The sequence below is a fragment of the Geotrypetes seraphini genome, chromosome 1 (genome assembly GCF_902459505.1).
Source record: "Geotrypetes seraphini chromosome 1, aGeoSer1.1, whole genome shotgun sequence".
In the NCBI taxonomy this organism is placed as follows: domain Eukaryota; kingdom Metazoa; phylum Chordata; class Amphibia; order Gymnophiona; family Dermophiidae; genus Geotrypetes; species Geotrypetes seraphini.
Genome location: NC_047084.1, coordinates 508,929,935 through 509,002,023, shown reverse-complemented (window position 1 = coordinate 509,002,023; position 72,089 = coordinate 508,929,935). Strand labels below are relative to the sequence as shown.

The following is a 72,089-nucleotide window of genomic DNA, read 5'->3' as shown; positions in this document are numbered from 1 at the left end:
ACACTAGTATTGAGACAGATCCCCTGTTAAGGTTTCTGTGCAGCTCATCAAGAAGGGACTCAAGAACTGTCTCTATTCCATACTCAGGTCTGGAGCCAGATTGACATGGGTCTAGCCCAGGGGTAGGCAATTCCAGTCCTCAAGAGCCATAGGCAGGTCAGGTTTTCAGCATGGGATGAACACAGAGGATCTCAAATCAGAAAATGAATGGTATAAACTGAAGAACTAAGGCTGGTACTGGGAAGACATGTGCCATCTCTGTCCCATATATGGCAATTCAGTTGAGGATGGGCTGGGGAAAGCTTCATTGGGAACTCCAGTAATTTGGAACATGAGGATGGTGCTGGGCAGACTTTTACAGCCTGTATCCCATAAACAACGAGATGGTTTTGATAGGCTGGAGTAAGCTTCAATGGCAACTCCAGTAGTTGGAACCTAAGGACAGTACCGGGTGGACTTTAAGGTCTATGATCCAGAAGTATCAAAGAAAAAGAAAGACAATTTAATTTTATCATGAGTTTATAATGCATGTAACTTTTGGGCAGACTGTTGATATCTTTTGTTTCATGAGTAAATCAAGGAAAATTTTTGTTGTTTACCTGTAATTACATCACTTTCTTTTCCAGATATAAATTAAAAAAAAAAAAATGACCTCGATATGTGAACATTTCTTAAGAAAGAACTGAACATTTCATGAGGTGTCCTAATTTTTTCACATGACTGTAGATTCAGCCAAGGGAAGTCTTGCATCACCAATTTGTTTCATTTCTTTGAAGGCATGAATAAACATGTGGATAAAGGTGAGCCAGTTGATGTATTGCTCACATGGACTATTATTCAAAGAGTTTTGGCCTTAATAATTCCGCTTTGAATAAAATTGGTTTTATCAATCTGCATAAGGTGTTTTTTTTTAATACAGACGCTGCGGTAAAAGCTCTGACGCTCATAAGAATTCTATGAGCGTCGGAGCTTTTACCACAGTGGTCTGTGATAAAAATCACTTACACAGCTAGATAAAAGGAGGCCTAAAATATATATATATTTTTTTAAAATTTTTTTTATTGATTTTCAAACTATAAATGCGCAATAAATGAATCACATATATGTACATTAATAATAAGCACAACAAAACTTACAAATATTACTGTGACAAAGAAATTTCCCCTTCCCATCCAATAAACAAATGAATCAATTCCATTGCCTTCCCTTAACCTCCCCCCCCCACCACCACCACCCCACCCCAGGATGTGTATGGTTACTTGTCTATACAATAAAATTAGATTATTCCACTTTACAGTATTTAGCCAATGGCTCCCAAACATCCATTAAATTCTTAAATCGTCCCTGTTGTATGGCCATACATTGTTCCATTTTATAAGTGTAACATAGGGATTCCCACCAAAATGAGTAATTCAACCTATCCCAGTTTTTCCAATTTCTTAAAATAAGCTGCATGGCAATCCCTGTTATCACTAATAGAAATTTGTTATTTCTCATTGATAATTGGCTTTTAGCTCTCATAAGAGTTCCAAATAAAATAGTATCATAAGGTAAAGCCGCTGGATTCTCTAACATATTATTTACTTGGTCCCAAATTGACTTCAAAATCTACAGTATCAAGGGACAATAGTAAAGTAAATGATCTAAAGTCCCGGCTTCAAGATGATAATGCCAGCCTAAATGTTTTTTAAAGAAATATCTACTGACTCAATATTTGCTGCTCTGTATTTTTGATACAATTCGAACCACTTGTTTGTTCGTGCCAGACTGACTAATAAGTAAGAGATGGATTCTTTTCGTTATGTCGGTAGGTGTGTTAGTCATAGGCACATGAAAGAAAAAGAGGACATTCACCTATAAATTAAAAAACCGCAAGGACATATATAAAAAAAAGTCCAAATAAAGGACATGTTCTCTTAAAAGAGGATGTATGGTAACCCTAAGAATGCCCATTTCTGGAGCAAATTTGGCCTAGGTCCCAATAGTAGATGCTCCGGAAATCTGGTGGCTGGGATTTACCGAAGGGTAAAACAAAATCTTCCGGGAGCAAAACAGGGTGGAATATACACACACAAGCACACACACTGCAGTGATAATTATAAAATAAGTATGTATAGATTTATAATTATTTAATTAGAAAATTGCTCTAAAGCTCCTGGGATCCATGGAGCCATTTCAGATTTAGCATGAGGAAAAAAAAAAAAAAAAAAAAAGTGCACATTCCATTTCAGATGTATATTTGCTTGCATTGAAAATAGAATAAATATTATATTTAAAAATTAGAAATCAATAATTGTTTCCTCATTAAAGGCTCCTTTTACTAAGGTGCGTTAGGGCCTTAACGTGCGGAATAGCGTGCGCTAAATTGCTACGTGTGCTAGGCCTTAACGCCAGCATTGAGCTGGCATTATTCTAGAAGCATACCGCGTGGTGTAGCATGCAGTTATTTTGTACGTATGCTAAAAACGCTAGCGCATTTTAGTAAAAGGAGCCCTAAGAGTTTTTTGGGTTTTTTTTAATTACTAAAGATTAGCCCATGTTGTCTGCAGCAGAGCCCTTAGGAATAAAATGGGTCCTATAGCAGATAACATGTGTTAACCTTTAGTAAAAGACCCCCTAAGTTCTTAAATAGTTTTAGAAGTAAAAACTCTAGATTTTCAGGTTAACTGTACCCAGGTTGAAGATCATTTAAATCATGGCCTATTCTGGGCAAATACTGTTACATCCTGCGCTGAAATGATTGGAAAATTTGTATGGGGATGGGGGGAGAAGCTTCTGCATTATGTTTTTTGTTGTTTTTTTTGTTTTTGTTTTATTAAACTTTATTGATTTTAAAATATTAACAGTGTAATAAACAAGTATGTGAACATATAGCAAAACAAGATAAGCATATTCGTCTTACAAACATATCTGAGCAATAATTTTAACCCACCCACTGATTAATCAATAAAAGCACGATTACATCTATTCATTCAGTAACCTTCCTTTCTGTAAAATAATAATGCAATCCCACTCACCTCCCACCACCCTTTCCCCCTTCCCTGGATGTGCGTGTGAAAATAAACAAAAAGTTAAGACATAGAACCAACTAAACTGAAGGGTATTTTTAAACTATACTGAAGTAATAAAAGATGTCAATGGGCTCCAAACCAGTTTAAATATATTGATATGCCCCAACATATTAGCATTTATGTTCTCATATTTATAACTGGAGCATAAATTTGCCCACCAAAAAGGAAAATTGAGGCGATCAAAGTTCTTCCAATTATGTTATCATCTGCATGGCTAGCCCAGTCATAATTAGGAAAAGCCTGCACTTATAATGGTCCATGGGAGGTTTAATATGTAATAATGTTCCGCATATGACTACCTCATATGTTAATGGGATTGATGAATCCAATATGGCATTTATCTTTCCCCATATTGACTTTCAAAATTTGAGTATCAAAGGACAATAGAACAACAGATGATCCAGCGTTCCTTTGTCTAGATGTCTGCATTTTGAAAGGTAACTCAATTTTGTTTATTTTCCTACCTTCCATTCTTGGCATGCTGAATTTTCTCTGTGTCTCTTCCAAATGAGTCACCAAATTTACACCAGTGGATGTGTTAGCACAATAAAAGCCAGTCATATTAATTTGAATGGAGGGAAGCCGGGGAGTCTGTTGCGCAGGAAACAACACTGCAGCCATTTGAGGCACTTCCAATCTTTTCAGCATACTTATCAACCTCCTCCAGGATCTTTTACCTGTATACACTTTACCATGCCTCTCTATTCCTCAGCAATATTATTGTAACATTTTCCCAGAAGAAAGTGATTTTCTTAAGTGCTTCATGACTGATAGTGGTACATAAAAGTGCACTGTTCATACAAGCAGATAATACTGAACTAAATGCAAGTATGTTTTTCCTATATTTATTTTTAGCATTTATGTACCACTTATAGCCTCACGTGGTTTACACTCAGGTACTCAAGCAGTGTTCTCTATCTATTCTGGCAGGCTCACACTCTATCTAATGCACGTGGGGCAATGGGGGATTAAGTGACTTGCCCAAGGTCACAGGCAGCAGCATGGGATTTGAACCCACAACTTCAGGGTGCTGAAGCTGTAGCTCTAGTCTAACCACTGCGCCAAACACTCTCCAGTGCCTTGGAAGTGTGGTGAGGAACTGAACAAAACGAGGGATTCTGATTCTGAGGTTATTCTGATCATTTAAGGCTATTATGGTGCTCGGATTCCACTTCATTCAGTGCTTGGCTGTCAGCGCAAAAATCCCAAGAGCACTGCACGCATGACTGTGGCGCTGGGAGGTATTGCTGCCACATCATCCCACTGAGAGTGCCGATCCCCCTGAGCCATTAGTGTCTGTCCTTCCATTATTTATTTTTTCTTTTTCTTTGTGAAGAACTATTGGGTTAGTTCAGGGGTGGGCAAATCCGGTCCGCAAGAGCCAGAATCCAGAATCCAGGATTTCCCCAATGAATATGCATTGAAAGCAGTGCATGCAAATAGATCTTATGCATATTCATTGGGGAAATCCTGAAAACCCGACTGGATTCCGGCCCTCAAGGACTGGAGTTGCCCATCCCTGGGTAGTTGATATAAAGTATTCTTCCCAGTGGGGTTTTTTATATTGATCTCCTTCCATTATGGCACCAATATGTTCTGCTGATTCTGGACTAAATGGCAGAACAAGAATACATGGGTCTTTATAGAACAGTAGGCATAGATGCATATCCTGCATTCACATGTGCATGTGTGTACATATGCATGTATATGTTAGTATTCTAAATAGCACCATCTTCCAAGAGAAAAGGAACTCGATGCAAGAAAGACTAGAATGAAGAAAAGATAAGAGACTGCGACATTAACCCCTAAATTAAAAAACAAAAATGCTAAAAATTGTGCACCCAAATTGCACAACAAGCTAATTAGTGCCAATAATTGGCATTTTAACAAGCAAGTAACGGTGCTAATTAAAATAAAGTACAATTTATGCATGTAAATTTAGGCTTGGGATCTACATGTAAATTTTACATGAGTGAAAAAAGGAGGGGTACAGAAATGGACAGATTATGGGCAGATTGGGGACTTTACTTCATGCTACACATGTAATTATAGAATAAGAACATCTGCGCCTAGGCATTTGCACTATTCTATCAACTGCACCCAACTTTAAGCTCGGTTTATTGAATAGGAGTGGCATTAGGCCCAGGAGCCTAAGGCCCCTCCTATGGGCTAAGTCTTAGGCGCCTGGGCCAATCAGGCCATAGGCCCCTCCCCGGTTCATCGCACAATGCACCGGGAAGGGGCAGGCCCATCATTCAGAGGAAGATGGGCCTGCCAAACGGACGGAGGAAGGACCCGTCAAACTGGCCCTATTAAGGTTTGAGGGTGAATCCGGGTGGGTTGGGGGGTTAGGAGAGGTCCATAGTGTGTGGAGGGGGGTTCAGAGGGGTGGGTGCACAGTCGGGGGAAGGAGGTTCGGAGGCAGGGGGTTTCCGGCAGGAGGAATGGGATATCTCTCCTGCTGATGATCGCTGTGGGGGGGTTGTTTCCGGCAGAAGATATTGGGCATATTTCCTGCCAGTAATCGTGGGAGGGGGGGGAGGGAAGAACAGTTCCAGGATTCTGTAACCGGCGCTATTTATGACAGACTCCAGTTAGAGAATCCTGCTTTTAGGTGCAGGACTGGCCCCTCCGCCTTGTTTTAGGCGTTTGGGACTTGGGCAATTTTTTGGTCAGGAATGTGTTGTAAGGATAGACGTAGTAGCAGTCTGGGCAATTAAATTGCTGAACGTAGAGGTAGACCATTCTAAAAAATAAAAAAAAAATCATTTTGGACGTGTTTTGTTTTTTTTTTTTTTGAGAATGGACATTTCCCTACTGCCTACTTTTCGTGCCTAGGACAGGGGTAGGCAATTCCAGTCCTCGAGAGCCAGAGCCAGGTCAGGTTTTCAGGATATCCACAATAAATATACATGAGATAGATTTGCATCTCAAGGAGGCAGTGCATACAAATCCATCTCATACATATTCATTGTGGATATCCTGAAAACCTGACCTGGCTCCGGCTTTCAAGGACCGGAATTGCCTAACCCTGGCCTAGGGACTTAGGCCAAAAGGGGACTTAGGGCTATATTCACTAAAGTCACGGATCCGATCCATGGCCGGGGGGTTGATTCACAAAGCGTTCTCATGCAAATGAGGATGATCGGAGTCACGTCCCCAACCGACCGCAGGGATCACTGAAGAGCGATCCCGACGCATGCACAGACCATCTTCTTTGCCTGTAGATCAAGGCTGCCCAAGTCCGGTCCTCGAGATCTACTGGCCGGCCAGGTTTTCAGGATATCCACAATGAACATGCATGAGAGAGATTTGCATACCAAGAAGGCAGTGCAGGCAAATCTCTCTCATGCATATTCATTGTGGATATTCTGAAAACCTGGCCGGCCAGTAAATCTCGAGGATCGGACTTGGGCAGCCCTGCTGTAGATGGTCTGCGCATGCTTACAGAGCTTGAAACTTTTTTTAAAAAACTTTTTTACTTCGCAAACCCGTGGTTTTAACCCGCTTTAAACCCACAGGTTAAGACCACGGGCTCGCACTGCAGAGAAGGGTGGGAGAGTTGGGGCAGAGAGCAGGGCAGCAAGAGAAGAGTCGGGGGCAGAGAGCAGGGCGGCAAGAGGAGAGTCGGGGCAGAGAGAAGGCAGTCGAAAGGACATGAGCGGCGTCTTCAGCAGTCGCTTATTTTTTGATCGGCCAGTCCAGTCGGTGTTCCTGAAATTTTTTAGTGAATTGCTGCCTTCCTACATTTGCATGCCATTCCCCCTCATTTGCATGCGCGGATCGGATCGGGAGTAAGGTTAGTGAATCGGGTCGGGGTCGCAAAGTGATCACAAAGTGAGCGGGACACGATCGGTGTCCTTAGTGAATCTATCCCTTAGACGTTTCCTTTGATTATGCTCCTCTACGTTTCTAGTTTGTGATCTCATTTATATATATTTTTTTGCTAAGTGTTGGCCTCTGTTTTCCTTCACCCCCCTCTTCTGCCCTCACCCCTGCCCCCATCTTTTCCACCTGCTATATTCTATCACTCCCACCCACCTTACTCCCTGAATGTAGTTTTGAGGAAGGAATGCGCGGGGGAGAGAGGGCCCCATCTCATCGCTTGCCTCAGGTGCCTTAAGGTACCTGGCCTACAGTAAAAAAAAAAAATATTTCATTTTATTGTAAATGCCACTAGCATACCAGTATCACATCTTTATTGGTTTAAAAGTCAACCAAAAGACTACTACATTGTTGAGAATGGTCTATCCTGGCCAGCCCGCACTGCTCCTTGTGACCCTGGGCAAGTCACTTAATCCTCCATAGCCCCAGGTACGTTAGATAGATTGTGAGCCCACCGGGACAGAGAGGGAAAATGCTTGAGTACTTGATTGTAAAAACCGCTTAGATAACCTTGATAGGCGGTATATAAAATCCTAATAAACTTGAAACTTCAATGAAGAAAATAATTAAAAATTTATTTTTGATCTGATCATTCTTAGTCTTAATAATTTTCAGTAAACTATAAGATTGTATTCTGTCATTAAAATGTTCTACATCTCTGCCTAATAAGGATAACTTTATCAAGTCTCACAGCTATTCCACTGTAGACATATTTTTCTTTGTAGATGGGCCTTTTGGTCTAGTCCAGCTAATGTTCTTCCTAAAGGATTCCTCTTTTCTTTAATGCACTTGTAATGTAATTCTGGAAGCAAACTTTACCTCAACAGGAAAGCAGCAAAGCCGTACTAAGAAGTATAGATAGACTTAAGCCTTTTGGGCAAGCTGTTAACATGTTAAGCCTTAGTTGGGAATTACATTCAAAAGACCCTACTCTATTCTCCTTCATTTCCTGGAGTGTCTTTGTTGGAAGCTTAGAGAAAGTGAGTGTTGGTGTTTCAATCATTTGGGTTGTACAGATTAAAGCAAAACTTGGCAAGCTTTAATTGTATTTGCACTGAGATGATTACAAGGTATGTCTAAATTGCAAGCTCGAGATGACATCTACAGCTTCGGTCAGGCAGTAGAATCTTTTACACGGTCTCAGCAAATTACGCTTCAAGCCTTGAAATGTAAAAGTTTCCAGCTGAGGAAACATGTTGAATAGGAGCTTCCTATATCCTTGTGCTGCTTATATCAAACAGTATCAATTATTTCAGGCAAGCCATGAAAATATTGTATGCATCGGAACTGTTCTTTCTGTGTTGAGATTTAACTTTGGCTTCACAAGAATTTTGTTGTAGCAATGACGTTTTTTGTTGTTGTTGTTGTTTTTTAAAATCAAATTCAGAACTACGTACTTTTAACTGGAGAAATGAAGGACTGCCGTCAGCACTAAACCAGGCCGTGTCCAGGCACCAGCTTTTGAATTTACAGGTTTGCAGAGCCGGCTAAGTGCGATATTCAACATTTAACCGGCTATGGGTTACCATAAAGAGATAGGTTTGACTTTTGTGGTCCTATTTATGCAGTTAACTTGCCAAGTCCTAAACTCCATCTCTGGAATACCCCCCAAATATCCAGAATTTAGTTCACTTCTATCTGGCTATGTTCAGCACTGCAAACCAGTTAAATGCCATTCAAACCAGTTAGCCCCAAACAGGCAATTTAACCAATGAGGAGACATTGAATATCTCTGGACGACAAAGGTTTTGCTTCTTCAACACTTTTTGGATGTATCTTACAGATTGTTGACCTGTTGATGATGAAAATCACATTTAAAATGACATTTCACATACCGTTTTAACAAAAAAGTACATTTTTACAATTTCTTGTTATACATTCAGGCTAATGTGATTAATTCTTAGCCTAATACCTAATATAGGCCTATGGCTTACGTTATACCTTGCTGGATATAGTGTGGGCATGTCCAGGCATACATTCAGGGCAGGCTGCATAATATCCATGGAAATGTCTGGGGATGCTTGTACATGGGCTTGATGGGTGCTGCCTGAAAAGGCTATATAAAAGCAGTTTGCATACAGGGATAATCTTCATTACATGTCTGTCAATTTTGTGTATTTTGAAGCTTCAAGGCATAGTATTGTCTATGTAAGTAACTTAATTAGTAAACCAATTAATTATTAATTGTTATAAGATGATTTGTGACAGCTGAAATGTCTCGCCGATGTCGCAACAGCTGTGATACATTCTGCTACATTTGTGGTGAGTACCCGCTTAAGCCTCAAAGACGCCCCATGACTCGCCTTGTTAAGAAAGCATATGAGCTGTACTTCATTTGCAAGATTGGTGATCAAGATAAACCATGGGCTCCTCACATTTGTTGTGCAAGATGTGCCATCGATCTTAGAGCTTGGCAGAATTGAAAAAGGTACAGAGAAGGGCAATAAAAATGATCAAAGGGATGGAATGGCTTCCCTATGAGGAAAGGCTAAAGCAGCTAGGGCTCTTCAGGCTGCAGAAGAAATGGCTGAGGGGAGATATGATGGAGAGCTAGTGGAACGGGTAGATGTGAATCACTTGTTTATTTTTTCCAAAATACTAGGACTAGGGCGCATGTAATGAGGTCAGTAAATAGTAGATTCAAAACAAATCAGAGAAACTATTTCTTCACTCGATGTATAATTAAACTCTGGGATTCATTGCCGGAAAATGTGGTGAAAGCAGTTAGCTTAGCAGGGTTTAAAGCAAGGTTTGGATAATTTCCAAAAGTCAATAAACCATTATTGAGATGGATTTGGAGAAATCCACTGCTTATTCAAAAGAACATATGAATTGCCATACTGGGACAGACCGAAGGTCTATCAAGTTCAGTATCCTGTTTCCTACAATGGCCAACCTAGGTCAACCTAGCTAGATCTCAAGTAGTAAAACAGATTTTATGCTGCTTATCCTAGGAACAAGCAGTGGATTTCCCCAAACCATCTCAATAATGGCCTATGGACTTCTCTTTTAGGAAATTATTCAAACTGTTTTTAAACCCCGCTAAGCTAACTGATTTCACCACATTCTCCGGCAACAAATTCCAGAGTTTAATTACACGTTGTGTGAAGAAATATTTTCTCCGGTTTTAAATCTGCTACTCAGTAAGTTCATTACATGTCCCATAGTTCTAGTATAAGCAGCATAGAATCTGTTTTACTCTATAGGATCTTGCCAGGTACTCATGAACTGGGTTGGGCACTGTTGGAAACAGAATACTGTACTGGGCTTAATGGCCCTTCAGGCTGTTCCAGCTTGGCGACTCTTATGAGGTTTAAATGACTTGACCAGCGTCACAAAGAGCTGCAGTATGCTGCACTTACCACTAACATAGAAACATGAGGGCAGATAAAGGCCTAATGGCCCATCCAGTCTGCCCATCCACAGCATCCACGTTATCCTCCGCTCTCTCTAAGAGATCCCAAGTGCCTGTCCCACACTTTCTTTATTCCTACAACAGCTCCTGTCCGATAAACCTTTCTAGAAATTCAGATACTGAGCATGTATATACTGTATTTTAAAATCAAGCTGCGATTAAGGGCTCCTTTTATGAAGCCGCTTGAGCGGCTTTAACGCACGTGACTTTTTATCACGCGCTAGCCCCCGTGCTAGACGAAAAACTACCGCCTGCTCAAGAGGAGGCGGTAGCGGCTGACACGGCCGGCAGTTTAGCACGCGTTAAACCGTTACAGTAGCTTCGTAAAAGGAGCCCTAAGTTTTCACTAACAGTACGTGACCCAAACGGTTCATAGACAAAACCACGGAAGACAGAGGCGCGCGCCGACAACTGAGCGCAAGATGGAAGCGCGCGCCGAAGAAAAAGATTGTTTTTAGGAGCTCCGACGGGGGTTTTTATTGGGGAACACCCCCACTTTACTTAATACAGATCGCAGCGGTGTTGTGGGGGGTTTGGAGGGTTATACTGGAAAATTATACTGGTTATACTCATTATACTGGAAAATTATACTGGTTTCCCTGTTTTTTAGGGAAAAAGTGAAGTTTTCAGTAAAATGTGGAGGGTTACAACCCCCCAAACCCCCCACAACGCCACCACAATGCGGCGCGATCTGTATAACACCCCCTGTTGGAGCCCTTTAAAACAGTCATTTTCTTCGGCGCGCGCCTCCGCGTTGCGCGCCTTTGTCCCGGTGCGCTTTTTGATCTAACACTGACCCAAACAACTCACTCCTTAAACCAAAACCAGATAAATAGACACAATCCTATGGACACCTGGGGTTACCACACCTAAGAGCACCTATGCTAGCAGCCATTGGAACCCTGTCAGCATCACAGCAATTTGGTACAGGGAACAGTACCATGGAAATTCAGCTCAGCAGCATGTGCTGCCAGAGGCACAGAAGGAGGAAAGTCACATTATCTCTCCTGGGCTAGTTCAGGCAGCCAGTGAGTGCTGTCTGTGCCCCTGGATTCCTGCATTCGTGGTCCAATTTGTGGCGGGCTCAGAATGTTAGAGCCACAGTGATCAAAGTCTGTGAAAAGTGCAGAGGAGGGTTTCCATCTGGGTCTTGCCTCTGCTTCCTTGGAACAGGGAGAGATGGATTGGTAGTGACTTGATCAGTAAAGGATCCTTCAGGTCGCAGAGGCTGCTGAAGCAGGAGGTCTGGGGCTGGAGCCAGATATGTACCTCTGGCAAGGAATGAGGCAATCTGGTGGAGCAGAACTTCTAGTGGCTGGGTAACATGTTCTTAAGTACTCCTGAGTTTAATCTCAAAAGGAAACAATGTTGGAAAGGCAAAAAGAAAAGAAACAGATGAAAAATAGGGGTATTACAAAGAAAAAAAAAAAGGAAAACAGGATAATTTGTCTGCCTGGCCAGATGAACACAATAGTCTGATGAGGAAGCAACTGGGCACTGTGGTGCAGGATGGCAAGTGCCTGCTTCTGCTTGAAGAAGAGACAACTCAGAGGTGATATGAGAGAGGTCTAGAAAATACTGAGTGGAGTGGATAGGAATCACTTGTTTACTCTTTCCAAAAATACTAGGACTAGAGCTACTAAGTAGCAGATTTAAAACAAACCTTAGAAAATATTTCTTCAAGTTTCAAGTTTCAAGTTTATTGACTTTTTAATATACCGACCATCACAGAGTATCTGGCCGGTTTACAATAAGATTTATAAAAGTTTAAATATAAAATATAGTGAGTGAACATTAAAACATAATTTGACTAACATGAACGTGTGGATAAGAGGGGAAGGGAGGGGGAAAGTTACATATTTTAGAGAAGAAAGGGAGAAGTAGGGATGGGAAAAAACAGTTTGGGTAGGGTCGCTTTTTTAAAGCGGTTGGATATAGGAATTGGATTCGGACGAGTTTATGAATAAAGTGGATGGGGAGAAGAGGGAAGAGGAAAAAACAAAATAAAAAAAAATAAAACTATGATAGAGAAAATGCATCCTGAAATAGAAATGTCTTCAAATTGATCTTAAATTTATCTAATTGATCTTAAATTTATGTGTACGGTAATTAAACTCTGGAATTCATTGCTGGAGAATGTGGTGAAATCAGTTAGCTTAGCGGGGTTTAAAAAAGGTTTAGCTAATTTCCTAAAAGAGTCCATAGTCCATTATTGAGATGGTTTGGGGAAATCCACTGCTTATTCCTAGGATAAGCAGCAAAAAAAATCTGTTTTACTACTTGGGATCTAGCTAGGTTGACCTAGGTTGGCCACGGTAGGAAACAGGATACTGGACTTGATATTGGACAGGATATGGACTTTGGTCTGTCCTGTTAAGGCAATTCTTATGCTCAAAAAAGCCTTCTAGGTGTTTTGTTTTGTTTTTTTTACCTCTAGGACAGTGCTTCTCAACCCAGTCCTTGGTAACACCCAGTCAGCTTTTCAGGATAGCTACAAGGAATATGCGTGAGATAGATTTGCATATCAAGGAGGCACTTCATGTATCTCCCTTAGGCATATTCATTATGGATATCCTGAAAATGTAGAAAAAAAAACCCCCAGAGAAAAGAAACAGATCAGATGGAAAAGTCCTTTCAAAATGTATTTATTTATAAACTACATTTAAAGAAGACAGTAGTCAGTAGCGGAGAGTATGTTACTGTGGTTAAAGCTACACCCGCAGCACCCTGAGGATGTGGGTTCAAACCCACACTGCTCCTTGTGATCTTGGGCAAGTCACTTAATTGCCTCCATTGCCCTAGGTACATTCGATAGATTGTGAGCCCACTGGGACAGAAAGGGAAAAATGCTTGAGTACATGAATTAATGCCTGTAAATTTTCTAAACTCCACTGGAAGAACAGTAGAGAACATTGAATAAATAAAATATGATATCAACAACTATAAATAAATAACTAAATAAACAACAGCTTGATAGGAGGGAGGTTAGGAATAGAGAGCATGTGGCACTGCTGTTTAAGAGATTTCATTGGCTACTGGTAGGGTTGGTTTAAAATTATGACCTTATTTAAAATGAGAAACTGTACAGGTACAAGATCTTTTTTCCGAAATCATTGGAACTAGGCATATTTCGGTTTTCAGATACGTTAAAGTCAGAAAAAGACAGACCATAACACCATAAAATTGCCCCCAAACCTTTTTTATTTTATTTTACAATTAAGACTAACATTAATAAATTTCAAGCACTTCAAACACAAACTTGTTCACCAAAGAGCCTGCCTCAAATTTTCATATAGTACAAATGTATAATAAAATATAGGAGTGCACAGTCCATCAGTTTTCCAACACTGACCACAGCTGATGAACAAACACCATGTGGAGTGGAGGCGTGGCCTAGTGGTTAGAACCCCTGACTCAGCACCCTGAGGTTATGGGTTCAATCCCCTTGTGATCCTGGGCAAATCACTTCACACTCCATTGCCCCAGGTGCCATAGTTAGATTGTGAGTCCACCAAGACAGATAGAGAGAACTACTTAGAATAGCTGAAACTAAAGCACTTCAAACAGAAGCAGTATTAACAGCGGGATCTGGACACGTCCACTGTTGCCCTATAACCCCAACACCTTGACTCTCCCTCCCCATACTCCCCAAGCATTACCCCAAAAACACTCTGACTACAATTGTTGGTAATTAGCCGCAGCTCAATTTATTAATCATAACACTTAACATAATATAATTTCAATTATAACATAGTTAACATAAACTCCCAGAGCTCCTCCCGAGCTACCCATAGACTTCATTGCCCTCGACCCTGCCACCCCAGCAAGGGTCAGAGGGGTGGCATGTCCCTCATGCCCCATTATCCGGGTCACCTGACCCACCAGGCACGGCACCCCGCCGGCCCACCGCTCATCACCGGATGAGCCCCAATGACCCAGTAGCTCGGGAGATCCGCCCCCGAGCTACTCCCAACTACCAGAAAAACATGGGGTGGGTGGGAGGGAAAAAACCGGCTCAGGAGGACCCACGACGGTTGAGTCCTCCACAGTCTCGCCTTTTATCAATTCACCCCCCCCCCCACCGCGCGCTCCTACTACCTCCAATCAATTTTAAATTCTCCTGCCTACCCAGCCAATCGTACCGCCCCTCAAACTCACCGCCCCTCCGACCGCCCCAGCCGATGGGCAACACGCAGGCCTGCCAGCCCCGTGTTATCTTACGCCCATCGACACGGGGGTCTCGGGCTATTCTATATAAGAAATAAAATGTCAACCTAGTTAGATCCATATTATTTATTGAAAGAGTGTGCACATCCACCTCAAGAACTTCTGTAAAATAATGTCTCTGCACTATTTCCCTTTTACAAATCCGCTACCACGGCTTTGTGAAAAGGGCCGGAGAGAGTCCGCATAACTGGGGAAAGAGTCGCAATCATTAAACACTTCAAGCATTTCAAACACAAACTTGTTCTAAACATAATCCTTAGTCACACACAATCCCTTCATCTGCCTGTATTCGGCGATCTGGCAATGTCAGGAACATTGGCAGTCTTTTAACCCTTTCAGGACCAAGGGACATATTTGTCCCATAACTTTAAAATCCTATAAATTTTGATTGGGATAGTCTACAGTTCTAAATTTGATATGTACGGATTCCATATGATACTGCCTTTATGTAAACAAACTGGTTCCGACATTCATTCATTAGCGTCGTTGCTAGATTGACGAGAAGATTCACTTGCCACACTGTCCATAAGCCAGAAGTGTGATTTTTTAAATAAAAATAATGATATTTCACAAAAAAAATCAATTTTTTGGCATCTGCAAGCCCTTTTTACCATAAAAATGTCGTCAAAACCACAAAAATTGGCCTACGATCCTTATGGTCCTGAAAGGGTTAAAAGACTTCTTCCAGTGCCATCTGTCCAGTTAACAAAGGTTTCTTTTCTAGTAGTCTCAGTGGCATAGTAAGGATGAGCGGCAGCCAGGGTGGTGGCGCCCCTCCGCGCCCTCTTCCCCACCCCCAGCCACGTGCGTACCCCCTTCCCTTCCCCCGTACCTTTTTAACTTCTCTGGTGTGAATAGCATGCCCATGATGGTGTCAGCTCGCCCTTTGACATCAATTTTTTTTCACTCAGAGAATAGTTAAGCTCTGGAACGCGTTGCTGGAGGTTGTGGTAAAAGCGGGTAGTGTAGCTGGTTTTAAGAAAGGTTTGTAAATTCCTGGAGGAAAAGTGCATAGTCCATAATTAAGACATGGGGGGAAGCCTCTGCTTGCCCTGGATCGGTAGCATGGAATGTTGCTATTCTTTGGGGTTCCGGAATCTTTTGTTACTCTTTGGGATTCCAGAATCTTGCTGTTCTTTAAGATTCTGAATAGAATGTTGCTACTCTTTGGGTTTTGGCCAGGTACTAGTGACCTGGATTGGCCACCATGAGAACGGGCTACTGGGCTTGATGGACCATTGGTCTGACCCAGTAAGGCTATTCTTATGTTCTTAATTCCTAGGCGCAAGTCCTGGAAGTGACATCAGAGAGAGCACTGATGTCAATGCGGGCAGCAACCTTGCGCCGGGGAAATAAAAGGCAAGGGGCGTGCACGAACGGCAAGTTGAATAGGAGGAGGGGTGCCATGCCCTTAGGAAGACATTAGGAACCCCCCCCCACACCGCCTTACTACACCACTGAGTAGTCTCTCTTTGATCGAGCAGACTGCCAGAATCTCATGCTCACCGATAAATGCAAGTTATTCCATGCTAGCAATTAACTGGTCACACACTTTCACCATATCATCTACAGGGAATTTTTCTTGGGTGTTCACAATGTCTTCATCATTACTACTATCCTCAAAGCTTTTCTTTATTTAACACCGTTTTAGCAATCTCACCATATTCCATATTCAATCACGTCATTAATATCTGCTGCCTCTGACTCAGCACTTTCAGAGGATAGACTTCTGGCATAAGCAATGAGGTTTGATATCATCACCATTTTATCACTGACTTGCAAACATCCGAAGTCTTCCTCTACAAGTTCATTTTCATCGAACATTGTTCGATGAACATTGTTCGATGAAAATACTTGGTATAAACAAAGTTTATACCAAGTATTTTTTAATGCTGATTTAGTTACATCTTTCCAGGCACTGACAAGTACATAAATGGCATCCTTAAGACTGATCTTGAGAAAGTCTTGAATTCTTAAGCATATAATTTAGAAAACTGTCTTTGTACTGGTCTTCATGGAATGTAAAATTTCTTGGATATGAAATTGGGTGGGAGGTAAATGGCAGAGACATTAAGAACATAAGAATAGTCTTACTGGGTCAGACCAATGGTCCATCACGCGGTGGCCAATCCAGGTCACTAGTACCTGGCCAAAACCCAAAGAGTAGCAACATTCTATTCAAAATCTTAAAGAACAGCAAGATTCTGGAATCCCAAAGAGTAACAAAAGATTCTGGAACCCCAAAGAATAGCAACAGTCCATGCTACTGATCCAGGGCAAGCAGTGGCTTCCTCCATGTCTTTCTCAATAACAGACTTTAGACTTTTCCTCCAGGAACTTGTCCAAACCGTTCTTAAAACCAGCTACGCTATCCACTCGTACCACAACCTCTGGCAACGTGTTCCAGAGCTTAACTATTCTCTGAGTGGAAAAAAAAAAATTTCCTCCTATTGCTTTTAAAAGTATTTCCCCGTAACTTCATCGTGTGTCCCCTAGTCTTTGTAATTTGAGGCGGATGTGCAGAGCAGTTGTCTAGAGCCAATAAAACTTTACAGTTATCTTCCAATCCAGTTTATATACAATGAGCTCTTGCCACTGGCACCAAGTGGTTATGGAACCAATCACTAAATATTTCTCTGGTTACCCATGCTTTCTTGTTAACATAATAGTCCACAGGTAGATGATGTATGCCCTTGAAACATCGGGGATGTTGGCTTATTCCAATCACTGCCAAATTTAATTTGTCCGCCACATTGCCACATGCAAGAACAGCTACCTTGTCCTTTGTGCATTTAAAACCAGATGTTGCTCATTCATCAGCTGTTGTCAGTGTTTTTCTAGGAACATCGCGCCAGCAGAGAGTTGTTTCATCAGCATTGTAAATTTGTTCAGAACCAAGGTTTCCATAAGATATCCTCTTAGTAAATTCATCAGTATAACTTTCAGCGGCCTCATAATCAACAGAAGCTTTCTCACCATAGACTTTGAGATATTTGACAGCATGGTTCTTCTTAAATTTTTGCAGCCAACCTTCTGGATATTCAGTCACCGTCAATCAGTTCTTGATGGTATTTTTTTTTTTTTGGCTTGCTTCATTACCATCAAACCAGTCAATGGCATGTGTCATGCCTTCTTTGCCGAACCCACTCAATCAGTGCATGATCTAGATTTGCCCTGTGAAATGTTTTCCTGATTTTCATTCATTTCTGCTCATCCCTCTCATTGTGAAACTTCAACAGCTTATCTTTCTGAGTGGAATCTGCATCTCTCGGTGCCATTTTCCAGCCCTCTGGCCTTTTCTGCTTCTCACTGCTAGCCTGAGTGGATTCTGCAACTCTTTTTTGCCACTTTCCAGCCCCCTAACTGGAATTGCGCAGAGATCGAGAGAAACACACGCACTTGCTTTGGTTTCAGTGTGTGTCGTGTTGGGGAAATGGACTACTTCCGGTTTGCGCGGCAAATTTCGGTTTTTGGAACTTTTCAGTTGTCAGAATTTCAGATAAAGGATCTTGTACCTGTATTGGGTTTCTGTATTTGTCAATGCCATATCTCTCTTGTCCCTGTTGCCCAGCAACAGCAAACCATAAAGGGCTTAGGGACTGCCATATGTGTGACAACCCCTAAACAAGGAGAGGTTGCAAGCGCCACTACTGGCCCTACCAAAGCAATGCGGGGTTGTGGCTGATTCAGGGACATAAGGGCTTGAACCTGGTCCTCCACTGCTCCTAATGCCATACCAGCCATCTAGAAAGCTGCAATCATTGCAAAAGGATTTTTTTTGTCCCTTCCATAAGATTTTTTTTTCAGTGGTGACATCAAGTTTGTGGAAAAAGCTAGTGGAGCAGTTCAAGAGTCAAACTATTTGCAGTCTGGCAAGCCAGTGAAGATGTGGCTTTGACCTGCAGCATTTCTAGGTTCTTAAAATCCATGGCTGTTTAGATGGCAGGCGTGATGAAGGACTGAGGTCAATTGAAAGTATTATTAAATTGAGGGACTAAAGTGGGGTTTGTTTTAATTGGGGTCAGGTAGGATGATGACTGTATTAGGATGTGGATGAGCTGCTGCCTCTGTACCCAGAGGTTGTGGGTAGAGAATGACACGGATATGAACTTTTCCTCAACCCCGGGGGAATTCATTTTCCTGTCCCTGTGAGTTCTTTTCCTGCCCCTGCCCCATTCCTGCAAGCTCTGTCCTCATCTGCTCAAGCCTCAAACACTTTAAAATCACAAGTGTTCAAGGCTTGTGCGGTTAAGGCAGAGCTTACATAAATGGGAAAGGGACAGCGACAAAACTCACGGGGGACGGGATGGGGAAATTGAGTTCTCAAATACAGACTCTGGTTTACTTACATTAAGTGCCAGACTGTTAGACCTCAACCAATCTGCCACTGCTTCTAATTTTGTTCATTGATCCCACAAAACAGTCTCTTTATACATTGAAATCAAATAGGGAAGCCCTTAACAAGCCAATATGCCCCGAAAACCATTTCGAATGAGGAGATTATCTGATACAAAGCTTATGACACTCCTGTATCTGTTAGTGGAATTCCCAGGATAGATTTGGTGTCTCCAGTCTTATCTTGTGTGTAAAAAAAGGCCTCTGTATCTTTTCTTCCCTCCTTCCCCCCACTAAATCATAGTTGTCCTGAGATTCCTCTGGCATGGAAATCACCGGCCACCTCTTTCACACTGCAAGGGCGATGGTGCATTCATTCCATACAACACTTATTTTATGGGTTCAAGAATAAGGCACTGGATCCAAAGCAAACACATAGCTGATTCCTGCAGTTCCTGTACATGGGCCTTTTTAAAACAACATCTCTGGGTAAGAAATATTTATCACTACTTTATAGCTCTTAGCTCCGAGAACTCGGATTGGGCCTCATGTACTAAAGTGTGAAGTGACTTCGCAAATGTGCACTTCACACGAAAAATAGTGCAAAACACTTGAATATGCTCAGATATGCCAAATGCAGACTTTTTTTTTTTTTTTTGCTATTTTTTTTCTTGTTTACACAAAGTACACTTTTGCAGTTACAAGGGCTGTTTGAAAAGGAATGAGACTGCCTCTGTTTGTCTTTCCAAGAAGTAGACGTGGCAACAGTGTGCTGGTTTATGGGAAGCTCATGCATCGATGTTTCTGAACCAGCAGTTGGACCGCCGTAGTCTTCATTGTTGGGTCACAGCGAGAGGAAGAACTTCGTACGTTTCGTCGTGGCAGATCAGGAAGACGTGTCTGTGAGAGTACTCGGCATGGCTAATTGTTTCACCACTGTATGCTTCCCATAACATTTCAAGAGCTTCAATACCTCTCTTTCCAAGTTTAACACAAAATTCAATCCCACACCTCCGGCGTACTCTCACAGACACATCATCCTCATCTGCCATGACGAAACGTATGAAGTTCTTCCTGTCGCTGTGACCTAACAACGACGACTATGGCAGTCTTAACTGCAGGTTCAGAAACGTCGATATATGAGCTTCACAAGAACCAGCCCCCAGCGTTGCCACGTCTACTTCTTGAAAAGAAAACCAGAGGCAGTCTCATTACTTCTCAATCAGCCCTCGCACTTTACACTTTAGTAACAAACATCTGTGCAAAATGTACACTTTCCCCAAAATTCTATAAAAAGCGCTACAAATTATGCACACAATTTTGGTCATGTGTGTGGAATTTAATTGAATAGCAAGACAGTGCAAATAATTTAATAAGCAATTATTGGTGCTAATTAAAATCAAATACAAGTTATGCACATAAATTAGGTATGGGATCGGTGCCTAAAATTTTATGTGTAAGTTAAAAAAAGGTAACATGGAAATGGGTGGGTCAGGGGCAGGTTGGGATGTTACTTTAAGATATGTGTGTACCGTATTTGCCGGCGTATAAGATGACTTTTTAGTACCTTAAAATCCTCCCCAAAGTCGGGTGTCGTCTTATACGCCGGGTACAGTTTACATGCCCTTACTTGCGCGGCTCTTCTTCTCCCTACCTTCTCTGCTTGCAGCACAGAGCCGAACGGAAGTCTTCCCGACGTCAGCGCTGACATCGGAGGGGAGGGAGGGCTTAAACAAAGCCCTCCCTCCCTCCGACGTCAGCGCTGACGTCGGGAAGACTTCCGTTCGGCTCTGTGCTGCAAGCAGGGCAGATAAGGAGAAGGAGAGTAGCCTCGCGGTTCGAGTGGCTACCAAGGGAGAGGAGCGGCCCGCCCCGCCCCGGGTGCAGCACAGCCGGCCAGGTCCCCTTACTTTTGTGGCACTTCCCCGACCGACCGATAACAGCCCGGGTCCGACAATCCTCCCTGCCCTGTAGCCGCGAATCTAAATACCTTCTTACAGCAGCTGTAAGAAGGTAATTTAGATTCGCGGTTAAGGGCAGGGAGGTTTGTCGGATCGGGGCTGTTGTCTGTCGGTCGGTCGGGGAAGTGCCACAAAAGTAAGGGGACCTGGCCGGCTGTGCTGCACCCGGGGCGGTAGAGAAGGTGTGCGGAAGAAGGGGTCGTCTTATACGGCGAGTATAACACAAAACTCTATTTTTTAGCTAAAAGTTGGGGGGTCGTCTTATACGCCCAGTCGTCCTATACGCCGGCAAATACGGTAATTATAGAATAAGGACATCTGCACCTATAGTTAGGCGCAGGCATTCACACCACATTTTCTTCGGTGTACATGGCCGCGCTTAAATGTATTTGCAGTTCCAAAGCATAAGCACTATTCTTATAGAATAGTGTTTTTTTCACTGCTAATTTCTTGGGTGCTGTATATAGAATTTGGGGCTAGATTCACTAAGCCCACCTTACCTTTCCGTTCCGTGTCCAATCGGATCTGATCCATGGCCGGGCGCCCGATTCACAACGCATCCTCATGCTAATTAGGCCGATCGGAGGCACGCCCCAAACCGACCACACGGATCGCAGAAGAGTGATCCTGACACACGCGCAGACCATCTTCTTTGCCTGTAGATGGTCTGCGCATGCGCTTTCTCGCCATGCTTTTTTTATTTTGCTTTCTGTATAATTTTTTTTTTTTTACTTTTTACTCGCGAGCCCGTGGTTTTAACCCGTGGGTTTAAAGCAGGGCTGCACTGCGGCGTGTTCTGGAACAGAACAGAACATGTCGTAGTACAGCCTCAATTTAAACCCGTGGGTTAAAACCATAGGCTCGCACTGCAGGGAAGGAAATTTACACAGGAAATGAACAAAACAAAACAAAACTGTGGAAATTACAATGTTCTCGGATCCTGGAGATAATTTATTCAAAATATCCTTGATAAAAGCAAACACAACTATAAAACAATAATAAAAACTCAATCCACAAGTGTCTTTTAGAAGGACCCATCACGGGCCTTGTTTCGGCTAAACACGCCTTCCTCAGGGATCTTTTAGAGGGACTGAAACACGGCCCCTTTTGGGTCCCTCTAAAAGACACTTGTGGATTGAGTTTTTATTACTATTTTATAGTTGTGTTTGCTTTTATCAAGGATATTTCGAATAAATTATCTCCAAGGTCCGAGAACATTTTATTTCCACAGTTTTGTTTCCTTGGGAAAGGCGACAGAGCAGGAGAGTCGGCACAGCTCTGCTACTTGTGTTCCTGCATGCCGACCAGAGGCATAACATCCAGACCCAGATAGAGCCCTGTGAGGCTGGCAGAAAACTCAGGAAGCAAAACATCCATAGCAAAGCTGATGTCCCCATGATCCACTGCAGGGAAGGGCGGCAGAGCAGGAGAAGGAGAGTCTGGGGAGTAAGAGCAGGATAGTCGCAGCGGCAAGGAGCAAGGAGAGAAAACTGCTTCTGAGGGGTAGAAGAATCATCGGGGAAGTGAATGACTGGTCCCCAACAGTCGTTTCTTTTTTTGACCAGCCAGCTCAGTCGGTGTACCTGATTTTCTTTAGTGAATAGCTGCCTTCCTACATTTGCATGCCATTCCCCTCATTTGCATGCGCGGATCAGTTCGGGCACGGATCGGGAGTAAGGTTAGTAAATCGGGTTGGGGGTTGCAAAGTGGTCACAAAGTGGTCAGGACACGGTTGGTGCCCCTAGTCCTTTATGCAAAGGTTAATGTAAATTTTGCTTTATTGAGCAGCTGCAAGTCAAAATTATTCCAAGCAGCTCACTAATGCCAAACAATGCAAAAATGAGCACAAGTGCTTTGCAACTTTGTTTGGGGAAAGTGTGGCCTAGTGGTTAAAATTAGAGTCTCACCACTCTGAGGTTGTGGGTTCAAACCCCCACAGTTCCTTGTGACCTTGAACAAGTCACTTAATCCCCTCATTGCCCCAGGAACATTAGATATATTGTATGCCCCCTGGGATAGACAGGGAAAAATGCTTGAGTACCTGAATACATTTGTGTAAACTGTTCTGAGCTCCCCTAGAATAGAATAGAAAAATAAATAAATATAGCTCAAGAATTGTAGTTGTTTTTCATAGACCTAACTATGAAAAAAATGCCTTTTTGAGTGGCAATGGCAGCCTAAATTTAAAGGGCACTCTGGCCTGAACCTTCTCCTCTGGCATATCTCAAAATCATGGTGGCTCAATGAGCCTGACATGCCCCACACATCCCCAGCACAGGACTTAAAAGGATTCAAAGCTTCCTCTTTATACAAGTTCTGCCCCTTCCCAAAATGCTGTTCTTTTTCAAAGGAAAAATCCAGCCTGCATCTCCTCAATGCTCTCCAGTATTCCAACTCACTCCAAGGAATCCTAGGGGGAGGGGGTGAAACTGGAGCGATCCCCACTCACTTCTTGCCTTGTGTCTGTTCTGCACAAAAAGGTGCAGAACAGGTCACTCCCTCCTCTGTATTCGCGGTGATTAGGAGCAGAGCCGGCCCATGAATATTAAAAAAATGCAAATAATATTTGGGCCAGTTCTACCCCTAACCCCCGCTTCCCCCTGGCTATTTTAAGCCCTGTAAGTCTTACCTGGTTGGCTAACGGGTTTTCAGGCAGGAGTGATCTTCCCACGCTCCTGCCCCGTGCAGATCGCTCACAGGAAATGGCTACCTTGCGCTCCCATCGTCTCTCAAGACCATAACGGGAGCTCAAGGCAGCCATTTCCTGTGAGCGATCTGCAGGGGGCAGGAGCGTGGGAAGATCGCTCCTGCCCGAAGACCCGCTAGACCACCAGGTAAGGCTTAAGGGGGGGGGGGGGCTCACAGGGCTTCAAATAGCCCCAAAAATGATATTTTGGCAGAAAATCATGAATAATCAAAACCGTAGATACAGAAACTGTGAATACGGAGGGGGAAGTGTAGTGTAATAAGGTTCTGCACTGACTCCTAGTGGTAGTATCTCAGAACAATGGCCTAGTTGAAATCTCAATACAGTTACTCATAAACTAGGGCAAGTCACTTAACCACCTAAGGTGCAAAACAGACTGTGAGCCCTCCAAGGACAGGGAAATATATGCTGTACATCTTGAAAATGATGTGAGTCAAAAAAGGGAGAGTGTGGCGCAGTGGTTAACCCTTTCAGGACCATAAAGATCGTAGGCCAATTTTTGTGGTTTTGATGACATTTTTATGGTAAAAAGGGCTTGCAGATGCCAAAAAATTGATTTTTTTTGTGAAATATCATTATTTTTTTTTTTTTAAATCACACTTCTGGCTTATGGACAGTGTGGCAAGTGAATCTTCTCGTCAATCTGGCAACGACGCTAATGAATGAATGTCGGAACCAGTTTGTTTACATAAAGGCAGTATCATATGGAATCCGTACATATCAAATTTAGAACTGTAGACTATCCCAATCAAAATTTATAGGATTTTAAAGTTATGGGACAAATATGTCCCTTGGTCCTGAAAGGGTTAAAGCTATAACCTCAGCACCCTGAGGTTATAGGTTCAAACTCACCCTACTCTTTGTGACTGTGGGCAAGTCACTTAATCCCCCCATTGCCCCAGGTGCATTAGATAGCTTGTGAGCCCACCAGGACAGACAGGGAAAAATGCATAAGTACCTGGGGGCGCAGTATAGAAAATTGAATAAATAAATATCCATTTTGTGTAGGGCAGGAACAGGTTGGGATCACTCCTGCAGCCATTGTTCCCCTGAACCTCTCAGTGTCCTGGAGAGCAATGGGAGAAATACCAACTGACTAGATCTTTCTTTTGCACAAAAAAGGAGAATGCTGAGCTCCCCTGGGAGAACGGTATAGAAAACTGAATAAATAAATGTGAACATTGTAGGCTCTACACTGGGTCGGAGAAAGAGGAAGCATGTCAAGCTACTGGGCCACTAGGGATTTAAGGCCTCCAGGAGGAGGAGGTTCGGGGGTGGCCTTTGATTTGAGCCTTTTAATTCAGGCTGCCATCACTTCATGAAAGGCCATTCCCCCTCCCCCCCACCCCCCTTTTCACATATTGCCACAGCCTGAAATGTCTAATGCTGCTGGCTGTGGCAGTTGAGAAAATTGCATGCAAAATTTAGCTAGAGATGGAAGTGAGACGAAACAGGTACCGATCGGTGAACATGGTCCCAGGTTTGTAAATAGCCCTCTTCAGATCTTAAGCGAACGGCTCCCACATTCTTGTCATACTTGCTCTTTGCTTGAATTCCTGTAGTCCCCTCTGGATCAGCTTTTCATAGTGCCATAAGAACACGTTTGTCAACTGAAATCGAGGGCTAAAACTAGGCCCAACGAAAGGGCTCTGATGAGTGGCTCTATTTACTTTAGGCAATCTCCGTCCTCTGGCTTCCATCTGTGAGAAAGCAAAACATGTGAAAAGGTCAGCGAGTGTTTGCAGTCACCGCTATTAGGTTGGGGGGCTTGTTTTTTTGGTTTTTGCTCTGCGTTTGGGTTCATCTAAATGCTTTCTCTTCATCCAAAATGTATACTTTCAGAAAGGGTGGCCTGCAAACTGCCGAAAGGGATGTTAGCTACAGAAGGGAAATGGAAAACAAGAACCTTTAACCTTGCTAAAATCTATAGCTCGCTTTCTCCCCATTTCTCGCCAACAGCTGGGGAGCGGGAGTAATACATAAGAAATAAAAATACATCTTTTTTTTTTTTTATTAGTGACTTGCAAACAGCCTTGAAGATATAAAAGATCATCCAGATAGGGAGCACTTATGATAGGAGCCTATTATTACAGCAGAGATTAATCTCATTAGCAGTTAATTCAATAGCACAGAGGCATTATTGGTTAACATGCAGTCAGTCATGCAGTTTATAATGGATCTTGTAAAAAGGCATTTTCTCATCCATAAAACTTAAGATGGCTATTTGAATGTCTTAGATGTATGCTAAGGTGAACAGAAAATCATATAAGAATCATTCTAGTCTGTAATAATATTTTATTCTTTAAGGAGGTGTTGCAACTTGCAGCAGCACTCTTTAACATAAGCAGCTCTCCAGTTATATTCACCAGAGTCTTGCTAGGTCAGGGGTAGGCGATTCCGGTCCTCGAGAGCCAGAGCCAGGTCAGGTTTTCAGGATATCCACAATAAATATGCATGAGATAGATTTGCATCTCAAGGAAGCAGTGCATGCAAATCCATCTCATATATATTCATTGTGGATATCCTGAAAACCTGCCCTGGCTCCGGCTCTCCAGGACCAGAATTGCCTACCCCTGTGCTAGGTGATCTAGCAAAGCACTACAACACAGATTCCTATACCCATACACAGAGCAGATTATATTACAGTGCCCCCTCCGTATTCGCAGTTTCAGCAATCGCGACTTTGATTATTCACAATTTTTGGCGTGCTGGCTCCTCTCCCCTTCCCCCTCCCAAAATTGCAGTACAGTAAGCATTTTGCAAGCGCAATCCGTCCTCTGGTAGCTTCAGACCGTCAACGTTTCTGGCCTCCTTCCCTACCTTTTTTAACTTTCTCATGTTATTCGCAGTTTTATCATATTCTCAATAGTTTTTAACAGAAAACCACAAATAACATATGAGAAAGTTATTCACGGTTTTTCTGTATTTGCTGGTCTGGTCATCCCCAATCACCGCTAATACGGAGGGGAAACTGTACTCCATTTTGACTATGAGTTATGAAATTCAGAAAACTGTTTCTTGTCTCTGTCATCTCCTACAGTAGATAAAGTAGAACAGACTGAATGACTTCTAGAGATGGGCAAGGTGTCATTATTGGAGTGCTTCTGTGTTGCCATTGAACTAAGGTATCTTGGGTAGGGTTACCATATGACTCCAGAAAAAGGAGGACAAATTGAGGTGTCTGGGTTTTACCTCCTTTGCTTTCAATGGAAGTAAAACCCAGATGTCTCAATCCATCCTCCTTTTTCTGCAGCCATATGGTAACCCTAAGGGGTGGTCAGGAGATTCCTTAAATAAAATGAGTGAGTTCTCAACAAAGAAAATATGGGTCCTGCCAGTGAAACCTGTTTGGAATTACTCAAGTTCATAAGCAACGTTTGATCACTTAAGTAAGACAAGTTACCACACAGCTAACCAAAGTTCAGTTTGGTCGCGGAGTACTAAGTGGTTCACTGCAGAAGCACACTATAGATTTCCAAACTTACGTAAATTCTAAGTTTGTGGATGGAAAAGACTTTATGATAATCACAAGTTCTAGTGATGGTGCTGGGGGAGGGGAGTGGTATGATCAGAAAGAAATGGGGGGTGGGTCTAGGGGTCCAGATTTTATGAATGTAAAATCTGGCAACCCTACATATGTTTGACCTGAAAAAAGAGGACACATGGCCCGCCCCACCCCTGGCTAGATCCTCATCCCACCCATGACACAGCTCCCAAGAAGCTAGTTTGGCAGGGCCAGTTTACATGGAATTCAATGGCTCTCCCTCTCTTACCTCCTCGGCGTTCCAATTCTTTTTTCTTTGGGTCAACGAAAGCTTAGCGACGTGAGCCTGCTGCTGTCAGCCTGCATTAGAAGCCGCCTCTCTGCAGTGACTTCCTGTTCCCGTAGAGGCGGGAGAGAGGTGGTTTCTGGGGCAGACTGACAGCAGCAGGTTCACATTGCTAAACTTTCGTTGACCCAAAGAAAAAAGAATTGCAACGCCGAGGAGATAAGAGGAGGAGAGCCACTGGATTCCTTGTATGCTGGCCCTACCAAACCCGGACAGACTCGACAATTTTAAAAAACCTGACTGAATGTCTGGACAGTCCTCTAAAAAGAGGACATATCTGGGTTTTCCCAGACGTATGGTAACCCTAGATACTTTATACCTATGAAGTGAAGACAGATACTGCAATGTAACTTCTTTCTTCCAGGGGGTCTCCTTACCTGGCCTGAGCTGTGAATTTTTATTTGTGCTTGGCTATTCCCTCCCTGCTCTGTACCTGCAAAGCCACCATTTCCCTGATCTAGGTCCTGCCTTTTAAGGTGGTTTCTAAACTGTGATGGAGTGCCATTGAGGAGGAGCGGTAGTTTCCTATAGACTCCCTCACACAGCCCTACAGCTGGTATAAAATCACAGGAAAGGGCAGGTACTCTCAACCTGTACCGCAATGTTGAGTGACTAAAAATAGACCAGTCGAAAAGTGTGAATTAGTCACTCTGTAGTCCTCAAAGGTGAACTTGAGGAGATATCCTTCAACTACTGTTGGAATTAATGCTCAGAGACATGAAGGCAGATGTAACCGCCCCACCACCCAATCATTGCATTGTCCAATACAGTGTCAAAGTGATAACGATGGTAAATATAAAACTTGCTATTGCTAAACAAGCTATAAGTTCTGTATCTTATATTAATGGCTCAAAACTGAGGTTATAAGAACTTAACTTGAGAATCACTGGTTCCGACATGACACGTTTCGGTACTGCTTCAGGAAACCGACATTGCACTGCTACATCACCTCAAAACGTTAGGTAATGAACTCTCATGCAGCAAGCTAAATCACATTTTCGCCGTTGAATGCACTTTTTCTTAATACTGTAACCCAATCATTGCATTGGACAATGCAATGATTGGGTGGTGAGGCGGTTACATCTGCCTTCATGTCTCTGAGCATTAATTCCAACAGTAGTTGAAGGATATCTCCTCAAGTTCACCTTTGAGGACTACAGAGTGACTAATTCACACTTTTCGATTGGTATAAATGCCCAGGCACAGATGTATACAAGAGTGTATGTGAATGAGAGTATTCTATAAGCATGTAAAGGCATGCTCCACCCATGCACGCACACACCCACTTGCAAAGTACACCCTATCAAAACAGGCTGTGTACTAGTTGGTATTTGACTAGATTCAGTAAATGGTTCCCAAAGTTAAGCACTGGAAAGATTCACGCTGAAATTGCATTCTGTAAAGGGTGCACTGCACACGTGCCAGTTATAGAATAGCATTTATTGTTAATTCCAGCAATCAACTTTGGGTGCCCAGACTTACACCAGGTGGAACCTGGTGCAAATCCTGGTACACAATTCTGCAACCCCAGAATTCCATAACATTGTTACCCTATTTGGGTTGCACACAAGTAGGGTTACTGGACATCCGGATTTCCCCGGACATGTCCTCCTTTTGAGGACATGTCCGGGGGTCCGAATGGCTTTTCAAAACCCGGCACTTTGTCCAAGTTTTGAAAAGCCTCCTCAAATCGCGTCGAGCAGGGAGGAAATCCATGCATGCATGAATGCCATGCAATGACATCACATGCACATGCATGCATGTGTGTGTTGTCATTGCATGGCATACGTGCATGCGCAGACTTTCTCCCTGCCCAACAAGAGCAGGCAGCGAGGATGTGGCTAGGGCGAGACTGGGGATGGGATTAGGGCTTTATAAGGTGGAGATGAGCAGAACTGGGTGGGCCTGGGGGGAGTGGGTCTAGGGGGGGTTTGGATTTTTCAATTGGAAAATATGGCAACCCTACACGCAAGACAATTTTGGCCCACAATCTTATGGAATAGTGCTCAGGCAGAAGCGCATACAGCATCAAATAATTACCAATTAATGGCAATAATTTGTGTTAATTGGCTCGTTACCTAATTAGGTTGTGCATGCTTCCCAGGATTGCACCCAAAATTGGATGCACAACATTCAGGATTGTGTAAGAGGTCATTTATACATCTAAGTGGCAACTTGTACAAGTAAATGATTACAATATCACCATTTACGTGCCATATAAAATTACTCCTAGCGCGTAAATATACGAGATCATAAAATCCGGTGAATGCTGCTGCCGAGCACTAACCAACGGAAAGGCATGGAATGGATCTTCAATACGGGAAGTGGCATGTCAAACCTTAGTAATAGTGTGCAACAAGTTTCAACTTGTTTGGTGCAGTCAGTCGGTTGTGAGCTACAGTTAAAAGAATATGTGCTTTAAAGTGTCTTGTAAATCATGGATCACGAATAACATGAAATTTTATTTCAAACTGCAAAAAAGTGCTAAAGAAAAACACAAAATGTTAAAATTTGTTTATAGTGATGCTGCAATGACCATGAAGCTGGTTTACAAGTGGTCTGAGTGATTTTGTAATGGTTGTGAATCCGTTGGAAGATGAGGAGATATTGGGACGTCGTTCAACATCAAAACTCCAAGAGAATGTCTTGGAGTTTTGATGTCCAAGAGACGTCCAAGAGATGTCCAAGAGACGTCGTTCAACATCAAAACTCCAAGAGCATGTTGAAAGATTAAGTGAAATGATTCGATCAAACAGGCGATTGGGAAATTTCTGAGGATCTGAACATCTCTTATGGTTCCTTTCAAAACATTTTAATAGATTTTAACATGAGGCGAGTGAATGCGACCTTAGACGATGGCCAACGTTTCATGATCTGCACTTAAGAGCCCTGAAGAAATGATCGACAGATCATAAAACATTAGCCATCGTCGGATTTCTATTAATTCAGTGCGGAAATTGAAGAAAAGCTAAGCATCACGATGTGAAGTTTTGTTCCACTTTAAACCAAAGATAAGTGTTGCTTGCTCTTTATTTTTTATCTTGATTTTGGACTGTCTTTTAAGTCACAATTAAAGGGTTGTTTCGCCTTTGATAGATGACTGGAGGGGAGTTAATGAGAAATTTAAGCTCCCCTTCATAGCTCCAGAGCAACGTTTGCCCTGCAGCTTCTGAGGCGTTTTCCCCCAGTTTATATGTACTTTTATAGTTCATTCAAAATATGTTCAGTGACCATAAGGGGTTAAGCTTTTGAGCATTTATGCTACCAGTGCAAATTTACTACTGGAGTTATAATAATCGATTGATTTATTCATTGTGGATATCCAGAAAACCTGACTGGCAAGGGGGTACTCCAGGACCCAGTTGAGAAACACTACTCTAGTATGACTTTACTGCCATAAATGATGCGGAATCATTAGACTCTGAGAGAAGGGGAGGGGAGGGATTTTGGATTTAACTGATTCCTTTTTTAGCTGTAACTCCAAGCAAGTTTCATTTAGATATGATAGGCAATTTCCTGTTACTAAACAGCAGCCCATTAGAGCCACAGAGCGCAAGCCATCTAGCTCAAAAGTTTCTGCAAACATCTACTGCTAGGATTCAGTAATCAATGAGAATGCAAATTACTGTTACGTTAAAAAGTGCACACTGTCAGGAAAAAAAAGTGCACACCATGGCACTAATCTGCAATTCACTGTCAAATATCCTTGTTCCTGTCAGGGTGTGAACGATCATTGGCTGCTGCAGGAGGGGTCACCTCCACCAACTAACAAAACAAATCTCTTGATCCCTCACCGTTCCTTCCCCCGCCCCCACCGAGTTAACCTCCCCATCATTCAATGCCTTCACCCCTCCAAAATGGCACCCCCCCCTAACCTCAACAAATAGCCTTGGCATTTAGTGACACCCTCAATCCCTGATCTTGCCAACCACATAAACATGGCCTTGGTGTCTAATGGCGCCTCTTGAACCCCCAGCCCCCCAAATAAATACTGTAGCCCTAAAGTCTACTGTCACCCTATGATCCCCCTCCTAACCCCACAAACAAATAGCCTAGTGTCTAGTGGTACCCGCAAACCCCCAGGCCGCTTAGACTGCTGTCCCTGGCACCGCTTTAAAGAAGAGGCGGGAACGATATCAGCTCGTTCCTACCTTCAAACTGCATGGGGCTCAGTTTGCCAAGCAAGGGAATTTTTATGCTACGTGGTAGTCTCCAGCCAGACTACCAAATAAGGAGAAAATTCCCTTGCTTGGCAGACTGACCTTGTGTAGAATGCCCCAAGATACACTACAGGTACTGTACTGCCATTTTTTTTGAAGATGGCGGTGCAGAGGCAGGAGTACCAGGACATGCTCCTGCCTCTACTTGAACGTATCCCCAGGAGGAGGTCTGGGGGGGGCATGTATACCACTAGATAGATACCAGGGCTATTTGTTTGTTGTATAAAGGGAATCGAGGGGTGACACTAGACACCAGGGCCATAAAGTCATTGGTCAGAATACTAAGAGGAAATTTAAAACAGTTCAGGAACAAGACCTTTGAGGTTAAGATGATGAAATACCTTGACACCAGCAAAAGTGGTCTGAACAGTGATCTGGGTTTCTTGTCGCATCATAAACCATACAATTATACTGCTTTGTAACCCTCTGATCACCCATCCTCCTCTCCCTGTTTCCCCGCACCCACCCTTATCTTTCCCCATGCTTTTATGTTTCACTTATATACGCTGCTATACTGTAGTCATTGTTTGCTCATTTCTGACAGGAAGGAGTAGCTTTTGCCTTCAAAAGCAAGTCAAAAAAATGTATTATTAGTCCAATAAAAAAGAATAATCTTTTAGCGTTGTTTTATTTCTATTTATTACCTTTTAAATTGGACTAAAACAGCAGCCACGCTATTTTATCCAAGCACATAAATGTCAATGCCCACCATTCAGAATTGCTCCACAGTTCTATCTCAGGCATATGGTTTGCATTGAAAGTTCCCACAGGAGCAAAAAGCAGAAATATTACTGGAGGCCATTGGGTGAGAAAGAAGTACGGAGACACCTTATGCGGTGATTTTTTTTTTTTTTAAGTGTTCCTGTGTCTAGTTTAAGGCAATAAATTCAATTTCATCCTTTTTCAAGCATGGGTACTGAAATTAAACCATATGAATTAAAAGCATCAAACCATAGCAGTCTAGTAGCTTTGTATAATGCTATACAAATTGGTTTTCAGTAACAACAGCAACAATTTATTATTTCTATAGCGCTACCAGGTGCACGCAGCGCTGTACATTGGACATGCAAGAGATGGTCCCTGCTCAGAAGAGCTTACAGTCTAATTATGACAGACAAATAAAATAAAAGGGGTATCAGAGCATCGTGCTCATGTAGGGAATTAGAGATGGGCTAATGATGTCAGTATAGACCAAAAAAAAAACCCCACCCTACACACATCTGGAAGTAAAGATTAGAGATACAGGGAAACCCTTCTTGTAATATGAAGGAATTCATCCTATAGTCGACCACTAGTGTTTTAAATTAACCCCTCCTGCCCCCACCCCTCTTAGTGTTTTTTCACTGATCCATTACACCTCTTGGATACATTTTTTTTTTTATTGATTATATAAAAAACAGTTTACAACAAGTGTAACAATGTCAATTATTTCAAATGCCAAAAAAAAAAAAAAAAAAAAAGCATTTCATATAACAGGGCAGCCTCAAAGTAGAAACAGTGAAGGTGAAAGTGTATTTGAGAAAGCACAGCTGGTGTGCTCTGTACCATAGCCCCACCTCTAGCAGCCTATGTGTGCTGGGCGGAGAGGAGTGACAAAGCTGAGAGATGAGAATTCGCTGTCAGTTTCTCACAAAGGGACCCATATGAAGTAGAACTGGGAGCAATGTCCTACCTACTTCCAGGCGGTGCAGAGGGAAAAGAGAGTCCTTTCCCGTTCCTTTTTCTTCCTCCTTCCTTTTTGGCCGAGCAGACCACGAGCATGGATTAAATATTTGCTACTTTGCAGGTAATGCAGAAGGTTGCATGAAACCGCTTTCCGGATCCAGGGGGCTTGCTTCCAGCTGAACTGCTGTAGAAGAAGTTTCATCAGCAACTTCTGGGTTCCAGGAGAAATGTACCGGGGATGCCATGTTAGGTAAGGCTACTCTACAGTCATAGGAATAAAATATTGTGATGGGCAAAGAGAGGGGCCAATGGAGAAAGCTAGCATGGGCGGAAATGCATTTAGGGAAAGGTCTGCGCACAAGTTTTAGGGTGCACAATACAGAAAAGGGTTTTGTATAGAATTTAACCCTGCATAAAACCTCACATTAGATACCAGCATGCAGTATATTAAAATGAATGGTAATGAGGCTATTAGCTACTTGGTCCCAATGCAGAGAAGCATGCAGAATGCTTTAAGGAGAACACAATGCAAGAACTTGAACCCCAGATTTGAGGAGATGTAGAAGGGTTAGTATATTCTTCTGCAGTATCGACTGCGAGCATTTAATACCTGTGTCTTCTTTTTTGCTATGAGCATAACAGTACAGAAGGTGACAGTTCGGTGCATGTGTGGAATATTGTTCTGTGCCTAAAAATCAGCATTGTGAAAATTGCAAGAAATGTGCCAAGATTCTTGCAAGTTTTGCGATGCTGATAATTAACATTCCAACATATGCATAACTGTGTGATGGCAGTTTCCTTGTCCATGCACACAGTACTAGCTACCTTCACCGCAGAACCTTGTGTGCATGCATGTGGCATGCTTGCCCTGATTAGCGCACAAGTTCTGTGTGCTTCAAATGTGCATATAATTGGCTTAATGAATCAGCAAGCAAAACTTTCACTTTATGTTCACTTTAGAAGCCATGTGCTCGACCATCAGCGCAAGGCTCTAACATGGTATTGTGTACCAAATTGATTAAGGATTAAGGGTAGATTCAGGCAAAAGTAGGACAAACACTTTCTTTTTTAAACCTATGCACACATTTTTTGGCACTTTTATAAGGGCTCGTTGTACAAAGCGATTCCCACATGACAAACGGAATGAAGCCTATTCAGTTCCTATGGGCTTCGTCACATTTGCAGCATCCAGAATTGCTATCGCAGCTTTATAAAAGAAGCCCTAAATAAGCACATCTGTAGTCTCATGATATAATTTCTTCCAATTTCAGGAAAGAAAAAATCTTTTTCAAAAAATCTGTGCAAGAATAATCTCTTACAAGATAATGGGACTTTTCCACAAATGTGAAAAATCTAAGTAGGGGGGTGGGAAACATTGGCCGGTATGCTGTGATTTTGATGTATGAGTTCTGTGCCCCTTGTGAATGCTGCAGAAAAATTAAATCTTCATTGCAAAGGGCACATTATTTCAACACTGTGCCAGAAAACTGCCAGGCCTTGTGCACTTTTTAAAAGTTGCCTTTCTTTTTGGCCAAAACTTAATCCTGGTTCTTCTAAGCAGTTTGCATTCTTTCTTGCATTTTCTTTATACCTTGAACAATCTCCTGCTGTATGTTTCTACTCTTGAATGCATTTGTATAATATTTGTCACAGTTATTACATATGATCAACACCTCAGTCTGATTCAGGAGCTGATGCAGAAAGCTTCCCGTGAGCAGAAACGTGCAGTTACCGAGAGGTCTACACACATGTTACTGGGTGTACAAGGATGAAGGAGATTTAATTTTATTTATTGGGCTTTATTTACCACTTTTTCTTGAAGAGATTCAACCAAAGCAGTTTATAATATATTGAACAGTAATCAAGTACTCTTAGATATTTTCTCTATCTGTCCCAGCAGACTCACAATCCACTAGGACAATGCATGGTTGAGTAACTTGCCCAGAGTCACAAGGAGCAGGCTGGTATTGAACCTGCTAATCTCAGGGTGCTGAGACAGCAGTTCTAATTACTAGGCCACACTCAAGTTTATTTAGATCAGAAGTGCCCAAAAGGTCGATCGCATTCGACCAATAGATCACGAAGGCAACGCGAGTTGATCATGGAGCACATCCCGGGCTCCATGATAGACTCGCATTGCCTTTGCATTCTACCTGCTTCCAAACGCGGTAAACAGAAGCTCCGGGCTGACCAGCTTCCCCTCGCCCCCCCCTCCCCGTCGTCAATTCTGACTTTGGAGAAGAAGTTTCAGGACAGCCAATCACTGTCTGGCTGGCTCAGAACATCCTCTCTGATGTCAGAATTGACATCGGGGGGACAGCTGGTCAGCCCGGCGCTTCTGTTTACTGCGTTGGGAAGCAGGGAGAGCTCACAACTTGGTGGCGGGCGGCTTGGGGGAAAACAGAAAGAAAGAAAAAAAGAAAGGGGACACAGAAAGAAAGAAAGGGGGCATGGAGAGAGAAAGACAGATAGAAAGAAAGGGGGCAGGGAGACAGAAAGAAAGAAAGGGAGGGGGCAGGGAGAGAGGAAGAAAAAGTTGGGGGAGGGAATGAGGTCTGGAGGAGAAGAAGCATACAGGAGGCAGAAAGAAGGGAAGAAATATTGGATGCATAGTTAGAAGAAGAAAGTGCAACCAGAGACTCATGAAATCACCAGACAACAAAGGTAGGAAAAATGATTTTATTTTCAATTTAGTGATCAAAATGTGTCTGTTTTGAAAATTTATATCTACTGTCTATATTTTGCACTATGGCCCCCTTTTACTAAACCGCAATAGCGTTTTTTAGCGCAGGGAGCCTATGAGCGTCAAGAGCAGCGCGGGGCATTCAGCGTAGCTCCCTGCGCTAAAAACCGCTATCCAGGTTTAGTAAAAAGGGAGGGGGGTATATTTGTCTATTTTTGTATAGTTGTTACTGAGGTGACATTGCATAAAGTCATCTGCCTTGACCTCTTTGAAAAGAAAACCCGGAATATAAATGATAATTAACATTTTCTCTGCGTACAATGTACTTGTGTTTTTAAAAAATTCACAGATTTTTAAGGCAAGCGCAATCTCTAGAAAGTTGTGCACCTAAACTGCTGACAAGCATGCAAAACTATGTATATACTTCTCCCTCCGTATTCACTGTGATACTCGTGAATACAGAAAAAACGCAAATAAGTTTTTTATATGTTATTCGCTGTTTTCTATTAAAAACCATCGTGAATTTGGTGAAACCGCAAATAACATGGTGGGAGACCTGGCCTGTTCCTGAAGGAGAGGCAAAACACGGTGAAGAAAGTGCTGGGAATCAGCAATTTTTCTCTGTAAATGCTTGGAATCAGCGATTTCTCTATGCAAGCTGATGTAATTGGGGGGGGAGGGGGGAGAGGAGCCAGCAAGCTAAAAATCATGAATAATCGAAACTGCGAATGCTGAAACCGCAAATACGGAGGGAGAAGTGTAATGTAATAGATTAATTAGATGGCTATAATTAGTGTTAATTGGCATTAATTGACAGTATATCTAAGTTGTACACCCAAATTACAGGATGCATAACTCAAAGGCGAGCCTGGCCTTGGAAAGGGCATGAGCGATTCAGGAACATATCAGACAGTTATGTGCATGGTTAATCTACTTACATTTTGGTGCGAGCATTTACATTAGCGATTTGGCTGCGGCACATGCTTGCGCCTACAGTTAGGTATGTAAATGTGGACTTACACGAGCATTCTAGATCTGCAGTTACCAATGCAACTATATAATCCGCATTTAGCACCTATCTAGGCGATCTACTGAGAATTACCCCCAATGTGAGAAATCTTTCCCCAGGTCTGAAGAGGCATAGAAGAGTTAGTTGAAAGGTTCTAATGCCAGTTTTTTTCTTTTGTCTTCTCAGTGATGTTGCCAGTCCCAATATTTTGGATCGGCCTACAGTTAACTGGGATGGTCCCTACCTTTGCCTCCCCCCCCTCTTCCCCAAGAGATATGAAAATAAATACAGGTTTTTAAACCTATCCTGCATCCAGCATCTCTCCTCTCAACTCCATAACCTCCCTCTTTTCTCCAAACCCCGTCCCTCCCTGGTGTACCTAACAGGGTACAGATATCCCTGGTGCCAGCAGTGATTCATTTTTGCTGATGGCACCAGCCCCCCAGGCTTCCCTCTGCTATGTCCTAACAGACAGGAAACAGGAAGTGACATCAGTGAGAGTGGGACATAGCAGAGGGAAGCCTGGGGGCTGGTGCCAGCAGCAAAATGAATCGCTACTGTCACTGGAGATGCCTGTTAGGTACACCAGGGAGGGACAAAGTTTGGAGATAGGAGGGCAGATGCTGGAAGGACATGAAATTAAAAGGAGAGGGAAGTGTGGTGCCATTGCTGATGCCCAACCATAACTACACCACTGTTTCTTCTGTAGCCTGACCTGACACCCTCTACTCCTCATAACCACTACCATTATGCAAAACACCCTGGCAGCCTTTAGCCCTCTGACCCAACCACGCCTCCCCCTAACATAAAAAAAATAAATCTCAGGTACTCTAATCATCTCTTCCTTTCCCTTCCCCAAACATCCAGGACCTCCCCTAACCATCTAAAAAAAGTCAAAAGAGGTGTGTGACATCATCGCATCGCATCCGTGCATGCATGGATGCCTTCCTGCCCAATGAACAGATAGCAGGGGCGGGACTGGGGGTGGAGCTAAGGTATAATGGGGTGGGGATGGGTGGAACTGGGCAAGCCTGGGGGTGGGTCTAGGGGTCCAGATTTTACTGACGTAAAATCTGGTAACCCTAACTGAGTATGAATTCTGTAATAGCAGTTCCACGTGGAACTTCCATTATAGAATTCTAGTTTAAGTTCACAGTCTCGCACCTAACTTAGGCACAAACACTTACACCATGTCAAAGGCTGGTGTAGATGCTCAGACCTAGCTGTTAGCAGTTAGGCACATAGGCCCGATTCTATAAACAGCCCCTGAAGTTAGGTGCCTAGATCGGTGCACCTAGCCCTCTAGGCGCTTAACTTATTTATTTAAAAAGCTTAATTGGCATTGATAATTAGCAATAATGAGCTCATAATTGGCAAAAATGAAAATTAATTGGGTGGTGGGCACCTAACTTGGTAGGTGCCTATGAATTTCAGGCTGGCACCTAGTCCAAAGCATCCACCAGAAAGTGGGCATGGTTAGGGGGCAGATCTTGGGTGTGTTTTGCATGTAGGCACCTAAATTGGACTTAGGCATCAGTATTTAGGCCAAGAAAACCCTGGCATAAATAGGGGGTGCCTAAGGTTCAATTTAGGCACCACTAAACATGATCCTATAAACAGCGCCTAACTCATGATTTACATGCACTATGTGCTGTATTCCTCAGTGCCGATGTTTTAGGCACCGTTTATAGAATCAGAGCCTAGTCCCACAGTATTCTATAACTTACTCCTCCTGTATTCTCACCCCCTAGAAATTGCACATGACAGAAAATAGAATAGTGGCTAAGGTCGGTTGTGTGCACAACTGCTAATTGGCACCAATTAATGTTAATTTAAGCCAATAATTGGTTATCAAATTAATAACTGGCTGTTAATTGGCATTAAGCTGCACACACATCTTATGCTGTTAATTGGGCACCTAGGGCTAGATTCACTAACTTGGAGATCCCTGTCCGATCCGTGGGCGATTGCAGAAAGGCCGACAAATTCACTAAAGGCCTGCATGCAAATGGGGGCGATCGTTGGCACGCCCCCCCCAAACCCCCCAACGACCGTACGGATCGCTGGAAAGCAATTCTTGAGCATGCGCAGACTATCTTCCTTGACTGTAGATGGTCTGCGCATACGCTGGCCCTTCGTGCCCAGCAGAGCTTTTTTACTTTTTTTTTTTTTATACTTAGCTGACTGTTTTGTTGTGTTTTTACATCGCGAGCCCGTGGTCTTACCCCGCTTTAAACCCACGGGTTAAAACCAGGGGCTCGCACTGCGGGGAAGGGCAGGCGAGTCGGGTCTGGTCTCCACCAGTCGCTTCTTTTTGGATCGGCCAGCCCAGTCAGTTGGTGTTGCTGAAAAAGTTTAGTGCATCGCGACCTTTCTGCTGTGCATGCCGCTTACCCTCATTTGCATGCGCGGATCGGAATTAGATCGGCCACGAGGTTAGTGAATCGGGTCGGGGTTGAAAAGGGGTCGGTACACGATCGGTTTGCTTAGTGAATCTAGCCCCTAATGTATAAATGGGAATGATTCAACTCATTTCAGTTTTGGCTCTGTTTTGTTTTTTTAGGTTTGCTTCAATAGCTTTCACCTTGATGATCATTCCTCATGGAATAGGTAAGGCAGAAGGATTTTTTTTTTTTTTTTCCCTGACAGAACAAAAGTTTTATTTGATATGTTCTCTTCCTCAGATGCGTTCTGAATGTTTCATTCCCCACAGTAAGTGCAGCCAGTGTATGAAAGGATGGGAGGAGTAAAAATTGCATTAACCAAGAGCTTCTTATCTTGTTATTTTTGTTGTTGAAGATTTTTATTCTTAAAGGTGTTTGAAATATTCTACATTGCAGAAATGTATTTTTCTCTTTACAGGCAGTGAACAGGTGGATAGTGAAGGATTAGATGTTACACCTAGGATGCTGCAGCCCAGAAACCACAGCACTTCTTTAGAAGCTTTTAATGAGCTGCAAAGCACTTCTGAAAGCAGGAAACCGCTATTCTCTGGAGCGTATGTGCCATTCACTGGACTCACAGAGAGTAGGTAACAGAGCGCAAGCTCACACACGGCTGCAGATGCAGTGTTCGGGAATCAGTTGCACAGTCAGGGGGTTCATAAATACTGTGTCTCTCTTTAGTACATGCATTCCTAAGCAGGTTACAGTAATACATTAGCTAGATTTGTGCATCAGACTGCATCTCAAAACACGTGGCATCCAGATGACACTTGAACCAAGCTGAACATGTCCTGCTATATTGAGCCCCAGCCCAGACATTCGTCCCTTTCAACTGTTTCATGTTGATGGGCACATAATGGCAAGGATCTGTTGACACCGCCCCCTCCCCCCCCAGTTCTGCTGTTGCAGATCCTGAATCTTGCTATGGGATAATGGAAAATGGCTAACTCAGAAGACTGCTTACTACCAGTATTTAATCCACTGCTCTCCACCTGCTGCTACCATCACTCACTCATGAACCAGCTATCTCCTCTGTTCCCCATTTGTAAAGCTATATGGCTCTGTGTTTCTTCTTTGAGCCGTTCAGGGAGTAATTTGATGCCAAATATGCCTTTAAGTAGAGCACCAGTGTACAAGTGTGCACACACGCACACACACACACACATATATATAAATACCAAAATACTGTTTGAGTGCTATTCTGAAAATATATTCATACCTTACATAGTGTGTATTTAACAGGTGGGCATACCCAGGGGTGGGACTCACAAGTACACTTGTATACCCAGATTCTATATATTGACCAGATGGCTGCAAGGCCTGGTCAGTGGGAGAGGAGGGATCTATCCAGGCTGAGCGTTCCCTCCAAAGGGAGAAGATTCTCAGCCTGCAGTTGCAAATTAATTAGACACAAAGACTGTAATATAATGATTCAGTATCAGATTTATTAATCAAAAGATGTTATAACATTCAGTATTTGTGCCAGGGAGTGTAACATGGTCCTTCTCTCCTGTCTATATACTCTGGAGTCTAAGTTTCAGGTTATTACATTTATATTTTTCTCTTTGTATCAGATCTGTAGTTTAACATTTTTCGATAGCACAATTAGCAAAACAGATCACATTGGGCTATATTCACTAAGCAAACCGATCAGTTTGCGAGCCCTTTTGACCCAATTTCCCTACGACCTGATTCACTAATCTCTCCTCCGATCCATGCAAGCAAATGAAGGGAAATGGCATGCAAAGCAGGAAGAACGTGATTCACTAATTTTTTCCTGACACACCGACTGGCTAGCCGATCAAGAGAACCAGTTGCTTGTGTAAAAAACTGCTCTCTTCCCCATCAAAAGTGCCCTGTTCTCTGCCCTCTGCCACCTCTCCTTCACAGAACAGCACTGGAGGATAGCCCTTACCCTGCTTTTGCCACCCCGACTCTCCTGCTCTCTGTCACCCTTCCCCGCAGTGCGAGCCTGCTTTTAAAAAAGTTAGCTGTGGCTCTTCGCGGCAGGGACTCGCCGGGACAGTGAACTTGAGCGCCGCTACAGTCTGCAAGGGGAAGAGGCTGCTGCCGCTGGGGATCGCCCTTCCCTGGGAGAGCAGGAGAATCGGGGCCAGTAAAAAAAAGTAAAAAAAAAAAAATCCCAGCAAAAACAGACATCAAACGCTTGCGCAGATCATCTACAGGCAAAGTAGATGGTCTGCGTATGCGTCGGGATCGCTACATAGCGATCCATGTAGTCGGATGGGGCGTGTCTCCGCTCGCCCCCATTTTTAATATTCTCCCTTCGTGAATTGGTCGGCCTGCTGCGGATCGGGCACGGAGAGGCAGGTTAGTGAATCTAGCCCATTGTCTCTTAGCTAAGAGTGAACTGTTAAAAAAACAACTCACAGCACTTCTTGTTATCACAAAATTAATTTCTACGCATTTTCCTTACTAGCATTACAAAGCTCATACTTTATTGTATTTTATAGCATAAATCGCAATTTTCTCTACTACTATAAGCTTTCATCCTAATTTGGCTTATTGCCCTAAATCATATCAGCATAATCCTTCAATCCTTCTATTTAATTATTTGATAAGCAATGTCTTTTTAAATCAGCACATTAATAGTGTGCCCAAAATTGCAAACATCAAGCATAAAAACAAAAAAACAAAAATGGAATTGTCCAGATCAGAATGATTTGCATTAAAAAAAGTGTCCTCCAACTCATCTGGTAATGTGAAGATCTTTATTCCTCCAACACAATGGTACATTCAACGACTCAATGACTCAAGAAACATCAAGCATATTCATACTTAATTGAGAAATGAGCAGTCAATTGCCAATCATTATTGGCAGCAATTGGCAACAATTAAAATGTATCACACATCCTTCTAGTTGGGATTCTATAAAGATGTGTGCATAAATTCTCCCTGTGGATCTGAAAAGGGAGCATGGCCGTGGGAGGGGCATGGATGATGATGAGTGTTGCTAGAAATTGCACACGGTGTTATAGAATAGGGCAGAACCATGCCTAATTTAGGCACAGAATTGAGCAAGAAAACTGGTGCTAAGCACTATTCTATAAACGGTGCCCAAATTTGGGCTTCAGTGTATAAAATAGTGCTTAACTTTCATTTGGGCACCATTTATAACATCTAGTCTATAAATATATGGAATGCTATAAGTTATGGGTATATCTCATGTACTAAGGCGTGCGCTTTTATACCAGTTCTATGGCTGACCTACTGTATACACCTGGTTATGCTAATATTCTATAAAGGAAATCGGGCACCATGTAGGCATTCAGGAGGTATATAAATAATATAATAGTTTATATACCGCAGGACCGTGAAGTTCTATGCGGTTTACAATAATTAAAAGATGTTATAGACTGAGTGGATTTAACAATGTTCTGCCGGTTAACATTGATTGAAAGATACTACAAATTGAGTGGATTTAACTAAGTTAAAAGCTAGTGATGCTCTAGGGATCAGTTATTGTGGAATGAGATTGTGCAGGTTAGTTGCCTAAGTACTTTAGGAACAGATATGTTTTTAAGCGTTTCCTAAATTCCCCATAAGTAGTAGACGTAAGCAATTGTTGTAGATCTTTACCCCATAATGCTTCCTGATGTGAGAGGAGATGTTGATGATGTCTTTTAAATTTGCATCCTCTAACCCAGGGGTAGGGAACTCCGGTCCTTGAGAGCCGTATTCCAGTCAGGTTTTCAGGATTTCCCCAATGAATATGTATGAGATCTATTTGCATGCACGGCTTTCAATGCATATTCATTGGGGAAATCCTGAAAACCCGACTGGAATACGGCTCTCGAGGACCGGAGTTCCCTACCCCTGCTAACTGGAGGGGAAACAAAATTCAAGTGTGAGCTTTTTCTATGTTTGTTGGCTGAGAAAGAGAAAAAGGTCAGTTATGTATTTAGGGGCTAAACCGAATAGTATCTTAAAATAGAAACAACCAAACTTGAATTTCACACGTGCCTCCATCGGCAGCCAATGCAGAAGTCGGTAGGAAGGTGTAACATGGTCAATGTTGGCAGTGTTATAGAATTGCCCTCTTAGAACAGATTCTCATCCCATATTTTTGTAGAAAACCATTGCTTCCATCATAATCACAGAGGCACCCAATGCAGGTACAATTGTGGGGATGAGGAAAGATGGAGGATTTAGTACAGAGATAGGCAAACGATGCACAGTGACACCCAGTCTGTGAGAGGTTTACATTCAGCCTGCAGCAGTGAGATGGATTCCAGGTGCAGCGGTAAGAACGTGATACTTTTGGCCAGAAGTAGTGTTGCTTTTGACTTCCAGGGAGCATCGTTCAACATCTCATCCTTCCTGCTCCCCAGAACTCTTTGGCCCTTCCACTTGGACTGAGATCGGTGTGGCCTTCAAACCCAGATGTCTGTCTACCTGGTTTTAGTATTACTAGAGGAAAGGAAAGTGCATAACAAGAAGGAAGAAAGTGTCTGGAAATGAGGGAGGAGTATATATAAGCAAATGTTAATAGAATACAACTGTTAGTTGGTAATGATGCACCTAAATATGGCCACCCCCACTGACCCCACATTTATAGCAGGTATAAATGCACATGCCTAAATGTAGATGCACTTGCAATTTATACTGTCCAATAAGTTTCACACATATGTACCCTTGACCTATCCACGTGCATGCCCGCCCCATGCAGTTACACAATAAAGCCCTTAGGTACTATTTTATAGAATAGTTCTTTGCAGTTACGTTTGTAATTACCGTTTACTCCATTTTGCATGCAACGTCTGTTTTAGAGCCTAAAGTTAAGTGCAGAATTGTCACCCAATTTTTGGTACACTGTGGGGCTCATTTTCAAAAATGAAAAACGTTCAGAAACTGGCACAAAAGGGCCGATGGGTGTTTTTCTCGCCCAGCCCTCCAATTTGCTGTCTTCAAAACCTGTTTTCTAGACGGATATCCACGCTGTTCATTCACAGTTTGTCTAAATCTCAAGGGGGGGGCGCGATAAAGGCGTGGTGTGGGTGGGACTAGGACGGGCTTATGACTTGGACGTTTTTCTGCCATAATCGATCATTTTGGAATACGCGCAGGGCACAGTTTGGATGTTTGGGGGTTTGACCTCTTATAACAACAAATGAGGGTTGTAAAGGCACCCAAACTGACCAGATGATCACTGCAGGGATGTAAGCATGGCCCCTCCACATTCCCCCAGTGGCCACAGACCCCCTTCTCACCTCCCAAAGATGTGAATGAAAGTATGAAACTATGCCAATTTCAGCTGTTATTGGTAGTCCTAGTGAAGCAGCAAGCAGGTCTCTGGAGTAGCTTGGTGATCAGTGCAGTGGACTGCAGAAAAGGGGACCAGGTCCATATCCCACTCTTAACTACTACACTTGTGGTGGAAGGGGGTTATGGCAAGGTGTATGCTAGGAACCCAATTTCCCCGCCCCGTCCCCACAAGTTTTGGCGCTGGCGCTGTCCCTGCCCCATTCCTGTAAGCTCTGCCTTAACCGCACAAGCCTCGAACACTTATGATTTTAAAGTGTTTGAGGCTTGTGCAGATGAGGACAGAGCTTAGGCATTGGTGGAATGAGGCATGATGACATCACAATCTGAGCTCTAGAATGTTGCTACTTATGATTTTAAAGTGTTTGAGGCTTGTGCAGATGAGGACAGAGCTTAGGCATTGGTGGAATGAGGCATGATGACATCACAATCTGAGCTCTAGAATGTTGCTACTTATGATTTTAAAGTACAGTGGTGCCTCGCATAACGAACGCTGCACACAACGAACTTCATGTCTTGATTCACACAACGAACTTCGTTTCACACAACGAACTTCACACAACGAACTTCGTTTCACACAACGAACTTCGTTTCACACAACGAAGTCGCCCGAGCTGCCGATGTATTGCATCCTTCCGCGCAGGCACTGCAGGCAGTCGTTAGTCACTGCGCTTAACTGCCCTCTCTCACTGTATACAGTCGTCCTTTTAAGATAAACTCAATATTTTTTATATATCATGGCTTCTAAAAAAAGCAGGAAGGTGATTTCTGTTGAAATGAAACGGGAAATAATTAGAAGGAGTGAATGTGGGGTAAAACAGTGTGACCTCGTCAAAGAGTTTGGCCTCAGTAAGACCACCATTTTCACCATTTTGACAAATTTATCTTTTTTATGTCATCTTAGCATATTTTATGCTGCAGAACGAATTATTTTTTTTAACATGTATTGTTATGGGAAAACGCGTTTCACATAACGAACTTTTCGCATAACAAACTTGCTCCTGGAACGAATTAAGTTCGTTGTGTGAGGCACCACTGTATTTGAGGCTTGTGCAGATGAGGACAGTGAAAGAACTTGCCGGGATGGGGAAATGAGTTCCCCCGAGGATGGAGAAAAATTTGTCCCCGTGTCATTCTCTAGTGTGTACCTGCAGCGCCCCCTGAGGTGCCCCACTGCTCTACTGGGATGTCTGTGTGGACAGTCCGCTACAAATGCTGGCCCCCTCCTGCATTCCAATGGCTAGTTTTGTTCATTTTTGTTTGGGGCATGTTTTTGTCAAAAATGGTTCAAAAAGATAGATGCACATCTGAAAAATGGCCATATTTGGAAAAAAAAAAAAAACAAACAACAAGATAGACATTTTGCAGTTTTGAAAATGGTCATAATTGCTACTGGTCCTTTTTGTATGTCTTACGCAAAATGTCCAAACTTGGATTTGGACGTCATATCAATAAGGGGGTGAGTGATAGCGCTGTCACAGGCCAGTTCTGCATAAATGATTCACTGTCGGAAGATATGCACCTTTAAGCTTTTTTCTATTTCTTAGGGGGAAAGGCATGTGGGCCTTGTAAAATCAGTTACTAGAAAAATGGAAAAATTTCCTTCTCATTTTGCAGGACATTTGAAGATAGCCTCTAATTACCACACCAAAATGAATTTCCTCCTTCATGTGAAAAGAAATGTGGGTGTAGCATGATAAGACTTGCTGCAGGGTTCCCCCCCTCCCCTCCCCTCCCATACACACACACACACACACACACACACACACAGTATGCCATGGGATGCTTTTTTAGCCAAATCTGTATGGATTTGATTACTTCATTTTATGTTGTGGGTTGCAAGCTGTCCAAGGAAAAGAACATTCCTTTTCGTTAGTAGCAAATTTAGCTCCAGGTTTGCCACACAAGATGTGAAGTGTAGAATCTGGGAGTTACTCCTTGACCAGTTTACTAATCCCAGGCAGTTTGCCTTTAATCCTTATCCAAACAAAGAGAGCTTAACTGAGCAAACACCCCTAACAGGCAGCTAATTTATTACCTCCAAAGGACAATACAATTAAACCTTCTAGCCCTGTGTGAGTAGGGGGAAAATCGAGAATGCTTGTCAAACGTGCACTCCTGTCTTGCAAATGGTAATGGCTGATTTAGGGCTTTTATTACAACAGGCAGCAAATTAAACAGAAACTGCTGTCAAAATGGAGGAACCTGTATTCTTGGAAGTTTCTGTGCCTGTCCGAAGCATTTCGCCGGTCGACACTGTGAGCACGATGAAAGGAGAAAGTAAGTAAGGCCATGGGGTGCAAGTGAACCCCTTTTCACAATAAAAAAAATAGACCCCTCAATGCACGAGTGTTAATTTTTTTGCTCTCTGCCAGGAACTGTGGCAACTACGTCAAGCACGGGGATTGGATACACAAAGGTTGCCAGCTGTGTAGGTGTGGTTATGGGACCCTGCACTGTTTTTCAGAGCCAGCGCAGGAGAATTGCGGTAAGAAAAATATCCTTTGAGTTAGACTGAGCTATCTTCCAAAACTGGAATTTTATCAGCTGTGTGGTCAGAGAGGAAGCTAGGGGTTTTGTAGACTTTGATAGATGCCTTCTGTGAGACCTACAAAATTAAATTATATTTCACATTTATTACCTGCCTGTACTGAACAACAGATCAAAGCAATTTACAATTGGCAAAAATTAATAACATTCACCATTAAGGAGGGCAAAGAGACCACTAAAAAAATAAATCGATCGGCAACACAGGCCCCGCCCCGCTAACCCTCCTATCTCTCCCTCCCATGCGAGACGACTGACCGACAAACCTCCCTCCAGCAGCAGCAGCAGCACTCTAAACAGGCTGCTTCGCAGCCTTCTCTTGCCAGTGAAGCCCTCTGTCGTGTCGTTGATGATGTCATCAGTGACGTGACAGAGGGAATCCACGGCAGGAGAAGGCCGCAAAGCAGCCTGTTTAGAGTGCTGCCGCTGCCGACGCTACCGGAGGGAGATTTGTCAGTCGTCTCGCAGTGAGAGGGTCGGCGGGGGTTCGGGGGAAGTGGTCTGCCCCGGGTGCTCCATTAACTTCTTCGAGCAGCAATAGCGTTTATAGTTCGCTGCTGTTACCGGCTTCAGGCCTTCCTCTCTGCCTGATGCTACATACTTCCTGTTTCCATGAAGGCAGGACCCGACAGAGAAGAAGGTCTGAAGCCGGCAACAGCAGCGAATTGTGAATTCTGCTGCTTCCCGAAGAAGGTCATAACGCCAGGCCTTGGATGACAGAAGGAGCAGAGGGGGAGAAAATTGCTGTACCCAACTGGAGGGAGAAAGAGAGAGAAAAGGAAGATGAGGGAGAAAATGAAAGAAGATGGCAGGGCTTGGAGGGAAGGGAGGGAGGAAGAGATTCCAGGGCATGGAGGGAAGAGAGGGAAGGAGGAAGAGATGCCAGGGTATGGAGGGAAGGATAAAGGTATGCCAGACCAATGGAAAAGGAAGAAGGTGATGTCAGAGCATGGAGGGGGAGGGAGACATGGAAGAAAAGGAAAGGAGATGCCAGGGAAGGGAAGATGCTAGACCGTGGAGTGGGAAGGTAAGAAAGGAGAAGAGAGAGAGATGCTAGAGCAGGGGTGCCCAATAGGTTGATCGCGATCGACTGGTAGATCGCCAAGGCAAAGTGAGTCGATTGCAGAGCCCATCCAGGCTCCGTGATAGACTCACTTTGCCTTGGCGATCTACCGAGCCAATCAGCCTTTCTCTTTCCGACGTCAATTCTGCCGTCGGAGAGGAAGTTCGGGCCAGGCAATCACTGCCTGGCTGGGCCGGAACTTCCTCTCCGATGGCAGAATTGATGTTGGGGAGAGGAATGCTGGTCGGCCCGACGCAGGGAAGCAGGGAGAGCTTGGGGTGGCGGTGGCTTTGAGGCCTGTTACCCGATGGCTGTGGCAGCGGCGGCTTGGGGGCCTATTCCCCGATGGTGGCAGCAGTGGCTTGGTGGAGGGCAGGGAGAAAGAAAAAAAGAAAGGGGGCAGGCAGGGAGAAAGAAGGGAAACAGAAAAAAGAAAGGGGGCATGAAGAGAGAAAAAAATAAAGGGAGGCAGGGAGAGAGAAAGAAAAAGTTGGTGGAGGGAATGAGGTCTGGAGGAGAGGAAGCATACAGGCTGAAAGAAGGGAAGAAAGATTGGATGCACAGTTAGAAGAAGAAAGTGCAACCAGAGATTCATGAAATCACCAGACAACAAAGGTAGGAAAAATGATTTTATTTTCAATTTAGTGATCAAAATGTGTCTGAATTTATATCTTCTGTCTATATTTTGCACTATGGCCCCCCTTTTACTAAACCACAATAGCAGTTTTTAGTGCAGGGAGCCTATGAGCGTCGAGAGTAGCGCTTGACATTCAGCGCAGCTCCCAGCGCTAAAAACTGCTATTGTGGTTTAGTAAAAAGGGAGGGGGATATATTTGTCTATTTTTGTATGGTTGTTACTGAGGTGACAGTGCATAGAGTCATCTGTCTTGACCTCTTTGAAAAAACCCCAGAATAGGAATGATAATTAACATTTTCTCAGCTTACAGTGTGCTTTTTGCTTTTTTAAATTTTATTATTGGTAGATCATTTTGACTTGGTCATTTTAAAAGTAGCTCGCAAGCCCAAAAAGTGTGGGCACCCCTGTGCTAGAGCATAGGGGAGGGGTTGGTGACAGAGAGAGAAAAATGGAGAGGTGGCAGAGCTGAAATCAAGCATGTACAAAGGAGAGAAAGGGCACAGGATAGACAGTTTATGGAAGGAGCATAGAAAGAGGGAAGATGCCATATGGAATGGGGAGAGGGCGGACAGTGGATGGAACGGGCAGAGAGAGAGAGAGAGGGCAGAGAGTGGATGGAAGGGGCTGATGCTGCATGGAAGTCAGAGAGAGAGGACAGATGCTGGCTAGAAAGAAGAGAGTAAAGACAAGATGATTAAAACAGAAACGACAAAAGGTAGAAAAAAGGTTTTTTTTGTTGCTTTAGAATAAAATAGGATTGAAGTATTGATAAAACTTTTATTAACAGAAAATAAGGTAATCTTTTTATTGGACTAATTTTAATACATTTTTAAACTACCTTTTAGAGACTAAAACCCCCTTTCTCAGGTCAGGACAGTATAATGTAACAGCAGTATAATATATTGACCTGAAGAAGGAGGCTATGGCCTCTGAAAGTTAATTGAAAAATGGATTAGTCCAATAAAATGGTATATTCTTATTTTTGATTTTTTTGTTTTATTTCTATTTGTTAATTTGTAAAGTGGTGATTGTCAGTTTCTTCAAATTTACATCTGCTATATTTATATTTTGCAGAGTATTAGGGGGCTATGTGTCATTGTTTCTAAGGTGTTTCACTATGCAGTTTGTCTTCTTGGTGGTTCAGTTTAACCTTTATCTACATATCTGTATCTGTGTTCTGTATATATTAAAGACATGGTTTTCTATTAGCATTGACTAGCCTTGTTTGGCGAAATGCATTGGGCATGGTTCTTGGAAGCACTTGAATAAACCTGATTTGAATCTCCTTATTTTCTGCCGATCTTCTTTTGTTTCATGTTGGATTCTTTGGTGGACTGCTTGCCTTATTGTTTCATTACAAGTTAACAAACATGGAACATACTAGATGAGTTACAGATTTGGTTGTTTATACATACATATGGGTTATAGTTGGTTGACATAGAGTGAGGCAGTTGAGAGGCATTGTAAACTTGGTTATTAGTATAGACTTATATTTCGGATAGTATTACTACTTTACAATATATTTGAACACTTTAACTCTAAACCCTTTCCATATATCATATATCATAAAATGCTAGAGTGCGCATGCGCTCTCGAAAATTCGTGCGGTGTGGCGCCGTGAGGTGTGCTTCTGTGGCAACATTCTAACCTCATGGCACATGCGGGGGCTGAAGGCGCACGACTGTGCTCTCTCTCTCTCTCTCCTAACCTCCCGGCTCCAGCGGCGTAGGCAGCACCAGTGGCAGCAACCGAGTGGTGGACAGCAGTCCCGCTCTGGCCGTTGACCCTCCACAAACCTCCTGGCTCCAGCAGCGTAGGCAGCACTATAAACACGCTGCTTCGTTCCCTTTACTGCTGATTTCCTCTGCCGCGTCTCTGATGACATCATCGGAGATAGACGCAGCAGAGGAAATCGGCAGTAGAAGGCCGCGAAGCAGCATGTTTAAAGTGCTGCCTACGCAGCTGGAACCCGGAGGTTTGTCGGCGGTGGGAGGGTCATAGCAGGCCAGATCGGGCAGTAAAAGAAGGGGGAGGGGCCAAACGGAGCAGAGAAGGGAAAGGGGGATTGGGGAAAATGCTGCTACTGCTTCTGCACAGGAAAGGGGGGGATAGGAGGAAAATGCTGTTGCTGCTGCATAGGGAAGTGGGATGGAAATGCTGCTGCACAGGGAAATGGGGAAAAATGACAGACAGACAGCGGGAGGGAGGGAGACAGAAAGAAAGAAAGACACAGGGGCAGGGAGAGGAACAGAAAGGCAGACAGAGAAAGGGGGCCAGAGAGAGAGTTAGCGGGAAAGGGAAAGGGGGCTGCTTTAGGGGGAGGGGTGTGCTTGGGGCAAACAGCTTTGCTCTGGGGGAAAACAGAAGGGGCCATGGAGAGACAGGGAGAGGGAAAGGGGGCTGCTTTGGGGGGAGGGGTGTGCTGGGGGGAGACAGAAGGGGCAATGGAGAGATAGGGAAAGGGGGCTGCTTTGGGGGGAGGTGTGCTGGGGACAGACAGCTTTGCTCTGGGGTGGGAAGACAGAAGAGGGCCATGGAGAGACATTTGGGGGGGAGGTGGGTGCTGGGGGCAGACAGCTTTGCTAGGGGGGGGGGAGGGGGAGACAGAAGGATACAGACAGCGGCCAAGGAGAGATAAAGAAACACTGACAGACAGACATCTATTCTAGCACCCGTTAATGTAATGGGCTTAAAGACTAGTATATATATAAAGTCCTGGGTAAGTAGGTGGGAAGGGAAGGAAGGGGGATTTGTTCAGAGATGTTTGGGGGTTGCATAGAAGAAAAATTGTGCACTGGTATGCTAATTTTTGTTTGTTTTGAAAAAAAAAAAAGAAATACAAGTGGAAATAAAGAAGTAAATAAGAAAACAGATAAATGGGGAGGGGTGAGTGAGGCAGAGGGCGGGACAGGGCCAGAGGGGCCCAATATAGTTGTGTGCCTAGGGGCCCTTAAAAATTAATCTTGCCCTGGTTGTCCGAGGGGGGGGGGGAGAGAAAGGCTTGAGTGCTGCCAGAGATAGTGGGTGTTGTCATGGAATGTCAGGTGCTTGGGAGGGGAAATTTGACATAGTTTTAACACTGCCTGTCAAACAGGAAAAACACTGAATCCAACCTGCATATTTTTAAGTTCAAGTTTTAGTTCCCAATAAACCTACAACTATATTCTGTAGGTTTGCAGTAGAGAATGACACGGGATCAAATTTTTCCCCGTCCCCGTGAGTTTTGTCGCTGTCCCTCTCCCCACCCCATTCCTATAAGCTCTGCCACACAAACCTCAAACAAACACTTATGATTTTAAAGTGTTTGAGGCTTGTGCGAATGAAAACAGAGCTTGCAGGAATGGGGCAGGGACAGGATAAGAACTCGCCAGGACGGGACAGGAAAATGAGTTCCCACGGGGACGGAGAAAAATTTGTCTTCGTGTCATTCTTTAGTTTACAGTTGTAGATGACTGGGTTGTGTTTGTGAAAATGTATTTTCTGGTGGCATAGTATTTGGAAACATTCATATGAATAGAATAAAAGAAAGGCTCTTCTGCTTGACCACTTTTAGAATATATTCTCTTCTGTTAGAGTCGGGAACTATTTGTCATACGAGTATTACAGTATGTTGGGGGGGGGTGTAGTTGTTTCTGCCAGACAGTTAAAAGGATCTATCTCCTTCCTTCTACTGTACGTACTGTAGAGTGTAATATGTTTTCCAATCTGTAACCTCTCTTTGAGATGACGGGCCCCTGAGAGTTGATAAGTGCTATCAAAATGCTTCTCAAATAGTCATTAATGGAAGACCAAAGCACTCTAAAATGTCTTTCATTGACTATGTGTCTGAGGTGCCTTTGAAAAAGGGGGGAGTCGTCTTCCTAGGTTCTCTCTTAAGGAGACTAGCTCCATATATGAAACTTGACACCCTTTTATCAGTAATATCTGGACTGTGAGAGAGCAGTGCACAAACCAGGGGCAAGGAGCCAATGTGTTTGAGAAAACTGGAGAAGAAGGGGCAAGGGAGAAACTGGAAAGGAAAACAAACAAAAGCAAACAGTGACTGCCTCTTATCATCCAAAGTCAGACACAGCCTCAGTGAAACAGAAAGTACTGTAGTTCTAAAATGTATAATTTTTAGTCCTTCACCTTCCATATCTGCTACCAAGGCCTTGTAATCACTGCTTTCTTAAATAGCAATATTTATAAAAAGATAATTACATTAGACATAATAATCAGAAAATGCAGGTCTACTAGAATTTTAGCCTCCTAAATTTGTGCCCTATTTTCAGCCAAACCTATGAGCATAAGATTTCGGCTGAAAAATCAATTTTATTTAGGAGCTTGAGCTATGGTAATAAATTGAGGCTTGCTAATTGTTTGCATCAATTTATGAGGCTAATTTATGAACCTAGCGCTAAAATTAGTGCCACGCTCCTAACTTCTTTTCCTCATCCTAAATCCACCGTCCACTTTTTACTTATTTAACCCCGCTTTTACAAATCTGCGCTAGTGTTTATAGCGCTGGTCACGGCGATAACTGCTCCGCCGCTCATAGAATTCCTACGGGCGTCGGAGCTGTTACCACCCCAGCAGGCGCTAAAAACTGCACTACAGTTTTGTAAAAGGGGGGGTGCTGTTTATTTATTTAATCTGTTTTATAGCCTGTCCTCCCCAAAGAGCTCAGAACAGGTTATAAGGTAACATACATAATAATTAAACAAATGAGATACAGACAATTAAGGCAATATGGGCTAGGAAGGTATTCGTCTAGCACAATTGCTCATTCTTGGCCCAATGTTCAGCCAGCAGCGATCAGCGTTTTGTTGACTGCCAGTAGCGTTAAACCTAGAAATGTAGTTCCGGGCCACAACCAGGCAGTAGCATTGATTTTTCAGGTTTGAAGAGCCAGTTAAAAATAGCCAGTTAAGTGTGATATTCAGCACTAAACCGGCTATGGGTTACCACATAAAAATGGGACTGACTTTTATGCAGACCCATTTACATATATGTGGTTAACCCATAGGCAGTGGAATGCTTTTTCATTTGGGGACCCCAAAGGCTCCGCCTTAGCCCCAGCAGGATCCTGTGGCACAACCTCTCTCTCCAGCTCCCGAATCCCCCACCTGCCTTCCCCTGTTGTTGTAATTTTAAATCTTCTGACAGCTGCTGCACAGCATCAACAAGCAAGCCTGCCCTGGAAGCATTTATTCTGCAACGATGCTGCACAGCAGCTGCGTGGCGGCTGCCCGAAGATTTAAAATGACAGCGGCCGGGAGGAGGTGGGTGGGGGAGCAGAGCCACAACTGACTCTGTACAACAATTTATGGAGAGGCCATGGCCTCTTTGGCCTTCCCCGTTCTGACAACTATGGGTTAATCTAGCCCAGGGGTGGGCAACTTCGATCCTTGAGGGCCGGAATCCAATCGGGTTTTCAGGATTTCCCCCAGTGAATATGCCTGAGAACTATTTGCATGCACTGCTTTCAATGCATATTCATTGGGGAAATCCTGAAAACCCAACTGGATTCCGGCCCTTGAGAACCGAAGTTGCCCACCCCTGACCTAGCCGGTAAAGTTTTGAATATCAGCACTTAACAGGCCCAATGATGATTCCTCCCCCAGAATGCTCCCAAAATAGCTGATTTAGAGGCCGGAGCTAACCGGTTATTATCAGTGGTGCTAAACAGTTAAGTGCCACTGAAAATAACTGTTTAGTGCAACTCCAAAAGGGTGTGGACACCTGGAATGCGCTTCCAGGAGAGGTGATAGGACAGAGTACAATAATGGGTTTCAAAAAGGGCCTGGATGACGACTTGAAGGAGAAAGGGATTACAGGGTATAGATAAAGGGGTACTATACAGGGTACATCAGGATTAGGGCATAAACAATTCAGGTGGTGGGAACTTACAGGTCAAGGACCTCGAGGGCCGCCGTGGGAGCGGGCTGCTGGGCACGATGGACCCCTGGTCTGACCCAGCAGAGGCAATACTTATGTTCTTATGTAGTCATGGGAGTGTATGAGCGGATCAGGGATATTCCTAGAAATTAGGCACGATGTTATAGAATACCTGCCATAAATTGGGCACAAACATTTACACCAGCCTTTGGTAGGCATAAATACTTGTGCCCAAAGTTAGACACAAAGGCCCAGATTCTACAAATGATGCCTAAAGTTAGGCACCTAGATCGGTGCCCTTAACTTAGGGCTTCTTTTACTAAACCACAAAAGAGCTTCTTACAGTGGGCCAGCGAGATAATACTCCGATGCTCATTCTATCCCTATGAGCGTCAGAGCATTTACCTTACCAGCTCGCGCTAAGAAGGTCTTCCGCAGTTTAGTAAAACCTACCTTTAATTATTTAAAAGGTTTTCTTGACACCAATAATTAAAAAATAACACCTTGGAATGGACATAACTTGTATTTAATTGGCAGGTAGGCATCGAATTTGGTAGACGCCTACCGGTTCCAAGTAGGCGCCTAGTTCAAGGCACCTACCAGAAAATAGGCATGGTTAAGGGGCAGATCGTGGATGTGTTAATCATTTAGGTGCCTGTTTTGGACTTAGGCACACTCATTTAGGCCAAGAAAATCCTGGCATAAATAGGGTGCACCTAAGGTTAAAATGCTTATCGACATCTAAGCCCACTTTAGGTGCCACTAGGCACGATTCTATAAAGTGCGCCTAAATTTATAGAATTGGGCTTAGCGATGTGCTCATCGGCACCTAAGTTTTAGACACCGTTTATAGAATTGAGGCTAAAATGCGTATAAAGCTAGTATACTACAAAGGTCATTCCATGCAGAGTACTCTTTACAGAATACTAGCTTAGCGCAGATCACACTGCCTAACTTTGAGCACCATTTATTAAATCTACCCATTTCTGTAATTTTTTTATTCTTGCTTTATTGATTTATATTTATTGCAAACTGTTTTGAATGGATTTTTTTTTTTTTAAACAATGCTATAAAAATTTTTATAAATAGATATATAATCTTCACAAAAAAAGCTATTGTATAGCTTCATGCATTGTGCGCTAGAAGAATCCATCTAGGCAGTCCCTCCTTTTTTGGGATTTGGACCAGCATCATGGCATAAACTGGGACTTCTGCTATATGTTCTTGTGCAAATGAGGAGTCAGAATTCAGGGTAGTAGCATTTGCAGATAGGAAAAGGGGAGTGTTACTTCATATTGAGCACCTTCTCTTAGGAAACAGAGAAAGGCTAAATATCTTTGAACCATCCCCTCACCTGGGACCCTATCTGCCTCTTCTTTAGCTGTGCTCAGGAAGGTTGTGGCACGGATTCATGGTAATTGTGTGGTTCACAAACAGCTGGACAATCGCTAGATATGATAAAATGAGTCATTTCTACCAGAGAGGACCAAGGTTCCCTCTTCTACTTAACAGCTAAGCAAACAGCATAAATAAGTTTGCTAGGGAATGGGGTTCAAAGTATCAAAGTCAAAATGGAATATCTAGTATTTTACCACTAATCATCTTCTTTTCTGGGGTTTCATTTTTCTATAGATCCAAAAGAGGAAGATGAATATAGAATGCTGTATTCTCCTGCATCCCACCTACGTCCAGCCGCATATCTTGTCATGGCCACTTTATTCCTTGCTCATAGAATTATTAACCATGAATGCTGATAGTACACTATCTTCACTACTCAAATGACTCAATCTGGACCACATAAAGCTTTGTCATATGAAGTTCTGATACACAAGAAGACTAAGCAAAGTGTTACAGCCTGCTAAGGATGCAGATGGGCAAGTGTTCACTGTGCTGCTTATTGTGAAGGACCAACACTTCCAGTGGAAGTACAGAGTAATTATTTTATTCTTCTATCTTAAATATTTAAAATCAGAATTATATCTATTCAGCATTTTATTTGTGCATGGTGCTGTGCACAAATTGGATGTTTCACCATTTTCAATAAAGCTCCTGTTTTAAGGGGAATTCATTAGCTGAAGGAAATCAAGACTCTCTTTAGAAAATCTTGTACGTTATTACAAGAATGCGTTGAGACTGTCTGTCCATCTGTCTGTCTGGATCTCATGTCAAAGGAAAAGTGACAAGAGTTTGTGCTATGGTTTGATGTAAGGGTTTGCTGTGCTGTTTTATCATTTCCAAGTTTCATGCTGTAGAAGCCAACTTTCCAAAAAAAAAAAAGGGGGTGCTCAAGCACCCACAGAACTGGTGCATGTGCTTTCAATTGAAGTAAAACCCGGATGTCTCAATCTATCCTCCTTTTTCTGGAGTCATATGGTAACCCTAGCCCAGGGCAGTCCACCCCCACCCTCTTGCTACACCAATGCTTAAGTTATGTGCACGAATTCTGTATATTCATATTTTCGTCCGTATTGAGCAGAAGCTTTTATGAGGTGGGTCTGCATAGAAGTTTGCACTTATTTACACACTTTTGAAAATGTTGCCTTAAGTCAGTAAATAGACCCAGAAACCTGGTGCTTGATTTTTTAAAAAAGACATATCCAGTCAAAAGTGCACGAGACAATCGCACGCGGACAAACCCGCCCAGAGAATCACACGCAGGACGGCAGCGCGCTGGATTTAAACACTATTTTAAAGCGCTCCAAGGAGGGGTGAGGGGAATCCCCACACACACTTTACTTAGAAATGTTGGCGCTCCCGTTGGGAGAGCGTAGAACCCCTCCCCCCCCATTACAGAGGAAACAGTAATTTTTACCTAAAAACAGGGGAAAAGGCTATGTCCTCTGTAATGGGGGGAACACCAACATTTCTAAGTAAAGTGGGGGGGTTCCCTCCACATACACACACACCCTCAGAGTGCTTTAAAATAGTGTTTAAATCCAGCGCGCTGACATCCTGCACGCGATTGTCTCGGCGGGTTGGTTTTGTCTATGTACCATAAAAGAGAAGCTGTAAGCATATAAACTCCTTGGGGGTAATTTTCAAAACGGAAATGCATTCATGCTCTTTGAACATTCACCAAAACCAATACAGGGAGAAGTGTCACTGTCTCTTGGAAAGGAGACTAAAGTCTTAGATCCATAATGTTGATTTTTCATGTGATGGGTCCATAGACAGTCTGCAAATTTACATGCTTGAACTTCTGTATCTTTTTTATTTTTTCACATAAAAGGATATGATTTGGACTCAGTGCTGTAGTAAGGGAGGGCAGGGGGCGGTCCGCCCAGAACGCCATCTTGGTGAGGGCACAGGCATCCGTCCTCTTTTCCACACCACCACCCCCGCCCCCTACTGCCGCACATGCATCCCGCTTCCCTTCCCTGTACCTCTGTAACGTTTCCTGGCGCAAGCAGCAACCCCAACCTGCTGTCGTGCATAGGCTTTTCCTCTGATGTCACTTCCTGGGCCCGCGCCTAGGAAGAAGAGTCTACGCAGGCGCAACAGCAGCCTGGAGGTTGCTGCTCACACCAGGAACATTACAGATGGGAAGGGAAGCGGTGCGTGCGCAGCAGGAGGGTGTAAGGAAGGAGTGTGGAGGTGGGAGCAGAGAAGAGGGCGGGGAAGGGGGCACCACCCCGCCTTGGGCACCTCTCGCCCTCCCTACACCACTGTTTGGACTGTTGTATTACAAATTGTTTGCTTAAACAATTCATTAAAACCTCTTTTTTTTTGTTTGTTTCTGATGACTTTAGTCACAAATATGAGCAAACATTTATATATGTGGCTATAAAATGACTTCCTTAATATTAAAACATTTTGTGGTTGCCATGTTATGAGTCCACCTGGCCTTTGAAAGCTAGAGAAACAATATATTGCTAGCCCAATAAAAAAGGTATCTTCTTTTTTTTTTTGTATTTTGTTTTATTTCTATTTATTATCAAAATGTCGACTCCATCAGGACTCATGTTTTGGCTGAGCTATGATCAAAAAAAAGAAAATTCCAGCACTTGGCGTTGCACGTTAACTGCTTGTTATGCATGTACCACATTCACACCACAGTATCATATGTAAATGAACCGCTGGGAACATGGAGGAGGAGACAGAATAAAGGCATAAATGGATTGCACTACGAAAATGCATTCGTATTTTTATTCCATTAGAGATTTCTATTCCGCCATTACCTTGCGGTTCAAGGCGATTTACAAAAGATTTATAAATGGGGGTTACAATGGAAGAACAATTGTCATTTCTAGAGTTGTAAAGAGTAGGTCATTTGTCAGTTCTTGAGTGGTAAAAAGTGGTGAAGAGTAGATTTATTGAATGGGGGTAACAAATGAAGATCATTTGTCATTTCTCAGGTTGTACAGAGAAGGTCAGGTAGTTTCAGTGTGGCGGGAGGAATGACGGAGTAAGTGAAGTTAGGACTGTTTCAGGAATTTCTTGAAGAGTATAGTTTTTATTTCTTTTTTGAATATCATAGTCTGGGGAGGTTATCAGTAGGTTGGAGATCTGGTTATCTAGTTTTGGGGCTTGAGTGGCTAGGAGGCCATTGTATAGTTTTGTCCGTTTTACTTCTTTGATCGGGGGAGATGTGAATGGGGAGTGCGTTTTTCTATGTCTGGTTGAGGTTGCTTGGATGAGGCGGTTGTTTAGGTAGGATGGGCTGTCTCCGTTTAGGGTTTTAAATAACATGCAGTAGAATTTAAATAGTATTCTTTCTTGGATAGGTAGCCAGTGTGAGTTGATGTAAGCTTCTGTGATATGATTATGTTTCCTCAATGAGTAGATGAATCTCAGAGCTGTATTTTAGATTGTTTGTAGTTGCTTGGTCATAGTAGCAAGGCAGGGGAGGTAGAGGATGTTGCAGTAGTCTAGTAGTCCTAGGATTAGGGATTGCACTATAAGCTGGAATTGTGTTCTTTAAAAGAATTTCCGGACTTGTCTCAGGTTTCTCATGACTGCGAAGGATTTCTATATTGTTTTATTTATTTGCGGTTGCATGGTACAGCATCTGTCTATTGTCATTCCTAGTAGTTTTATGGTGGTTTGGATGGGATAGTTGATTGAGTTGAGAACTATATTGGTTATGGTTGGGACTTTGTCATTTTCAAGGAGGATGAATTTAGTTTTGTCTCGGTTGAGTTTCAGTTTGTGATCTTTCATCCAGGTTGTAACTGTTTCTAGTGTTTGATGTAGTATGTTTGTCATGGTGGTCTTTGGCTGATCATATGGTATGAGAATGGTAATGTCATCCACATAACTATAGGTGGTTATGCCTAGATTATCCAGATATGTTCCGAGAGAGGCAGTGTATAGATTGAAGAGAGTAGGGGATAGTAGGGATCCCTGTGGCACGCCGCAAGGGTTTGACCAAGGTTCTGATTTTTCTTTGTCTGATTTTACTCTGTATGTTCTGGATTTTAGGAAGCCTTCAAACCAAAAGTATACTTTATCTGAGATACCTATTGCATCCAAGATTTGCAGAAGGATGTTATGGTCAACTAGGTCAAATGCTGCGGTCAGGTCCAGTTGTATGAGAAGCATTTTTTTCCCTCTGCTAAGGTGTTGTCTGGCTGTGTCCATAAGGGAGCCTAGTAATGTCTCTGTGCTGAAGTTGGTTCTGAAGCCAGATTGCATGGGGTGGAGTAAGTTATGGTCATCTAGATAGTTGGTGAGGAGTTTGGCTACTAGGCCTTCTGTAAGTTTGACGTATAGCGATATTGAGGCAATGGGTATGAAGTTGGATGGTTGGTCTGTTGGTCCTTTTGGGTCTTTTAGGATTGGGGTGATGATGATTTTGCTGAGGTCAGTAGGGAAAATGCCGTCTGAGAGCATGGTTTGTATCCATTGCAGAAGTAGAGTACGGAATTTTACACTGGAGGTAGTAAGGAGATATGATGGGCAGTGGTTGAGGTCACAGGAGGCGTGGCTGTATTATTTGTAGAGTTTATTGAGTTTGGACCATTGTATGTTGGGGAATTGAGACCATGTTCTGTCTGCTGCAGTTGATTCTTTTTCTGTGGGGTGAATTGTGAGTTCATTTAGGTGGGATGGGGTAAAATTGAGGGTGGCTCTGGCGTTAGTAATTTTGTTCTTGAAGTGATCTGCTAAGAGGGTGCCTGAAGGGGGTGGGGTATTGTTAGTGGTCATGTTGGGTTTGGTATCTGTTAGATCTTTTAATATTTGGAATAGTTTTTTGGTATCTTGGGTTTCTATGCCTATAAGATTGGTATAGTGAGTTTTCCTCTTATCTTTTAGTAGAAGTTTATATTGTTTGTTAATGTTTTTCCAGTTTTTGTTTGATCTAGGTTTGTTTTTCTCCATTTTGTTTCTAATCGTCTGCATTGTCTTGGAGCAGTTCGTTGTCAAACCATTGGTCTGATCTTCTGCTGGTTCTAGTTTTGGTTTGTAGTGGGGCTAGTTCATCAAGGATGTTGGTGGTCAGATTATTCCAGTGAGAGATGAAGTCTTTGGGGCCGCAGTCCTGGATTGTTTCATCTATTTTTGGGGTCGCAGCCCTGGATTGTTTCATCTATTTTTGTCCGTCACTTAAAGGATCCTGTAGAAAACAGGAGACCTTGTTGACTGTGATGCCTTTTAATGGACCAACAAAAAGATGTGTTTTTTTGTATGGCGCCTCTAAAGAAAAACCTTTGTGTTGTGGTCTCCGAAGAGGTGACATAACCTATGAAGGGGCTGAGGTATCAAGTCGTCTCACTGGCACAAAAACGGAAACAATAAATCTAAGACATTTTCTTAGAGCTTTAAAGGGCATTTCATATATCAGAGGCAAATAAAAGCAAAATGGTGCCAGCTTTGCCTTTATTATACACTCTGGGAGAGATACTATATCACAGGCTGGGGAGGGGGCACCATTGCAAAAGTTAGCTCAGGGCGCCACCGTCCCTTAAGCCAGCCCTCTATCTAGGGGACAATTTTGAAAAGATTCTCCATGGGAAAATGGGTGTTTACCAGCAGAGCATACCCCTTTGAAAAATGAAAACACACACACACACAGATACATACCTTTTTTACAAGATGTGGCAGGCAAAAGGGGCCAAGCCCTAAGACATTCAGGGCTAGATTCACAAAGCAAATCAATCATGTACCGATTGGTTTGCAACCCCTTTGCGACCTGATTTCCCTCCGGCCCGATTCACTTACCTCTCTGCCGACCATCCTCCGATCTGTGCATGCAAATGAGGGGAATGGCATGCAAAGTAGGCAGGGACGCGATTTACTAACCAAAACCTTGCAACACCGACTGGGCTTGCCGATCACAAACAAGTGACTGCTGAGAACCAGTCGCTCAAGCCCTTTCCGACTGCCCTGCCTTCTGCTGCCCTGCTCTCTGCCCTGTCAGCCCCGATCTCCTGCTGCCCCGAACACCTTCTGCAGCCCCAACTCTCCCGCTGCTCTGATCTGCCTGCCCCGACTCTCCCACCCTTCCCCCCAATGCAAGCCCATGGTTCTAACCCGCGGGCTTAAGTGGGTTAAAACCACAGGCTCCAAAAGAAGTTAAAAAAAAAAAAAATCTCTGCTGGACCTGGAGGGCCAGCGCATGCTCAGACCATCTACAGATGGTCTGTGCATGCACTGGGAACGCTATAGAGCGATCCGAGCAGGCAGTTGGGGACATGATTCTGATCGCCTTCATTTGCATGAGGGCGGTTCGTGAATCAGCCCCCCGGACACTGATCGGATCCGATCCAATCCGTGTCCTTAATGAATCTATCCCACAGTATGCCAGTCAGTGACAACCCTGCCACTCATTACAATACTAGCATTGCAAACCTTGATCACATAGAGCATTGGTCTCAAACTCAAACCCTTTGCAGGGCCACATTTTGGATTTGTAGGTACTTGGAGGGCCTCAGAAAAAAATAGTTAATGCCTTATTAAAGAAATGACAATTTTGCATGAGGTAAAACTCTTTATAGTTTATAAATCTTTTCTTTTGGCTAAGTCTTAATAATAATATTGTAGTTTATAGCTAAAGAGACATATGATCAAGAAATTGTTTTATTTTACTTTTATGATTATGATAAACATACCGAGGGCCTCAAAATAGTACCTGGTGGGCCGCATGTGGCCCCCCCGGGCCGCGTGTTTGAGACCACTGACATAGAGGCAGTTCCTTAAACTTAGAAGAGGAAGGAATAGAGATTTATTTGCCTTTGAATAAGCAAGGCAGTGTGCAACCTGCAGGGAAAGGTTTCACATCCTTTTACAAAGTTGCAGCAGGCAGTGGGGGAGGGGTGCAAAGTACTCACAGGGTATCATCAGACCTCATGGAACAATGGACTAGGCAGCCAATCAGGAAACTGAAAGCTCAGCGCATTTGGATAAACGGGGAATGGTTTCACACAGTAGGAGGCCACCTCATAATTAGTCAAAGAGCTCATCTCAGAGACCCATACCAGGGAGAAACAACGAGGGGGGAAAGACACTGGAGACACTTGGAGTCAGACTTGGGACCACCAGACCTACCTTGGCTGGGGGCATGACAGGAGGAATCTGCCAGGCAAGTGAGAACTCCCATCTGCCTCAAAACTTACCAGGCTGATGGCAGTGCTCAGATAGCAAGCTCTCAGTTAGAAACAGCAGTTAATGAGAACAGCTGTAATTGCCCAGCACAGGAAGAACACACAAGCCAAGGTTATAGAAATATCTGCTGAAATCCCAGAGATGGAGAATGTGAATAGCATTGCAGAGCCAGAATGTGAAATGGTTTGGGAGGAAATATATCCCTTTGCCTAGAGCAGGTATGGCCACACTTTTTTGGGCCTGCGAGCTACTTTTAAAATGACCAAGTCAAAATGATCTACCAACAATAAAATTTAAAAAAACCCACAACACACACTGTACACAGAGAAAATGTTAATCATCATTTATATTCCAGGGTTTTTTCAAAGAGATCAAGGCAGATGACTCTATGCAATGTTACCTCAGTAACAACCATACAAAAATAGACAAATATACCCCCTCCCTTTTTACTAAACTGCGATAGCAGTTTTTAGCGCAGGGAGCTGTGCTGAATGCCTCTCGACGCTCATAGGCTCCCTGCACTAAAAAACGCTATTGCGGTTTAGTAAAAGGGGGCCACAGGGCAAAATATAGACAGCAGATATAAATTCTCAAAATTGAAAATAAAATCATTTTTCCTACCTTTGTTGTCTGGTGATTTCATGAGTCTCTGGTTGCACTTTCTTCTTCTGACTGTGCATCCAATATTTCTTCCCTTCTTTCAGCCTACTGTATGCTTCCTCTTCTCCAGCCTCATTCCCTCCCCCAACTTTTTCTTCCTCTCTCCCTGCCCCCTCCCCTTTCTTTCTCTGTCTCCCTGTCCCCCCTTTCTTTCTTTCTGTCTCCCTGCCTACCCCCTTTCTTTCTTTCTCCCTGCCCTCCCCCAAGCCACTGCCGCCACCATCAGGGAACAGGACCCCAAGCCACCGCCACCCCAAGCTCTCCCTGCAGAAGCATCGGGACGACCAGCGTTCCTCTCCCTGATGTCAATTCTGATGTCGGAGAGGAAGTTCCAGGCCAGCAGGGCAGCGATTGGCTGACCTGGAACTTCCTCTCAAACAGCAGAATTGACATCAGGGAGAGGAAGGCTAATCGGCCCGGTAGATCGCGATGGCAATGCAAGTCTATCACGGAGCCAGGGATGGGCTCCGCGATCGACTCGCATTGCCTTCGCGATCTGCCAGTCGATAGCGATCGGTGTATTGGGCACCCCTGGCCTAGAGTGTATGTTGGAGTCAAAAATATGCGCTAAACATTTCTCTGCATGTTTGTGAAGGTGGGGGAAGGGCACTTTCCTGAACTCCCAGCTCAGACCATCTAATGAAACCAGTGTTCCTGTGTGAAATAAGAACTGTACAAGCCTTTAGAGAAAACCTCAAAGGATTTGATAATATACCAAAGCTGTTTCAGCAGGGCACAGCGGCCCAAAGTTATAGAAGCTCTAGTAAGTTGTGCATTACACTGGAGAACTGAGTGCACAGCTGATATCAGTGCAGCTGCTTAGCACTGTGATAAAAGCACGTTGCAAACATTTGATTTTCTGAGAGCATTTTTTGTGGCATCATTTTAGTTTGGTTTATGGATTGTTTTCTACCACATGATGTGGACAATGGGCTAGATTCACAAAGCGTACCGATCGGTTTGCGACCCCTTAACGGGCAAATTTCCCTCCGGCCTGATTCACTTAACTCTCCTGCGATCCGCTTCGAATCCGTGCATGCAAATGAGGAGAAATGCATGCAAAGTAGACAGGGACGCGGTTCACCAACCAAAATTTTAAAACTGACTGGGCTGGCCGATCAACCCAAGAAGTGACTGCTGGAGACCAGTCGAAAACATCTTTCCGACTCTCCAGCCCCAAAGAAGCCCTGTTCTGCCCCGATCTGTCTCCTGCCTGCTCTCCCCAAATGCTGCCCTGCTCTGCCTCGATCTATCTCCTGCTTGCCGCCCTGCTCTGCCACGATCTGTCCCCTGCCTGCCACCCTTCTCTGCTCCGATCTATATCCTGCCTGCTGCTCTGCTCTACCTCGATCATCGTCCTGCTCTTCCCCATCTCTCCTGCCTGCTCCTGCCCTTCCCCGCACTTCGAACCCATGGTTTTAACCTGCGGGTTTAAAGCAGGTTCAAACCACAGGCTCGCAGGACTAAAACTAAAAAAAAGGTAAAAGTTTTAAAAAACCAACCCAACAAAGATCGCGGCTCCGACAGGCATGCGCAGACCATCTATAGATGGTCTGCGAATGCATGGGGATCGCAGAAAAGCAATCCGTGCTGGCAGATGGGAGCGTTCCTTCGATCACCCCCGTCTGCATATTTTTTTTTCTGAATTCATCAGACCTGCCCAGATTGGGCCCAATCGGGCAGGTTGCTGAATCTGGCCCAATTTTTGGTTGTGCCATATGATCTATCTGAAGTACCAATACCAAAAGAAAGATAAAGAAAATCTTTTGTTTGAATCCAAAAGTTTGAAGTGCTTTATTAAGGGTGAGGCTTGCTTTGCCACTCCTGTGAACCGCTCAGCTGGGTGCGTTTTATGTGTGGGTCAGGACAGCACCTTAGCACTCTATTCCCCGCCACAAAGAAAAATTGCATTCACTGTCAGCAGAGTGCATATGACCCACTGAGCATAAAGGTAGCAAAAGTGGGGTTACACATAACAGAGATAAAGACTATAAACCAGCGGTCTTCAATGCAAGGCCTATAGGCCAATGGCAGCCCATTGGGATCTTCTGGGCGACCCGTGCTGCAGTCTGGGGTTCCATCCCTCGCCACGGGATCCAATGCTTCTCCTTCCTGGCAGCCGCTCTTTCACTCTTCGGGCCACTGGCAATGTGAATGAAGTAAACACACTGCCTTCAGTAGCCCGGAAGCTTTCCTTCTGCTACTGCTTTGAAAATGGATATTTTTCCTACTGGGTTTGTGGATGTCTTACACAAAATGTCCAACCTCAGACTTAGTCACATTTTCGACTATGCCTCTCCACATCTTTTGGAAGATGCGCTCAATACCAAGCAGGCAATAACAACTTTATATTTTTCGTAACCAGAGCGTCATATTATACAGAGCCAGGTGCTAAACAAATATAGGGCTCCTTTTACTAAGCAGCGTAAAAGCATTTTACTGTGGACCAGTGAGGTAAACGCTCATTGAATTCCTATGAGCGTCAGAACATTTACCTCGCTGGCCCACTGTAAAATGTTCTTATGCTGCTTAGTAAAACCCAGTGACATTTATTGACTATAGCAGTTAGAAATAGTTCCATGATTCCAGCTGTGGAGTTTCTCAGACCAGGTCAGACACTTAACAAGTACATAAGAAATGCCGCTGCTGGGTCAGTCCAGTGGTCCATTATGCCCAGCAGTCCGCTCACGCAGCGGTCCTTTTGATCAAAGACCAGCGCCCTAACTGAGACTAGCTCTACCAGCGTACGTCTTTGTTCAGTAGGAACTTGTCTAGCTTCGTCTTGAATCCCTGGAGGGTGTTTTCCCCTATGACAGCCTGCGGGAGAGCGTTCCAGTTTTCCACCACTCTCTGGGTGAAGAACTTCCTTATGTTTGTACGGAATCTATCCCCTTTCAACTTTAGAGAGTGCCCTCTCGTTCTCCCTACCTTGGAGAGGGTGAACAACCTGTCCTTATCTACTAAGTCTATCCCCTTCACTAAACTGGGTTACATCCTACGCACCAAGGAAGCAGGGCTGTTAAGAAAATGGAAATTGTTTTGTGCATGCCATTTAAATTATAACTTTCAATGGTCTCTATCTGACTAAACTATTGAAATACGCATTAAAAGTTTCAATTTAGACAAAGCGTATTTGCCAAGAAACACATTTCTTTCAGTAAATATTTGCTGGAAAAAACACCTATTTGTCATACAAAACTGACTTCTCAGTAAACATTTGTCAACAAGGCTTTGTTTTCTTGGCAAATCCTACATTTTAGTGGTGAGATGCTAGGTAGGATTTTCAGATAACATGTGACAATAGCTAGTGTTAAAACAACATAAATTATGCAGATTTTAATTAATCTAATCTTCTAAAGATGGCACTTGTCTTGGCCATAGACTCTTCCACCAAATTCCACCTTCAATAACTCTTATCCTCAGGCTTGATTCATCTCATCATTGTCTTTGGCTTATGGTATCTAGTGGTGGGACATGTGTAATTATTTCACTTTCAGAGTTATGGAAATAGAATATGATTCTAAGTTCCTTTTATTGCAGGAGGATGATGAAAATGTTATACAATCTGAAACTGAACTTTTCACAACGGAACATGCTTAGCATCAGCTCTATAACAGTTTCAGGGCACACCTATGCCATTTCAAAATACTAGTGCAAAAAAACACACCAAAACACAGGCTTGTCCATTTATGACATGACAATGGCTATCGTATGTTTGCATGCATAAGTGCACCAAAGGCTGAGTGGAATTGTCCAGATCAGAATGATTTGCACTAAAGAAAGTGTCCTCCAATACATCTGATAATATAGGACTCTTTATTCATCTAATGACATAAAAATACATCCAACGACTCAATGACTCGACATGCACGTGTTTCGGCCAGCAGGTCTTCCTCAGGAGTCTATAAGTAAGAATACGGACATATGAAAAACATCGAAAGCATCATATGAAATACATACATAAAAAATTATGAATAAAGTAAAAATGAAGAATGATTCATATACATGAGGTAAAAAACTTAAAAATACATATATGTCATGAATACATAGGTTAATGATTAAATATTGAACAATGCAGCTATGTTGATAATTAAATTTATCAACAAATATAATGTAGTGAAATTTATCACCTAATGTAATGTAGTAAAATATGTAATCAACAACTACTTTATTATAATATTATAAAATCAATATTATAATAAAGAAAAACCAAAATGGAAACCTGTGGAGGGGCAAAATCAAAAAAAGCATCTAAGTCCCCTTTTGGCCTAAGTCCCTAAACGTTCAACCCAGAAGCAGGGAAAGTGTCCATAACCAAAACAAACGTCCATGTTTTGATTATGGCCTTCCTCTGCCTAAATGCCCAATCTCCACTACGTCTAAAAGTACCTCCACAGCACGTCTACACTTTTTAGCCATAATGAAACAAAAAAACGCCTAAGCCACAAACGTCCAACAGAAGGGCTTTTAGGCGAAGGAGGAGCCAGTCCTTCACCTAAAAGCTGGATTCTATAACCGGTGTCTGTCAAAAACAGCACTGGTTACAGAATCCCCCCACACACACACACAACGATCCAGGCAGGAGGGTGCCCAAGCCCTCCTGCCATGTCAAACCACCAACCCCCTCCCCATGCCCCCGACATGCTCGGAGCAAGAGGCAGCCCAAGCCCTCTTGCCCCGCGGCAGCCGCGACCCCCCCTCCCCCCCCCCGATACGATCTAAAGCTGTCAAAACAGCAGTCAGAGAGGCCAAACTCCGAATGGAGGAAGAGCTAGCACGGAAAATTAAGAAAGGGGATAAATCTTTCTTCAGCTATATTAGTGACAGGAAAAGAAACAAAGATGGGATAGTACGCCTGAAGCAATCGGACGGTAATTTTGCGGAATCAGATTCTGAGAAGGCAGAACTGCTAAACCAATACTTCTGTTCAGTATTCACCCGAGAAGCGCCGGGAGTTGGTCCACAGCTACAGACGGGAGATAACCAGAAAGACCCGTTTCAAGATTATGAATTTACACCCAGTAGCATCTACGACGAACTATCAAGACTCAAAGTAAACAAAGCCATGGGACCAGATAACCTGCATCCCAGAATGCTCAGGGAGTTAAGGGAAGTCCTGGCAGAACCATTATCTGTTCTTTTCAATCTTTCCCTAAGCACAGGAAGGGTCCCCTTGGACTGGAAAACCGCCAACGTAATCCCACTCCACAAAAAGGGCTGCAGGACAGAAACAGCAAACTACAGACCAGTGAGTCTCACGTCTATAGTGTGTAAACTCATGGAAACACTGATCAAACAGAATATTGACACAATCCTAGACGAAGAAAAACTGTGTGATCCACACCAACACGGGTTCACCCAAGGTAGATCCTGCCAATCTAATCTGATTAGCTTTTTTGACTGGGTTACTAGACAACTGGATGCAGGAGAGTCACTGGACGTAGTGTATTTGGACTTCAGTAAAGCATTTGATAGCGTCCCTCATCGAAGATTACTGAACAAGCTAAAATCGATAGGATTAGGAGACACTCTAACTACATGGGTTGGGGATTGGCTGAGCGGCAGACATCAGAGGGTAGTGGTGAATGGTACTCCATCTGAAGCATCGGACGTGATAAGTGGAGTGCCGCAGGGCTCGGTCCTGGGTCCGATTCTATTCAACTTATTCATAAGAGATATGACGCAAGGACTTAGGGGAAAGGTATCGCTGTTCGCCGACGACGCCAAACTTTGCAACGTAGTAGGCAGAAGCTTATTACCTGATAATATGACACACGATCTACTGCTGCTGGAACAATGGTCAACTACTTGGCAGCTTGGCTTCAATGCTAAAAAATGCAAGGTAATGCACCTGGGAAAGAGTAACCCACGTAGAACTTATGTACTAAATGGTGAGACCTTGGTTAGGACCACAGCGGAACGCGACCTAGGAGTGATCATTAGCGAGGACATGAAGGTTGCCAATCAAGTGGAGAAGGCTTCCTCCAGGGCAAGACAAATGATGGGGTGTATACGCAGAGGTTTCGTCAGCAGGAGACCTGAAGTTGTGATGCCGTTGTACAGAGCCATGGTGAGGCCTCACTTAGAGTACTGCGTTCAGTTTTGGAGACCTCACTACCGAAAGGACGTGCTGAGAATCGAGTCGGTACAGCGAACAGCCACCAGGATGGTCTTGGGGCTCAAGGATCTCACGTATGAAGAAAGACTAAAGAAATTGCGACTGTACTCACTTGAGGAAAGAAGAGAACGGGGAGATATGATTGAAACGTATAAGTATATCACGGGACGCATCGAGTCAGAAGATGATATCTTCCGGCTCATGGGACCCTCGACCACCAGAGGGCATCCGCTGAAAATCAGGGGAGGGAAGTTTCGTGGCGACTTCAGGAAGTATTTCTTCACCGAGAGAGTTGTGGATCATTGGAACAGACTCCCACTCCAGGTGATAAAGGCCAGCAGCGTGACGGATTTTAAGAGAAAATGGGATACTCACGTGGGATCTTTAAGTGAGTAAACTCAGGGGGGGGGATACATGGAATGGGCAGACTTGGTGGGCTATAGCCCTTTTCTGCCGCTTTTTTCTATGTTTCTATGTTTCTATGATCGGGCCAGGAGGGAGCCCAAGCCCTCCTGGCCCAGGCGACCCCCTTACCCCCATCCCCCACTACATTACGGGCAGGAGGGATCCCAGGCCCTCCTGCCCTCGACAATCCCCCCAATGTCCGCCCCCCCAGAACCCACGATGACCCCCTAGCCGACCCGCGACCCCCCGGCCGACCCCACGACACCCCCACCTGCACCCCCCTTCCCCGTACCTTTGTTAGGTTGGCCGGACAGACAGGTGCCAAACCCGTCCGTCCGTCCGGCAGCCCTCCGAAGAATGGGGCCGGATTGGCCCAGCCTAACCAAAGCCCCGCCTACTGGTGGGGCCTAAGGCGCCTGGGCCAATCAGAATAGGCCCGGGAGCTTTAGGACCCTCCTGTGGGCGTGGCCTAAGGCACATGGGCCCAACCCGGAGCTTGGGCTCCCTCCTGGCCCGATCAAGTCAGGGAGGTAGGGAGGTTGCCTGGGCCAGGAGGGCTTGGGCTCCCTCCTGGCCCGATCGTATCGGGGGGGTTCGCGGCTGCCACGGGGCAAAAGGGCTTGGGCTCCCTCTTGCCCCGATGTTCTGTGGGGGGGGGAGTGATCTTTCGTGGCTGGAGAGATGCCTCATCTTCCCTACCGCGATACCATTACCCGCGGCAGTTCCGGTAGAGGAGTGATGGCATCGCAGTAGGGGAGATGAGGCATCTGTCCTGCCGCAATGGTTAGGTTGCCGGGCCGCTGAACTGATGGCGCCAGCAGCCATCAGCTCAGCGGCCCCTTTTTCGGCACTTAGACCTGGTTTTATTTTGTCTAAGTGAAAAAGGTCTAAGTGCCGACTAGGCAACCTTTAACTGTTTTGGTTATAGGTGTTGTTCGCCTAGGTGTAGGTCGTCCCACCTCCCGCCCGCTGCCCGCCCTTTCACCTCCTCTAAACATACCTTTTTTCTCTCTGTGTGTTTAGTGGCAGGGGAAAGGCCTAAGCCAGGGGTGTCCAATGTCGGTCCTCGAGGGCCGCAATCCAGTCGGGTTTTCAGGATTTCCCCAATGAATATGCATGAGATCTATTTGCATGCACTGCTTTCAATGCATATTCATTGGGGAAATCCTGAAAACCCGACTGGATTGCGGCCCTCGAGGACCGACATTGGACACCTCTGGCCTAAGCTGTTTTTAGATACGTCTAAAAACCAGCTTTGGTTATGGGTACTTGGACGAACAGGCATTTTGATCGTCCAAGTAGCCACTTAGGACACTTTTTAGACTTTTTTTTTTAATTATTATTACCCCCATAGAGTTTAATTTATAAACAGCGAACATTAAAATCATTAAAAAGGGAATGTGAGCCAACATAAAAACTATAACTAAAAACTGCATCAGGCATTAAAGCCTCATTTGCCATAGAAAAGACTGAGTGCACCATGGAATGTGTACAACCAATAGT

At 43.7% G+C, this 72,089-nt stretch overlaps 1 protein-coding gene across 2 annotated transcripts; it reads left to right on the top strand.

Moving 5' to 3' along the window:
- Positions 1–33,256: 33,256 nt before the first annotated feature.
- Positions 33,257–58,760, top strand: LOC117352194 (cryptic protein-like). 2 transcript variants are annotated; one of them, XM_033928476.1, is made up of 6 exons: positions 33,257–33,437; positions 39,572–39,618; positions 39,871–40,035; positions 46,901–47,015; positions 47,111–47,223; positions 56,492–58,760. In XM_033928476.1, exons 2-6 carry the CDS (start codon positions 39,597–39,599, stop codon positions 56,611–56,613), a joined length of 537 nt encoding a protein of 178 aa, XP_033784367.1. In that variant the 5' UTR covers positions 33,257–33,437; positions 39,572–39,596; the 3' UTR covers positions 56,614–58,760. The 2 variants fall into 2 exon arrangements, with proteins under 2 accessions (XP_033784367.1, XP_033784357.1); XM_033928466.1 differs by having other exon boundaries at positions 33,257–33,566.
- The last annotated feature ends 13,329 nt before the right edge of the window (positions 58,761–72,089 follow it).

Coding starts and splice junctions, on each gene's coding strand:
- LOC117352194 (XM_033928466.1), top strand. CDS start 33,544: ATGTACCGGGGATGCCATGTTAG. Junction 33,567..39,571: donor TACCGGGGATGCCATGTTAG/GTAAGGCTACTC, acceptor TTGTTTTTTTAG/GTTTGCTTCAATAGCTTTCA. Junction 39,619..39,870: donor GATCATTCCTCATGGAATAG/GTAAGGCAGAAG, acceptor TTCTCTTTACAG/GCAGTGAACAGGTGGATAGT.